The sequence below is a fragment of the Haliotis rubra genome, unplaced genomic scaffold (genome assembly GCF_003918875.1).
Source record: "Haliotis rubra isolate DU_JTF1 unplaced genomic scaffold, ASM391887v1 Scf287, whole genome shotgun sequence".
Lineage (NCBI taxonomy): Eukaryota > Metazoa > Mollusca > Gastropoda > Lepetellida > Haliotidae > Haliotis > Haliotis rubra.
The window spans coordinates 200,286-272,374 of NW_025766954.1; the positions used below are offsets into that span (position 1 = coordinate 200,286).

The 72,089-nt window shown below is 40.1% G+C and overlaps 3 protein-coding genes across 3 annotated transcripts in view; 2 read left to right on the forward strand and 1 right to left on the reverse strand.

Moving 5' to 3' along the window:
- Positions 1-407: 407 nt before the first annotated feature.
- On the reverse strand, positions 408-35,743 carry LOC124281638 (solute carrier family 40 member 1-like). The gene is made up of 10 exons (XM_046717571.1): positions 35,527-35,743; positions 19,048-19,115; positions 18,119-18,278; positions 17,478-17,720; positions 15,664-15,879; positions 13,854-14,124; positions 13,360-13,690; positions 2,811-3,201; positions 1,429-1,932; positions 408-892 (listed from the first exon to the last, which is right to left on the reverse strand). The coding sequence occupies exons 1-10, from the start codon at positions 35,528-35,530 to the stop codon at positions 588-590; spliced, it is 2,493 nt and encodes an 830-aa protein (XP_046573527.1). The 5' UTR covers positions 35,531-35,743; the 3' UTR covers positions 408-587.
- An 18,829-nt stretch (positions 35,744-54,572) lies between these two features.
- Positions 54,573-60,533, forward strand: LOC124281670 (slit homolog 1 protein-like). Its single transcript, XM_046717609.1, has 2 exons — positions 54,573-54,646; positions 58,570-60,533. Exon 2 carries the CDS (start codon positions 58,582-58,584, stop codon positions 59,827-59,829), a length of 1,248 nt encoding a protein of 415 aa, XP_046573565.1. The 5' UTR covers positions 54,573-54,646; positions 58,570-58,581; the 3' UTR covers positions 59,830-60,533.
- Positions 60,534-64,119: 3,586 nt separating this feature from the next.
- The window catches only part of LOC124281647 (zinc finger protein 286A-like), a 12,704-nt gene continuing 4,734 nt past the window's right edge, over positions 64,120-72,089 (forward strand). Inside the window, exons 1-4 of the mRNA XM_046717580.1 lie at positions 64,120-64,211; positions 64,305-64,479; positions 66,912-67,377; positions 70,274-70,491. Of these exons, the coding sequence (XP_046573536.1) occupies positions 64,448-64,479; positions 66,912-67,377; positions 70,274-70,491 (716 nt within the window). The 5' untranslated portion in view covers positions 64,120-64,211; positions 64,305-64,447. The remainder of the gene's footprint in view (positions 64,212-64,304; positions 64,480-66,911; positions 67,378-70,273; positions 70,492-72,089) is intronic.

Below are 72,089 nucleotides of genomic sequence, written 5' to 3' on the forward strand. Positions count from 1 at the left end.
TTTAAGCAGTCGCTGCCACAAGTCTAAAGAACGCAAGAAACTGTAATAAGAATTACAATAAATGAGAATCAAGAACATTATTCGGATAATTTTGTCATTATTAAGTATTAAGTACCAGAAATGGGCTTCACACATTTTACCCATGTGGGGAATCAAACCCGAGTCTTTGGCGTGACGAGCAAACGCTTTAACCACTAGGCTACCCCTCCGGCCCTGGTGTAACAAAAAATAACGACATGAATACAATCAGTTGTTGGAATGTTTCTTTGAACGAGTTACTATAGTGACCGAAATAGCGCTGAATTTGCGTGCCATGACATTAAATAAAATATTTTCCATGTGCACTGGCCACACGACTAACGCTTCAACCACTAGGCTACCCTACCGCCCCTTAGCTTAAAATAATGAAACCATACACTTTATTTGCCCTTGACCTTGACCTACTATGGACAGGTCCCCATTATGAGTCAAAGTGTTATTCTTTGAGAAAGCAATGGGTTCAAGCAGGTGCTAATTCCCTGACATAAATACAGACTAAGTTGTAAAGCTGTGATCACTCTGTGGACCTAGGTAAATGTAAGGCAACTTTAAGCTGCAGCTGCCTGATTGGCCTCCTCTGTTGTGATGCATTTCTTGTGGAATGGTAGAAGATGACCTCGTGCCCGTCTGGAGTAAGACGCATAAAGCCCAAAGCCAAGACATATAAAAGCGAACGATACAATCACCAAGTAACCAAACACGGGCGGTTGTGGAAGAGCAACCACAAGAATGAACTTGAGCACATCCATGAACTTGTTGAGAGAGTTCTGAACGCCATTCACCTTCCCACGTTCATGTTCTTTCACCCGTTCCAAGAACAGTTGTGTGATCGTGAGATCTGCCACCCACAACCCTGAAACAGAGAATTGTAGAAGGTATTTTCAGTTTAATATTGAAACTAAAATAGTCAAAATGTGAAATCAGTGGAGGAGGGATAGTGTCTGGCAGGTCTGGGGTCCAACTGGGAAGACTATGCCATAGAACTTAAATTAACTTCCTGGGAATGATCATGTTCACAAAACAGACAGTGCAACACCTGCCATTAGTTGGAGAATGGGGTTGACCAGAGACAAGGAGGTGGAGGCTGAAGATGATTATTAGTTCATCTTGGAGCACGTAAACTCACACCCTCTGACAGTACTATGATCACAGCTGGTACAAACTGAGATGAATGCAATTCCAAACAAGAGCACAATGTGCGAAACCTATCTCCCGCCATGATATCGCTAAAACGGCAAAAGAAACCATCATATGATTCATAATTTGATGCTTATTTTCAGAAAGGAATAGGAACTTATCTTAGTGATACCATCATTATTCTAAATGTCATGTCTATATTGTAAAACACAGCATTTCAAATCCCAATAAGCATGAAATCATGGAACTTACCAAATCTAGCAGTGATAATCCCCGCCATGAGAAGGCCAATGGAGAGATAGGACTCTGGACCAGTGTCCTCCACACAGCCCGGAACACCAGGTGTCGTGCTGTTGCCAGGATTGACAGACATGGGCACAGCAGTCACCCCTGGGGTCTTCAGCCCTGCTGCAGCCGTCGAGGAATACGAGGAGTTGAAAGACACAGCAAGTGAAGATGCTGTGGCCAACGAGTTGTTGACTGACATTGCCCGTGTAGAGCAGGTGGTCTGATTGCTTGAAGGATGGTCCTCAAAGAAGTAATATGGGTTGAATGGGCTCCCTGGCATCCACACTGACATGACACACAACGTCAAACAGGTGATCTGCGCGGACAGGGCGAACAGTCCGGTCCTCTCCAGGCCTACACATCTCCGGAGTGCTGGGTAGGCCAGGGTGCCTATTATGCCTATTACAGCAGCACCTCCCATGAAGCCTCCAAGGACGGACTCGGATATTCCTTGAGAGTAGGCATAGCCTGCAATAAAAGAGAAAGTGAATGTTTGGTTTTGATCACAGCAAATTCAAACTATATCTCAACAACATCTGAATGTTTTCTTATGTCACGGCATTCCTCCATTATGTAGAGTGAGCGAGTTTAGTTAAATGCCACACTCAGCAATATTACAGCCATATGGCGGCTATCTGTAAATAATTGGGTCTGGACCAGACCATCCAGTGATCAACAGCATGAGCATCGATCTCCGCAATTGGGATTAGGTCGACACGTGTCAACCAAGTCAGCGAACCTGATTACCCAAACCCTTTAGTTGCCTCTAACGACAAGCATGGGTTACTGCAGACCACTTCTAACTCGGATCTTCACGAATCTCCATTATGTAGAAGTGTGGGAAGCAGAAGTTTACTCCATTTTGAATCTTACTAAATGCATGAGCTATCATTAACATACAACATAACTGAATCTCTCTGTGATATTTTCAACGAAATAACAAGTATCTCCTGCATGAAATATTTCCATTCATCCAGCTTTGTGGGCATATAATCATGCTAAAGTTTACCTTACAAACTAAAATCCAAAATTGATGGAGCCCCAAAAACTTGTTTACAAAGTGACATTTTGTTTGTTTGTTGTTTAACGCCACACTCCGCAATATTCCAGCGATGAAGTAATAATTGAGACTGGACCAGACAATCCAATGATTAACATAATGAGTATTGATCTACACAATTGGGATATGATTACACGTGCCAACTAATTGCAAGTCACCCCATCTTGATAGCTGCCTCTTACAACGAGCATGGGATTCTAATCCAGATCTGCATGGGTAACAAAGTGATAACATGTTCGTGCATTCCAACACTGTTCCTGGCACAACTTCTCGTAGATTGACCTACCTGTGGTGATATTATCGAAGCCGAGAACTGTCATGTACAGACAGGCCAATCCAAGTCCAGCCTTGGCCACATCATACATCATGTATGTTCGCCACCCTTTGTAGAGAACTACGAAACTTGAAAACATTTTCTGCAAACAATTTCCACAGCAGGACGGTGGTTCCTCTTTTTCTTCCTTAGTAACTTCTTCTGTTTCTTTTAACTTTTCACTGGTTTCAAGTTTTTCAGGCGATGCTGTTGGTTCGTCATCTTCAACAGCATCTGATATGTCATGTGCAGAGTTGTCTCCCCTAACAACAGGCGTCTGATCATCAGTGCCATCTACAGGCAGATCAGTATTTGCCTCATTCGCAACAGGAACTTCCTCTTCCGAGGAAACTGCTTTTTGCTTCTGGAAAGGACAAAATCATGGTCTCATCAGAATTATTGAAGCAATGTTTCTGAGAATGGATATATAACTTGTGAATCATAAGATTTCTGCAGGAAGCATCAGACATTTTCAATATTTCTAGACAGAATGTTACCTTCTTTATTTCAGTTCTGGTGACAAATACACTAAAAGTTCATAGCCTAAGTCGTTGATTTTTTTTCAATCTAACATGGATATACAACCAATACTCATCCCAAACTATCATTTGATTCATTCAGAACTTAGCTCAAGACCCATATTTTCAGACTATCTTATGATGTTTAATTTGTATGCGCTTTGAGCATGTGCTCAGTGTATGGAACTTCGCTATAGAAGAACACATTATCATCATCATCATCATCGTACGCAAAATCACTAGGTTCTAAGCATGTGCAGTCTTCGAAAATTCTTAGAAATCAAGTGGTGTGTGCCAGATATCTCCAGAGGTGATTTGTAAGAGGAGATAAAGGGTATGAGATGGTCATGCTCGGTCATTAGAGCTACAACGGTATACCACCAATATTTACCATCAATTAATTTTGGATTCAGTTGTTGTTTATTTCGGTTCAGTCCAGTATTATAAATTGACTGATAATACAACACACTTCATGATTTGTGAAATTCTTTAGGCTCAGCCAATAACAATCACTAGCAGTTTAGAATCACACACTGGAGGCAAACTGTTCACTGAATTATAACAATGGCAGGACATAAAACATTTGCAATTACAGTTAGTAATTTTCTGAAATAAAGATGTAAAATTGATATTTTATACTTATCCTGACTCATGCTTAATTGCTTGTCTTCTTCTTCTTGCGAACATAGTGGAACACTTGTATCTCCTATTGAAGCTCCCTTCAATGTAAAATCACTAATCACTACTCACCAAGAGTTGTCCCTCCTTCCGTTTTGGCGGGAACTGGCGCCACTGTTCTCACTCTCTCCTGAATATGAGCCCGACACTTGAATTTACAGGGAAATCCAAAGTGTCTTGTGGGGAGGTTGGGAGGGCTTACCTCATGAGTCAGGATAAGTATAAAATATCAATTTTACTCAGAAAATTACATGTTTTTCCTTATCCTGACTCATGCTTAATTGCTTGTAGAATCCGACGGAGAAGGTGGTGGGAAAAATCACTTTTGGATTTAATTAGTGAATTTTACGTCAAAATAAAAAAAACCTACGGGAACTTCATAATGGCACTGTACTGACTGAGTTTGGTTTTACGCCGCTTTTAGCAATATTCCAGCAACATCACGGCGGGGGACACCAGAAATGGGCTTCACACATTGTACCCATGTGGGGATTCGAACCCGGGTCTTCGGCGTGACGAGCCAACGCTTTGACCACTAGGCTACCCCACCGCCCTAATGGCACTGTAATTATGCTAAATTCTGCTGCTGTAAGCAAATGTGTTCTTTCAGCTGCCTTTTGATGGGGGGACCACAATAGTTAACTTTTGGTCCTATTTCTGTTAACATTTCAATGTGGATTTAGCGACTCCAAGGTGGAGAAGCGACCCAACTGTACTACTAGCCCCTGCGAAACTCAGTTCACGAAGAGTTCATGAAGTCTTCATCAACTTCAACCAAAATCTTCATGAACCTTCTTCATGAAGACACACTTCATGAAGACTTCATCAACTTCATGAAGTTAATTCTTCATGAAGACACACTTCATGAAGACTTCATCGACTTCATGAAGTTAATTCTTCATGAAGACACACTTCATGAAGACTTCATCAACTTCATGAAGTTAATTCTTCATGAAGACACACTTCATCAACTTCATGAAGTTATTTTACACTTCATGAAGTTATATTTTACTTCATGAAGTTTTTGTTCATGAACTAAGACTAATCTTATTCACTGTAAATTTCCAGAGTAAACTACATTGAATAGAAAATACAGACAAAATATTACAAGATACAATACTTTTATTCATGTTATATCAGTGGTTTTGTAAAGGTGAAGCATAAAAATATTTTCAACATATTTAAGAAAGTTTAAATTATCTGAATCTGATTTGTACAATTTTGCTTACATGCTTGATGTAGCTGTGGTCAGTTTGAGGGAATCTGACAAGATCGAGAGCTGGAGAGTGGGTGTTTGTATTCACTACTGGTTCAAAAAATGAATGAGGCTATGATAACACAGTTTCACAGATGGATTTTTCAGCATCAAAGACAAGAGTCAGAGGAGACAAACTTTTAAGCAATTTGAAGAAATGGGACACAGCCAAGTTGGCTTTCTGTATACAAGTTACGTTTAAACTGAAATATAATATATTTTAATAATTGCTAAAAGGGCACTGCTCGAGAACGCATTACTTTGTACGAAATCACAACAATTGCACGTAAAAGGGTATTATGACATATTTTTGTGGTGCTGTAAGGTTCTTAAAATTAGGCCAAACATTCAAAAATCTAAAGTTGGAAAACATCTACAGCAGAAACGTGTCTTAGATTGTGAGTAGTAGTGTTTCAAACAGACAAAACTTTACTTATCCGATAAGTAATCGCACGTAACTGCTGTAGATTTTACACACTTCCTAATTTGTAATGGATCTTTCACGTTATCTACACCAATATGTCTATGGGGCCTTTTAAAATGTTTAATATGCCAAACATGAATGTGTGGACAATATCAGGATGTTTATTTCTTTACGATGTCTCTGGGTCCAGTCTGAATATTAATTTATGCGTGCAGTCGAGACTCGCGTCAATTCTGAATTTTCGCAAAACCGATCGAACACTGATGTAAACAACTACTCGCTTAGTCCATGTAAAGTGTGAAAATGACTTAAAACGTTTTGTTTTGAAGCCAGTTTCCGACCACAGATGAGACATTCAAATTTGACATTGTGTATATGACGGTATTTCCCTTCTTTTCATGATGGAATCGGTAAATCTACCTCCCTTGAGTCGGGTGCATCCGCCATTTTAGAACGATGGCTGGTACCGGATGATCTCGTCGATCGTGATTTTTTTAAAGTATGTATTAAAAATATATATAAATGATACCATAAATCTTATGGAGCTTTTTAAAAACTGTATTGAGTCGTATTTGCTTCTTTAGATATGTTATTTATTTTGAAGAGACAAAAACACAACTCAACTGATTAACGTGTCTTGGCATTGGTTCAATTATGACATCGAAAGAAAGAGCACCTCTAATTGGCTGGAAGCGATTTTGGCGCTTTTCTAAAATCTGAACATGGCGGTACCGAACATGACTGCATCTATGGACGACACTGATCGTGTGAACTTCCAATGTTGTCTACTCTTTTGGTACGACGGAAAAATCTCTGACAATTTCTTCACCAACCAGGAAAGAAGTTTAGGCAAAGTTCTGTGTCAAACTACCGCGCCGTCGTTGTGGGAATCAAAGGTAAATGATCGAAGTTTAAGTTAAAAATATTTGCTTCTGTATTGAAAAATCGCGTGAGCCTGTCACATTTGTCAATATTTTGATAAAATCACATCTTCAGCTTGTATAATTCAGTCTTAAGACCCGAGAAGACTCGGGTTAGAACTGGCCTTCAGTAACCCATGCTTGTCGTAAGGGGCGACCTACGGGATCGGGTGGTCAGGCTCGCTGACATGGTTAACAGACAGCCGCCATATAGCTGCAATATTGCTGAGTGCGGTTCAAACCTCCAAGTTCTGTATTCCTGTGATGATACTTTTGTGATTGCTTGTATTTGTTGTTTTAAAATTGATGTGACAATACCAAAGATATAATTTCATTATCCGGGAAGAAATTCTTTGTGCATCCTTCGTCTAAAATAAATTATTTGATTTCAGCAAATTCTGTTCTTCAGAAATTGGGATTTAATGTCGATCTTTGTGGCAGTAAAAAGAAAGGTGTTTTGCATAAAAAGGGCCAAAAAGTTTTCAATATCAGGAATGTGATGTGCTTTGTGTTGTATTTATTAACATTGAAGTTCCCAATGATTAGTAAAATATACTAGCTCTATGACAAAATTAATTACTATGACTCTGTGTGACGAAAGTATCATCACAGGAGTTACTTGTTCCATTTCATTTACATGCATGAATTTAAACCATCAGATATTACTTATCTCATTGAATTGTTTTATCTACCAGATCCTGCGTCAACCTATGTGCCTTCAGGGGTTAAACATAAACAGTCAAAAACAGACTTGGACTCGACAGGAACCAAAGGTATTTATTTGTGTTCGAAAGGTATAATTTGTAGTGATGCACCAATGGATCAAATGATCAGATAATTTATCATTAGACAATCAAACTTTGATTATATATTTTAATAAATTCCAATCGATAATACTATACTGTTTTCAAGAATAACAAAGATTGGTGTACATGCAAGATTTGTAAATACCTCCAGGTAGGCCATAATACAGGAGGTCAAGGCTATTTTTAGCTTGCCAAGGGAGCCATCGTTTTCTTCTTTTGCAGGTAGTGGATAAAAATAATAGTTTTAGGGTGGATGCATATATTATTTAGACCCATGTTTAATAATATGTTGGAATATGCAAGCATTGATGAAGGTTTTGTAAAGGCATGTAGTATGTTATGAAGACATATTAAAAACAACTCCCAAGGTTGGAATTATCAATTAACCCCTTGCCTAACGTCCATGTCCACTGTTTTTTTTCTGTCGGGCAAGCAAATCTGTATATCACACTGTACCGGTGTCCATTTGACTTTTCAATGTTAATTTAGTTGTTTATTTAAACCATCACCAAGAAAACGGTCGGTATAGTGGAAAAATTATCAGGGCAAGTTACTTTACATGTGCCACTGTATCAGAGTACACTATCAATTTTAAAATTATTTCTACCCCTGAATTCCTGATAAATATATCACATTGAAATCGAAACAAGCTGAGCAGACTGTGAAGAAACTGTCTGCTTCCCCACCACATATAATCGCATCACGAAAACATTCTGTATTTATGAAAGGCTCAATTCTTATTGAATTCACGAACATGGTTGGAAATGTATACATTTATTGATATTTGTCACATTCACTCTTAGATCTATAGTCGTTCTATTCTGATTCTACATGGTAGTCGACACATAGATATTGAGGTCTACTTTCTCAATTTTCGCACATGCAAACAATTGGCAACATAAGTATCTAATCCATAAATATCTTGGACATCAATGTACAACTTCTAAATGCCACTGAAAGACATCATAAGTATCTATGTCGAAACGTTGCATGTAAGTATTAAAGAAGTTGTTAGCCATAAAATTATCCTTGTCCATTCTTTGAATATGAACTAGTTAATGCCAGTACTTCCACCCTTTATAATTTTGTTAGCATTGAAATTTCATGTGTTGCTTAAAGTTTTTTACCATATGTCTTGTTATCTTCTATGCTTCCAGGTGATCCTGCCATCTCTGGAGGTTAAAAAGGGCACGGCTGTCGTTTAGTTCAACAGAAGGTAGCCTTGAACACAAAAAAATTAAATTTTGTATTCTGCTTGAGCTGAAGAAGGCATTATAGTAATATTAAATGCACCAGGGATATCATTACCAGTATGTGCTGAAATTGGTTTTGAAATATTTCAAACACTTTTAATGTCACAAGTATTTTATGGCAACTTATGGATGTATAGCATATTTTGTATCCTTGTTATATATTGTATATTGATAATGGATAGACCATACAGAATGTGTTTAATTTGTAAAAGACATATCGAGGATGAGTATCTTTTTATTTGTATTTGTAGTGCCTAAGAAGAAATTAGAACCAAATATATACCTGAATAATACTTTGCCCATCCTATATATCACAAATTTGCAATATTGATGTGCAGAAACAATGAAACTTGTAACAGGTTGGGGGTGGGGAACGTGGTCGTCAGGATATATTTTATGTCCCATCCCAACCGTCAATTTTGAAAGTTATGTAAAAATGGATTAAAAGAAAATTCTAACAAATAAATAAAGTCAATGAATCTTTACTCACTGTTGTTGTTATTTATTTTATAGGTGACAATAACAATTCAAGGATAGGCAACTGCAAGAGTGAATTAAACTTTTGCTAGTTTACCGGCTTGTTCGTTAGATCTATTATTCCTGTAACTTCCAAATTTCCAATTTCACAAGAATAACTACTGTGCAGCAAAGGCAGAGCCAAGAATGCAGCACTGTAATTCAAATATAAAACTCTAATAATCCAAAATTTCCTAAAAATATCTCAGCCCCAAAACACTACAACTTATGTTGAGTCTGTTGTCTCTCTAACTGCTTTAGAAGGAGAGTATGCTATATGTGATGCCGTCATACTTCCGGGTAATGCATGTAGCAGAAGCCACCGAATACAAGAAGAATGCGATCTAACATCCAAATAAGATGTGACATTAAATTAAATGGATATAGTGTACCAATTACAACCTCCAGGAACACGCCTGCGTAAGTACTTTTTTAATATTCATTTATATTTTAGCAGATTTAATGTATAAACAATCTCTGAATCAACAACACATGTTTTGATGACGTAATCGCCTGGAGATCGCGTGACAATTCGAGCATATCTCTGGAGTGAATCATAACCATTAAATCTTACGACAAGATACATTTATATAAACTTGTAACTACAATATACAATGTTTTTACATACAATACATGTATGTTATAAGATGTAATCATGTCTTGAGAATGTCTTTCAGTGGCATTTCCCCCCCAAAAATAACGAGTCTACTATTCTTTTTTGGAAAGCCTGCTATCAAGTAACTTTTGTGTAATTAGCAGTTGTTGTGTATTGACAATTCAACTTTCAACTCTATTATTTAGCATGAATTTTCATCATTATGTAAATAACTCTTCAAACTCACTTATACAGTACTCTCCCTAGTGTACTGTGATGTCACTTGCATTGTGACGTCATAACTCAGTTATGACATCATAGTCCTAACTGTCAGATCACCTGATGAAGGGACCTGGAATGGTCTCGAAACGTTGTGAGAGAAATTACAAAGAAGTTTAATCCATAAAAATATCTTGGATGTCTTGAGAAGTTAATGAACATGATCTCATAACGTGATAAAAATGCAAAGTCCTCGATCATGTATAGAACAGTGATGTGGGCCTAAGACCACCCCACATCAGAAATAAACTTGACTTCAATAAGAATTAAATATTATTCTACTAAATTATACCCTGTCTTTTTATCTTAAGAGAGCATGGGGTTTAGATGTGAAATTCTGTGTCTTGTGTTGCAGAAAAAAGTTGCATTCGTGAACTCTTCAGGAAGTCTTCATGAAATCTTCGTTAACTCTTCATGTCTTCATGAAGTCTTCATGAACTCTTCAAGAAGTCTTCGTGAACTCTTCAGGAAGTCTTCAGGAAATCTTCGTTAACTCTTCAAGAAGTCTTCGTGAACTCTTCAGGAGGTCTTCATGAACTCTTCGTTAACTCTTCATGAACTCTTCGTGAAGTCTTCATGAAGTGTTCATGAACTCTTCGTGAAGGAACTTCATGAAGTCTTCATGAAGGAACTTCATGAAGTCTTCATGAAGTAAATGTCTCATTTAATGTTCATGAAGAATTCATGAAGTTTTCATGAAGAAACTTCATGAAGAATTCATGATCTTTTCGAAGGGGCGTAAACTTACAAGTACTGGGTTTATCACTTATGCTAGTCTTGAAACGTGCATTGATACTGAAGCAAAACTCTGCTGAGTGTAGGCTTGATAAGTCATGTGATAACACAGCGAGACTACGTCTCATCTTCTGTGGGGAACTGTCAACTGTTGTGCGACAACCAGAGGGCCGAAATGGTGAATGCCTGAGACGTCCTCGGTGGCGATATCTCTCAAGTAGTGGTTTGCAAACACCATGTCCGATTTCCAGAAACAGCCCTCCATGATCGTGTTAAGCGAGCAGTTCCCATGTAGAGTGAGTGTTGACGCCAGTGCTCTAATTTCGTGAGGGTTAGAGGCTCTTGGAGGATCGAGTCCTGCAGCCTTGTAGGCTCGTAGTATGACAGTTCTTATCCAGATTGATATCGTAGTGTCGGGAGACTTCCGTCTGTGTCGCTGTTGATATCGGGACGAAAAGTCGTTTAAACTTGCGTCTCCTCATTCTGGATCGATGTAGATAAACTTTCAATGCTCTCACTGGGCACAAGGATAAGTCAAGCGTATCATGGTCCGAGTATGGAGGATAGTGCTGGGACGTGGAATTGTCTGTCCGGTTAACCTGGCAGTTGATTCTTAGCGATAAAATCCCATCGCAGTCCCATGTGCACTGTGTTTTGATTTTCATCAAATTGCGTTCTCTCGTAATCTAGAGCATGAATTTCCGACATCCTGGCTGCTGTTGCTAGGGCTAGCAGGAACAGCGTTTTCTGTGTCAAGAATTCAAAGGATGTCGTCTCCAGTGGTTCTTAAACGTCACTTGTGAGATGTTTGAGAACAATATTGAGGTCCCATGCCGGAGCGCGAAATCTCTGTTTTTGGTCCTCCAATCTGTAAGAGCGTAACAAGGCCAGTAACTCTGGTACTTTGGTTAGCTTTGCACCCGTCCTCATAGTTATCACTGAGCTCAATGCCGCTAGGTATGCTGAGAGTGTAGACCCTTTCAGACGTTCCGTTTGTCGTAGGTGACAAAGATAGTCTGCCACTTGAGGATGTGTTGCATTTCTAGCTGTAAATCCCTTTTTAGCAGCATAGGTCTCAAAACTGCGCCACTTGTCGTCGTACAAGTTGCGTGTAGAATTGCGTAAAGCAAGCGTGACTGCTTTTCGCCTGGCTGGCTGAGTAACCTCTCTTGTTTAAACACGCCTTGATACAGTCCATACGTGTAGTTGGAATGCCCTTGGGTTGCCGTGCGCTTGTTTTGTGTGAGGATGTACTAGTAGATTCGACCACTCTGGTAGTTGCAGTATTGGAGGTCCGAGTTCTTGTATGAGAATGGGGAACCATATTCTCGCTGGCCAGTAAAGCGACCAAAATCAGTTGGAGGTTCCTTGTCTGGCTGATTTTCTGTAAAACCTTTGGTATAAAGCTGGCGGGCGGAACGCGTGCACGCCGTTGAGGCCTTCCCAAGATATGCTGAGAGCGTCCGTTGCCCACGCTCGTGGGTCTGAGACTGGAGAGACGAATGTTGTTAGCTGATTGTTGAAGCGTGTGGCGAATATGTCTATTAACAGAGCTCCTATTTCCTTGATGATCTGTGTGAAGATCTCTGGATAGAGCATCCATTCCGTCGGCGATGGTAGAGTTGGACGGGATAGTGCGTCTGCTAGGACATTCTTGGCTCCTGGAATGTGACATGCTCTTACGTGGATGTTCAGATCGTCGATTAGGTCGAACAGTTGAAAGCACAGATCTAGTAGGTTCAATGATCTTGTTGAGCCTTGCTTGTTTATGTAAAATGCCACTGTCGAGTTCTCTGTGTGTACCATGATATGCGCATTCTGTAGAATGGTGCTCCAATGGAGAATGGCGTTAAATGCTGCTTTCATCTCCAGCATGTTGATGTGCAGACGTTTCTCTTCGTGATTCCATATCCCGGATGCCACATGGTTGTCGAGATGTGCTCCCCAACCTTGGAGTGACGCGTCTACGTATAGATGGGTCTTGAACTCCGGCTCTGCTAAATAGATGCCTTCGCAAACATTCGACCTCCGGGTACACCATAGTAGATGAGGTCTGAGATAATTCGGTAGACCGAAGGGTTGTAGGTCGTCGAGATGAGCGTTGATGAGGACCTGTAACGGGCGTAGCTGTAGTCTGCCTCTGGCTGTCATGTCTTGTGCGGACGTGAGGAGACCCAACAGACTCTGCCACTGTCGTAGTGGCCACGGAGAGAGTAAGGCTTGAGGGATGGTCTGTTGAATCTTGAGCCATCGGTCCTCTGGCACGATGATACGGTTGTGCGTCGTGAGAAATCTGATGCCTAGAAACTGTAGGTCCTGCGTAGGTTCTAGGTCCGACTTGAGTAGATTCACTAACCATCCTAGCTGAGTTAGTAGATTGAAAGAACATTCTTCTGGTCATAGTTTCTACTTGAGCCAGCTTGCGGTCCTCAATCTTGTAAGACTTGGCCTTGGTATCGCTGATTACTTTAAAGTTCTCGTCTATTTCCTGAGCTTTAAGGAAGGGATCCATGTTATGGGAGGAGAACTTCCTGGCATTGAACTGTCGTAAGTGTTGGCGCCTGGGCTTTAGTGGCTGTCTTGAAAGCTGCGTCCAGGTTCTGTGGAACCGCTGCGATGGGGTCGATCGGGGTCAGAGTGAGCGTGTCGACATCATCATCTGTCATAAGATAGGTGTGAGCCGGATTATCTTCTTTAGATGGTGAAGCCAAGTCCAATCCATTAGCCATCCAGTAACGTATTTCAGAGTCCGAAAATATGATGCCGCCATCATCCTCAGTAACAGGAGTGCTGAGAAAGGGACCTTGATACTCTTCCGACGGTGAACGAGGTGGAGTCCTCTGTGGTAATCTGGGTGGCGATCTACGTGGAGACCTGCGCGGAGACTTGTTGGGCGAACGTCATGGTGACCTGCGTGGAGATCGACGTGGTGAATGGCCCGCCGAACTGTGCCTGTAGGGTGACCTGCGCGGGAACCTGCGCGGAGATGAGCGACTGTTGGTTCGTGAAGGTCCTGGTGAATCCCTCGACAATCTACGGGACGAAGATGTCTTTGATACTGTAGTTGACGTCCTTGAGAAGGTTCATCTGAGTCCGAAGGCCTTCGCGAAGGCTGGTTGTCCGAGCCAGAGTCCGGGGATGAGTGATTCCTCCTTCGCGAACGCATTCGCGAACATTGATCATCCGAGTCCTCCGCAGGTGAAGATCGTGTAGCCTTTCGCGAACGCCTTCGCGAACGCTGATCGTCCGAGTCCTCCGCAGGGGCAGGCTGAGTCGGCCTTCGCGCAGGCTGGTCCGGTAGTGTAGTTCTGCTGGCAGAAGTCACGTTGATGGCAGGCCCCTCAGAGATGATGTCTGCGTTGGAGCCTTCGCGAAGGCTCGGGCCCTGGGTTGGTTGTCTCTTTTCCAGGCCGTAACGCTCCTCCATCATCTCCATGATCTGCTGGGAGAACTGCTGCATAAAGTCGCCCAGGAAGGTCTGCGGTGGTACCAGCGCTGCCCTTTCTGCGTTGATGGCGACAGGGCCCACGGGACGATCATCTGTTGTCAGCGTTGATACATCAGGTTGAGATTGGATCTGCGCTGAAGTCACCGTAGCTGAGACCTGTCGTTTCTTGTGATGAACCTCTGGGATGATGATCGACTGATCATCATACAGGCCCTGTTCTGCGACGGGAACACTCTCGGCCGAGAAAGTTCTAGTAGTCTGCGCTGACTTCCCCTTGGTGGTGGGCGCTGCCCTGGGGGGTGCGAAGTCTGCGCTGGGTGGTTGACGACCTCCGAGTCTTGGACTGCGACGACGGGATGACTGGAGATGCAGGTCTCTTCTTGGAGGTGGCGGACTTCGTCCCACGCCTCTCCTCCGAGGGAAACTCCAGCGGAACACCAGACGGTAGGGGGTCGTCCGACAGCAGTTGACTGGTGAGGGACTCAGCTGACTTATCCATGACTGGATCAATCCTGCGCGACCTATCTGCATCACGTCTCAGGAAGCAAAGTAAATATTTATTAAATTCACAAGTTGATAAATGCTTGCAATAATTGCAGCGTGAGCTGAAAGAACATGGTACTGTGCAACTAGGGCATATTAGGTGCGGGTCAGCAGCAGAGAAACGTAACTTACATACGGAACAGATTTTCATGAACGTAAACTACTGAACAAACACGGAATACACCGTGAATAAACAGTGGTAAATACGAATAAATATCAAAACATATTGATGAACGATACTAGCTAAACCTCTATAAAGAACTTATAGAGGTAACTAACTAAATAATCAAAGGATATAGTGCGTAAGGAGACACAGGCTCTCACAACCTGCTCACTGGGCGAAGAAGGAGAGAGTGAAGCATGTGGGGGAACAGTGGCGCCAGTTCCCGCCAAAACGGAAGGAGGGACAACTCTTGGTGAGTAGTGATTAGTGATTTTACATTGAAGGGAGCTTCAATAGGAGATACAAGTGTTCCACTATGTTCGCAAGAAGAAGAAGACAAGCAATTAAGCATGAGTCAGGAGAAGGAAAAACATGTAATTTTCTGAGTAAAATTGATATTTTATACTTATCCTGACTCATGAGGTAAGCCCTCCCAACCTCCCCACAAGACACTTTGGATTTCCCTGTAATTTCAAGTGTCGGGCTCATATTCAGGAGAGAGTGAAGCATGTAGGGGAACAGTGGCGCCAGTTCCCGCCAAAACGGAAGGAGGGACAACTCTTGGTGAGTAGTGATTAGTGATTTTACATTGAAGGGAGCTTCAATAGGAGATACAAGTGTTCCACTATGTTCGCAAGAAGAAGAAGACAAGCAATTAAGCATGAGTCAGGATAAGGAAAAATTGGGACTTACTGTCACTTTTCGTCCAGTATTTCTTCTTGCGCAGAGACGGCACCGTGTTGTAGACCTTCCATATAAGGTAGTACTCCAGGAACACTGTTACGACATTCCAGCCTCCGATGAACACGGCACCAATCCTCATCTCCGTGAAAAACATTATCTGGCCGGTTGCAATTGGAGCCAAAATCTTTGTTGCAAGGTCAATTCTTCTCAATGTAGCAGTCATTGCTATGAATGAAGAAAGCATATATACTTCCCATTAAAAGTTTAGATTCACTAGAGTAAATATAAGAATATATAGTGTATATAAACATGACATATAGTGAGTGCTTTAAGTGAGTCTAAACTTTTGATGGGTAGTATAGATTAAATACACAATCTTGGACAATAAGTTTGAAATAATTAGGATTAATAGATCATGGGTATCAAGTAGAGTTATGTCTGTTGCATGATGTAGACTTTTCTTAGTGGTCCACCATTTGATATTCTGTGCTAAAAGCACTGGAATTCAGAGCCTTCTGTGGAGGTGTCCTCAAATCTTCATGTAGAGAAGCATCTCAAAAGAGCAAACAATCTCACATTAATGAGACTGTTGTTCCAAGAGACTGAGGAACATGTGTTAGATAATTCCTTAACACTGACAAACACAGCTGAACTTGATACAGCCAAGGGACATAATTCATGAAATGATTCCAAACTATAGTTTGGCATGAAATGCATGTGGACCGTTTTTTTGTAAATATCTCTTCATCCAATGATTCAATCAATCTCAAACTGTGCAAGTGGATGTTTTGTCAGACAACCTAATCACATTGTAAATCACCGATTTTATACATTGGTATTAAAGAATCTGTCTATGTAACTGTCAACAAAATAAACAGCAGAATGCAGACTACTTGCAGAGGGAGGGAGCCAATGACCTGTAACAGCGGTAGTGTTGGGTCATAAAGGTCAACGATTCGTCCATGTAGGTCAGCTATGCACGTGTCAGGCATGAAGAGGTGTTCATGTCTAGCAAATAGCCGGCGAATGACATCTCTGATGACCCTGATGTCAAAAGAATCTAACTTTGGATGCCTACCTTTTTGTTCAAGGTTTTGTTTATTGGTTGTTGGTTTATTTTTTCACAATTTTTAGCACGATGTTCTTTTTCATGCCAAGAGCAAAAGTTGTACGTTTCATGTAATCCGACACCTTATAAATCGGTTTGCTACGTTTGCTCTCTTTGAAAAAAAATTCAACACATTTCTAATTAAACGTTTAGCATCATCTGAATAAGCTTTCATGATGACAGCTTGAAGTCGTCAATGTGATTGATCCAAACGGTCTATCACTGTGCAGTGCACAGGTAACTATCATGAACTGCACGTGCATTTACCTTTATGACCCAACACTGCCGCTGTTACAGGTCATTGGCTCCCTCCCTCTGCAAGTAGTCTGCGTTCTGCTGTTTATTTTGTTGACAGTTACATAGACAGATTCTTTAATACCAATGCATAAAATCGGTGATTTACAATGTGATTAGGTTGTCTGACAAAACATCCACTTGCACAGTTTGAGATTGATTGGATCATTGGATGAAGAGATATTTACAAAAAAAACGGGTCCACATGCATTTCATGCCAAACTATAATCAATGCATAAATCTCAGAGTTATTGCTTGTGTAGTGGTCATAGAATTTGTGAGTCCTGGGCTGGTATTCGAACCATGGACCTTCTGATCTGAAGTTTTGCACCTTGTCCACATGACCAAAGAGGTTAACCCTGTCATCAAGCTAAAGATGTCAGCAATGGGATGACTCCACGCTCTACGTCTGTCTACGTACTTGCTAGCATGTCTTTATCCTTGCCACAGATCTCAACTACCCAGTCTTTCTCCACGGCGATCATCCGAGCAACACTGGACAGGTTGGCCAAGATGGCCAGGATGATGATGACCGCTGACACCAGCTTCTGCAGCCACCCGTCCCACATGGTGATAAAGTCCTCGTGGTAGGTGAGGTTGACGTACACGCCCCCCGCACACAGAGCCACAAACAGATTCTGCAGCACCAGGGACAGCTGCGCAGCTGGAATAGACACACAGATGGATTAATGCCACTTGGAACAATATTTTTTCGCTTGATGTGAAGGATATGATTATCCACTGGCTGGGATGATAAGAAGGTTTGTGTTTTGAACATGTATCATTTACCCAGGATGAACCTTATTTTGAGTCGTGGTATATTTTCTACCTAGGGTGAACCTCACATTTGAGTCGTGGTGTGTTGTCTATGTAGGGTGTACCCAAGGATGGCAACAGGAAAATCTATTTTCAGCTAAAACTTAATATTGTGTCATCGAATGGGAGCTCAGCATGATCAATATACAATGAAATTGGCAAAATCTGTGGATGAGCGGAAAATTGCCATTCGTGTGAAAGTCACCTTTGAGTCGTGACGTGATGTCTACCTAGGGAGAACCTCACCTTTGAGCCGTGGTGTGTTGTCTACCCAGTCTCCTATCAGGGCCCCCAGAAAGAGAACAGAAAGTCCTGAAGCCAGCCCATACGATGCGGTCAGCTGAAGGGATTCTGGTGAAATCTTGATCAGGAACAGACCAACGCCAAAGGCCCACATACGATCTCCCTAAAACAATGCCAGCCAATTGTATTTAACTAAGGATTTTATTTTCAGTTTGCAGACCATAATATATAACATACTGACATGCCTGAAACAATCATGATGCATACAAAGCCTGCAAACAAACTCTGTAAACAAATGCCTGCATACAACTTCCTAGAAATTATGCTTGCATATGATCTCCCTGAAATAATGCCATCATCAGATCTTCCTAAATTAATGCTTGTATACAATGTATACAATGCCCGTATACAATGCCTGTTTACAATGTCCCTGATACAATGCCTGTAATCAATGTCCCTGATACAATATCCCTGATACAATGCCTGCATACAATGTCCCTGATACAATGCCCATATATGATGTCCCTGATACAATGCAGTATACAATGTCCCTGATACAATGCCCATATACAATATCCCTGAAGCAATGCAGTATACAATGTCGCTGATACAATGCCCGTATACAATGTCCTGATACAATACAATGTCCCTAATGTATACAATGTCCCTGATACAATGCCCATATACAATGTCCCTGATACAATGCAGTATACAATGTCCCTGATACAATGCCCGTATACAATGTCCCTGATACAATGCAGTATACAATGTCCCTGATACAATGCCCGTATACAATGTCCCTAATACAATGCTGTATACAATGTCCCTGATACAATGCCCAAAGGACTTCCAAAAACAAATGGAAATTTGCTTAGACAAAATGATGTTTGGTTTAGGTGATGTAAGAAATGCTACAGAAATGCCTCACTCACCCATGCTGACAGGAAGTGACTGCAGTACACCAGGAAGTTGGTTCCGGTCACAAAGTCCTTGCAACTACCTGTAACACATGGAAACAATATCATGTAAGTATTACAAGCGAGTCCAGTAATTCTGCACGTCCGGTAATTCTGCGCAGCTGGAATAGCGTACTTCCGTATCAAGGTAAACATCGTCTGCTACCACATTTACACTTGAAATCGGGACCTTTCTACAAGGGACTGGCTTTTAATCACTAAAGGAAGGTAAATAACAGTAATTGACAGATATATTGACAGTATTATGAAAATTCGTTTTCTTCAGACTTTTAAACCATTTTCTTCATTATTCATAATTGGATTTAATATGAAACACTCTTCCTTACATTGATGAAGTGATTTTTGAAAATAATCTGGCCCTAATACGCTTCCATACTTCGGATCTCCAACTGGATGTTATGCGCATCAGTTGCTGCGCAGAATTACCGGACAGCAAGCGATGTCGTCAGAACGCCGGTAAAGTCAACCGTATGGCATAATGCAATGTTAGAATCTTATAGTCGTCAATAAAACTTATATTTCTAGGTAAATATGATGCATACCAGCATGTTTAGTCACATAAACCACAAAAAATAAGAGACGTTAGTTGCCATGTTGCGATCGATGTGCTTAGGTGCGCGGAATTACCGGTCGGCCTTGTATGTTTAGTATAATGAACAAAGTATTCAATATTCAGAGGAGCTTTTGTTTGTTGTTAAATGCTGCACTCGGCAATATTCCAGCTATATAGTGACGGTCTGTAAATAACTGAGTCTGGACCAGACAATCCATTGATCAACTGCATGAGGTAGGGGTGTGTGTGTGTCTCTCTCTCTGTGTGTGTCTCTGTCTGTGTGTGTCTCTCTCTCTCTGTGTCTCTCTCTCTCTCTCTCTCTGGTCTCTCTCTCTCTGTGTGAGAGAGAGAGAGAGAGAGAGAGAGAGAGAGAGAGAGAGAGAGAGAGAGAGTGCGTGCGTGTGTGTGTGTGTGTGTGAGAGAGAGAGAGAGAGAGAGAGAGAGAAACCTGTCAGTTGGGAAACCTGAAACAGACATATTTTGTTTTTGCCTGGAAACATAATCAGAAGAATCCATGTGTACTGTGACCACTTATTCAGTCTTGTATAAAGACACAGCCAGCTAACCGAACTATCAAGTTTTTTATGATTCCTGATGCATAATAGAGCATTACAGTTGACAAATGATTTTTTTAGTTTGACATATTGGTGTGGCAGGACTTGATAGTTGTAAGGTGAAAAGACTGAAATGGCCATAAAAAGACTGAATTAGTTCTACTATAGTTCTGACAATTCAAAAGGTCATTGAAATAAATCTATACAAAATGTTTAAGCTTATTTATATTTCTTATATTTTACTTTCTAATATGAGACAAAGAATGTATTTAATTCACGGAAATGATTCCAACATCAATAATTAATAAAGAGAGAATTCAATCATATTTTCAGTGAAGTGAACTTCTGTGACCTCTGCGAATGGAGCCAAAACATAGAAAAAGTTCAAAGCATTTAAAATTACATCTAAAGCTCATTTCAAGACTAAAAGTTATGATGAAAGTGACAAAGCCTCACTGAGAGTGATATGAAAGAAATAAAACATACACTGTGTGGACTGTGTAATTGTCTGACTTTGGTTAATTGTCCTAAATTGAGCTGCTGATAGCAGACGACATCTTGTTGTGAGGGCTCACAAGTCTATCTCCACCTGAAAGAGTTCCACTGGGGGAGGTAACTCTCTTGAGATAAACTGACTGAATTGACCATGGGTGTAACAGAACATCATGAATCAAACCAACAATCACTGGTGTGACTCTCTACAGCAAAAATAACAAGCCTGGGACACCCATGTCCCCTATTCTCAGAGAAGAGGAACAAATAATGATAAGATATCAATTTGATCAACTGAAATGATTCAAAACCTATTTTTGCATCATATTAAACAATTTAAAAGCTTAACATGGGCATGGCTATTTTGAATACCACTAAACATGACAGGATACACTGTTTTGGATGACAACATAGTTCTTGGGTTAACTTATGGGTCTGGGAGATTGAAGCTGAACTATTCTTGCAGTCAAAATTGTGTTTAGGAAATCCACCTCTCAAGTTTACATATTACATATTACATATCTACTGATTTACTAAACAATAAACTGAAATAACATAATTGTTAAGATGTTTTAAGTTTACAAAAGCACACCTGAATTATCTGTCTGGTGCCCAATGGCACCCTTTGAAAAAATTAAATTTCTATCCCTGGTTTTAGTTTTATGATTTACAGTTTATCATTGTTCTGGGTGCCCTGCACCCATTTGCTACCTGCCTTGTTTAGAAGCTGATTCGAAATAGCACATACAAAATAGCCCTTTCAAAACTGTATGATGTAAAGTCTGTGCTTCGTTCGATATATGGATATATGGAGATGGAGTTGCTGGCACTGCTTCTAAAACAAGGTAACCGAGGCAAATGGGTCCAAGGTATTTACTATTATGGATATATTCCCCATGACATTGAGGATGATTTACGGTGTATCACTTTGCAAGTATAGCATGCATGCCGAATGTCACAGATAACCATGTATCATGCTGAGACACAACGAAAAGAGGCATGAGCTGAAGACATGTCCATGAATATCTGTTGTAAAGATGTTCTGGCCATGTACCAACACAGTCTCATTAAAATCAGAATTGGATACAATAGCTATCTAAGCAAAGATCACTTGAATCATGAGCAAACTTGGACCGCCCAATCTATATGAATGATGCATGGATTCTCGAGATTGATGACACCTTTGTGAAGTGATTTGGCTTCTTTTCCTAATTTACTTACTCACTGCCAAAATTTTGAACATAAATAAGTTCTTTTTCAAGATAGACAAATCAGATACTTCACTTAACCAAGAATTTTATTTGGCTGATGAGCAAGTGCACCTGTCGTACGTCCAAAGCAGTGTGTGAAATAGTTTCCAAATTTTGTTAGCCAGTCAGGCTAGCTATGCCTGAAAGTTACTAGCCCACCAAATAATTCACTAGCCTGAAATAGGAATGCAGAAACTAAGCAAAAGATTACAAAAATAGGTGAGAATAAGACAGGGCTCGATTTAAGAGACATTAACATACTTGCACCAGGTGCAACCTAAGATAAAAACCTAGTTGCACCAGCCAAATTCCAACTGCACTGCTTTTATTGCAATATGTAATGAAAGAAATGTGCTATTGAATTATTCAAAGTTTAGAAGAAAATGAGCTGACATAATTATGCTTATAATGTTAGATTTATTGTTGATATATTTCTCAAAAATTGACTTGCACCTGGTGCAAGTTAGACAAATAACTAGGTTGCATTTGTAATATTGGGTTGCACCAGTGCAAGAAACAAAGCACTAAATCAAGCCCTGTAAGATATTATCGGCATGATATGGGTTTCATTATTAAGCTCCTAATATGATGAACATTTTTTATCAGACCATAATCTTGCATGATTTTAAAAGTGTGTTATAACTTAACAAGTCGGAGAGAGTGATGTACAAAATGACCCCATGAACATTCACTAGCCAGTCGGGCCAGTGACTGAGAAGATTTACTGGCCTGACTAGATATCTACTAGCCATGGGCTAGCGGGCCAGCAGCTATTTTGCACACTGGTCCAAAGAAGATTTTCTTATCTTCATGCAGAGGGGTATCATACAAGAATAAAAAAACTGAATAAATCCGATTGGTATAAGCAGTATTTAACTTTTCCTACCACTGTGCAGGTACAGTACAACCAAAAATTATTGAGAATTTAAAGATTGTAATTTTTAAAACTTTTTTTCACTCATTACTCACGTAATTAATGAGAATTTAAAGATTGCATATTAAATGTGAATATTAGCAGAACATAACTCCAGATTCAAAGACAGGTGAACAATTAGTATTTTGTCAAGTCACATGGGCAGCAATGCAGGCTTCAACGCGATGGGGCATACTACTGATCAAAGAAGTTAGAAAGTCGTGGTCCATGCTGTCCCAATATCGGACCACCTCTTCTTTCATTTTAGCAATATTTGTCAGATTTTTCTTATTGACACTTTCCTTCATAAGTCCCCAAACATTTTCTATTGGATTTAGGTCAGGGCTATAGCTTGGCCAATCTAATAATGTCATATTTTGGGTCCGAAACCAGGCCTGTGAATGCTTTGATCAATGTTTTGGGTCATTGTCCTGCTGGAAAATCTAAAAAAATTCCATAGAACACGTGAGCAGATGGAGGTAAATGTCCCTTGAGAATATCTGTGTACCGCTCACTGTTCATATTCCCTTCAACACACAGAGGGGCGTTGCCCCTAACACAGATAGGCCACCCCACACGTTAAATTTCGGACTGTACTTTGGGCGCTGAAAAAGGTTTTTCAGTTTGGTTCAGAATTTCAGTGTATTAGGAAACAGCCACACAGAACTTTCATCTGAGAAAATCACATTGTCCCAGTTAAAATTTCTATGCTGTAAGCACCAGTTCAACCTTCGCTCCTTTTGTTCAGGTTTCATGATCAGTGATGGACTTTTCTGCCAACCCATTGCATGCAGCTCAGTTCTAATTGTCTCCTTACAGACAGCCACAGTTCAATCATATCCAGCCTTAGTTTTCTAAACTCCTTCGTTTGTTTTTAGAAACAAGAATACCAAGCCGCCTCCTGTCACCGACAGTCAATTTTCTTGACCTACCTGCGCCTCCCTGGTGCTCAATGCCATATCCATTTGCAATATTTTTCAAAACACGATAAACAGTGGACAAAGGGATGCCTGTTCTATTTGAAATCACTTTAGCTGATCTGATGTCCTTGTTATAATACTTTAAAATCAACTTCCTCTGCTCTATATCATCCATACTGAGGATCACTGAAAATGTCGTCTGCTAGCAAGTAAACAAAGGGGGATAACTCTTCACAAACTAATGAAAAAGGATTAACAGAGTTGTCTCTCTTGAATGAAACAAAGCATTTGACAGCTGGTCAAGGTTGTTTATACTATAAATCCAAATAAACGTATTCCTAAGATTCTCAATAATTTCTGGTCATACTATATGTGGGTGATCTAAGTACTGAGTTAAAACAGCACTGAACAGTACTTCAGTTATAACATTACAAATACTAAAAAAATACAAATGATATAGGGTATGGACATCTAACTGTTACCCCAAAGACTGGGTGTGGTGCTGACAACCATAATAAAGTGTATCTGACAGATTTAAACCAATTATCTGCATACCTTTGCATTGCCCACCAAGAAGACTCTGACCATGAATACTTTTATACAGGGAAACTTATTCATGATAAGCAAAGCTTTAAGCAACCCAAATGTGACAGTGAATTCCTCATTCTTCCTTTCTTGAGATACATGCATTGACTATTTTCCAGTTTTTCACTAGGAGCATACATTACTGCATCACTGGTATTACACTTGGAGCTGAAAGTTTGCCATAATCCACACAAGTTCATCTGTGGGTCCCCAACAATTTATTTAATCTTACATCAGACTGTCTACTACCTCATCACATATATACACCTTCTGCCTGATCTGCTGCACTAGTTATCACAGTCTACCCTTTCTTTACAACATCATGGAACGTCCAGCTATTGGCCAACATGTAGCCTCATGATGATCACACATATATACACCTTCTGCCTGATCTGCTGCACTAGTTGTCACAGTCTTCCCTTTCTTCACAACATCATAGAATGTCCAGCTATTGGCCAACATGTAGCCTCATGATGATCACACATATATACACCTTCTGCCTGATCTGCTGCACTAGTTATCACAGTCTTCCCTTTCTTCACAACATCATAGAACGTCCAGCTATTGGCCAACATGTAGCCTCATGATGATCACATATATATACACCTTCTGCCTGATCTGCTGCACTAGTTATCACACTCTACCCTTTCTTCATAACATCATAGAACGTCCAGCTATTGGCCAACATGCAGCCTCATGATGTCAAGTGTAGGACCAAAATCACCCAAGTTTGTGCTGATACCCACCACTTCATAGATGTACACAGAAACTGTGGGAAAAGCCACTAACAGTTGTTGCCTTCTAATGATCAGTTGTCAACAGGTATGACATACAATTATGTTTTTATTAACCAATGAATAAGTAGTGAGGAAAGCAATCTGGGATCTCTATACCTAGCATACTTAGAGATATTTTATTCAACAAAGCAGCAATATAGTGTTTCCCCTTATTTATGAGAGTGTGAATTTTCTGACAAAAATATACACACAGGCCTTACTATATCAGAACAAACTTTCCAAACACTGAAGCCTGACCTGCAACATGACCATTTCAGTTAAAAGCAGTTAACAATCACATATTACACCTGCATAAGGCCCTATTTACTGGCTTGCAGTGTTAACAAAGCCCATGATGTGTTTATCTTATAACAAACAAAACTGTTCAGAACAGGTTTTACATCACCTGAAAAACATCCATACAGATTCAGTATGAACTGAGACACATATATATATACATGTGCATTGAGACTATAACAGAAAGAATTGTGTTAAACATTTAACCTGTCTAGTACCCTACACAAGCCTTAATTGTATTCTACATTACTCTGGTCTTAAACCGATTTACAGTAACACGTTAAAAACGACGGATTTTCATTAACAACTATCAGCGCCTTTTGTACTTTTAAACCCATGAACAATGAGCTAAGCATGAAACCATGTCCTTTTTACAGTAGTATTGTGTTTTTATTTTAGTTAAACACTGTTTCCGTGACGCCGTAAGTGTTTAACATCCTTAGACATCAGACAGGACGGCTTCAACATGTGATCTGGCTTGTCCAGCAAATAAACTATTTGTTCAGCGTCAATTCCAAGCATTATCCCCGACTTGTGTCAATAAACAAGCAGCTTGAGAGGAGATAAACAACAAAAAGACAACTATAGGTTAACAAGTGAAAACACATTTGTTTCACAATCCACAATGAAGATGCACAGGTTAATGCTACTAACGAGAAAACAACAGGTGTTAAAGTGCATATAAGAATGAATTAATTCAAACAGTAGGAAGGTTAGGCTGTGTTCACTCTGAGTAAACTTGCACTTGTTGCAATGAGCATGAAATGTGTGAAAATACTTTCGGAGTTAACAGTTGACAACGAGGACGCCCAGCCAAGTAAAAAACAGGAAATAGATTTTCATTTAAATATAAATAGCTTTTGGTGAATTGAATTGAATTCTTTCATGAATTCAATTTATTATTAGATGTCACTAGAATCGAATTATTACGAATATTTTAAGAGAAAGTTTCAAGTGGATGTTACTAGCTTCATGTGTATCTTAGAGAGATATGCAAAATGAAATATTTCCACTTGTGTTATTTTGCCACAGTCCCTTGCAGTACTGTCATTCGGCTATAATCGGCATTGTTTGCAAGGTATTGCTTTTTTTGCTTTATAGAAGATAGCGTTTAAATGTTTCAACGGAAGCATTTACATGTTTTATATTTTAATTTCTTGATATTAAACATTAAGTATTCATGAATAGATATTCATATTCGTTACCATATATTTGTAGAAACATATCATATCATACTTTGTAGCCTATCATTAACGTAACTTTAACACTTTATAGTCACAGTAGTCACAGTAACGTAATTTCCATTCTTAATGACAACATTAATATCACATCAAAAGTTGTGCAACGTAAATAAAAGTCCACAGAATAATGACAAATGTTTTAACAACGTTGTGAAATTGTTAGCTGGGCACAAACAACTTGATCCAGCTATCACCACTTGACCATGATAAGCAAGCTAAAGTACGATTCATTGACCCTTGACAGTTACTGCTGGTAGTATAACTAAAAGTAAACCATTTTATACTAATCTACATTATTTTCACAAACAAATAAGGACTACCCCTCCCCAAGAAATTAGTTTTGCTCTGACAACATATATCTGACAATAATAATTACAATGCCTGCCTCTTGTCCATATCAATATTATCAATAAAACAACATATAAAAATGCAAGAAAACGCTTTGAAAACTATTGTGAAGGATTTGTTGAAACAAGTTCATATTCAAATGGGCATCACATTAAACATGTTAAGCATATTATTGCTGGTTCAAAAATCATGACAGATGGACACACTGTGCTAGGTAGGAGATGAAAGAGACAGAGACACTGACATCACTTTCAAAACAATTGAATGGATCCAGGATACACATCATCAAAAACATAACAACCTGCATTGAGGAGGATGAGATATACTAAACAACAACCTGTTCCATGATCTTGACCCCAACAATCCATGTGAAAACATATGTCACTATTAAGTTCATACCGGTATGTAATTTTGTTAATTTCCTCTAATCCACTTCCACCACATTTTTACTTGCGATTCTAACTTGCACTGGTTCTGTTTACAGGTAAAAAAGAAAACCCTTTTTGTGGCTACATATTATAACTTTACAAGGCATGAATTTGGCTTTATGAACTTTGTTGAACAAATATAATATTGTGTCTTTCAGTGGCATTTAGAAGTTGTACATTGATGTCCAAGATATAATATTATTATTTTATTATAGTTGACTTATTACGGGTTTGAGTTGGCTTACAATAAGTTAAGGCTACTTTTTTGTTGTTGAGTCTTTGCATTTACTCCAGGCCAAAGATACAACTATATAGCAGGCAATAAAAGTAAAACTGAAAACTTTTTGTCATCCTTTCCATTTTAGGATATTGAATTGGATCACTGCTACCTTGAACACCCACTCTAAAAAAAGATACCTGATGCACCACTTTAATGAGGAGTATATTTTGGTGCCGAGGCCTCAGTTAACAAAACTTTGTTATATATGTGGAAAACATTATCGTATGACAGTTGAAATAACTTAAATTCATCATGCTGATATATTAGTCAATCTATTTAATTCCTCAATGAACAAACTTCATAACTCACATGTATGCTTTTTGACATTTCGACAACACAAATCTCCATCTTCGTCTGAAGTATCCAAGCTCTGCCTCCTTACAACTCCCGCAGCTGTTTCTTGGCTAAGTACAATCCCAGAATTATCCCCTAACGGTTCAGTATTTTGACTTGCAGCAACTCCAGCAGGTGGTGAAGAATTCAAACAAACCACGTCAATTACAGCAGAACTAGAACCATCATCATCATAATAAACAGGATTATCGATTCCGTTGTCAGACTTATTTCCTTGACTTGTGTCACGAAGCCGAACACCGTCAGTGTGTTGTGTTGACATGGTTGTCTGAAACTGAAGGGATTTTGACTCCCTCCCTTGGATCTAAAGCAAACTATGAGGGGTTTGACATGTCCCGAGATCCCTCGGTCCACAGATGATGTGACAGAATGATTGGATGTGTATTTGGGAGGGTCAGGACAGGGGGGTGACTGGGGACATAATCAAATAAATTTAGAAACACTTTAAGGTAACAACTTCATCATGTTTATAAACTTAATTCTGGTGGTTTTTTATCCATCTCAGAATGCATGCCTTCAAAGTAATGCATATTTATATTGCTCTGTTTCCATGCTTAAAATCTACTCAATCTACTCTACTCAGCAACAAAATATACATTAAAAGGAAAATGATCAGTGATTTTCCATAATGTTCTTAACTCTCTGGGGAGTGTACAATATAATACATTTTCAATTTTATCTCACCAAATTCAAAATCATTGTAACTGAATACATGTTGAAAATAATAAATGCCATTGAAAACAAAACAGAAAATTGCCAAAACTCTAAATCTCCCATAAGTTCCCTCTTCAATGCTTAGTGGTAGGCAGAAGTAGAATAACAAGTGAGTGAGAATGGTTTTATGCCATTTTTAGCAATATTCCAGTAATATCATGGCGAGGGACACCAGAAATGGGCTTCATAAACTGTAACTATCAGGGGTGGAAATAACTTTATAATTGCTAATGTACTCCGGTACAGTGGCACATGTAAAATCACTTGCCCTGATAATTTTTCCACTATACTGGCTGATTTTCTTGTTGAGTTTTTAAATAAACAACATAACTAACATTGGAAAGTCAACTGGATACCGGCACAACGTGACATACAAATTTGCTAGCCCGACAGAAAAAAACACTGGACTGGGGCGTCGGGCAATGGGTTATTTCCACCCCTGACTACGTGGGAAATCACCCTCTGGTCTTCGGCTTGACAAGCGAACACTTCAACCACTAGGCTAGCCCACCGCACTGACAACACGACTAATATTATAAAAATGATACACACCATGATTCATTTAACTGAAAATGAAAGAAATTTGACAAACTCAAATTACTCCAAAGCTAATTTTGCACCCAGTCACACTGTTGATCTGTCTCACTCTTAATCTGACAGCTTATCATGGGCGTGGTAGGAAATGCCGTTTTTAATGATAACATTCCTGGTGGGTTAGTTTATGGGTATAATAATCCCATTTACATTGAAAAGGAGCCCCAATGAGATGGGAGATTCACAACTTGAGGAAATCTAGACTTGCTTCATTGCAGCATGGAATGGTATGAAGGGAAAATAATGTGGTTTATAGTGTTGGGATTCGGAAACCAAATCCACTATCGATTATCGGAGGATTGTGGTGAACGATTATCGATTACAATCGAAATATATACAGTTTAAATGTAATCACCAATTTTAAGGGTTTTCCCAAGTTTTTTTTCCAATTAATGTGTTTTTTTATAACTAATGCTGTCTTGCAATGAAATGCACGCATGCAAGAAAGACACTGGAATTGTAATTAAACAATAAAAGTGGTTAAAAACTTACAATGTGCATAGCTTACACTGCTGAGCGCATGTTTGTTCGTGAATATTCGTCAAATTTGAAGGATAGTTTACTTCATTCAAGGGTGTTATACAAAAACAACAAAATTCCGATTAATCGCAAATATGTTTTTCACAATCGATAATCATTTTTAATCCTTCTTTCGATCGATTTCCGTTTATTTTCAATCATCGGAACATCACTAGTGGTTTCGTGAGTGCAAGACAGACTAGTTTACTGGTCTACACTATCTTTACTGATTTATTAACAATTAATTGAAATGACATAATTGCTGTGATGTTTAAAGTATAACTGCATATCAAACTGTATGGGCACACTTTTTCACAAAGACACACTTATACTATGTCTGGAGCCCTATGGCACACTTAAAAAAATCCACATCTATTCCAGGATTGTTTTAATTCTTTTCAGGCTTTTCATTTCCTAATTTTAACATAAAAATGTTGTTTCGAATGAATTTATTTAATTTAACTTTTGGGATAACTTCAGTTTGTAGATCCTAAACTCCAAAAGTGAGTGAGTTTAAATTCAATGTTGAATCGACATTATTTCTGCCATATAAAAAGCACCCAAAACAAATTTATGAGCTTGTGCCTGGACTAACACTTAGTGTCTGAAAACATATAATTTTAATAGAAACAAATAATTCCTTTTAAATTGAAAAGCTGCCCCAGTGAGATGGGTCCTGAACCTAAGGAAATCAAAACTTCCTTCATTTAGGGCTTCAGCATTACAGTAAGGGCTGGGCAGTAGGGAAAATGATGTGAGATAAATTAAGCGTGTGCCATGAAACCTTGATATTCGTCTAGCCTTGTCAACATGTTACCAACAGACCCAGGGTAGCGAGGAGGTGCTAACTCTCTCAGATATCATAAATAATCCCCTGATCACGGGTCAGGCAAGTGCACGTAAACCTTGCTGGTGTACATATTTTTACATCTAACTATTCCTCTTTACCTGTGCTATAAGAAAATATGGTCATAATTCGGTCATAATTCAGACATAATAAAGGTTTGATATCAGTTTTATTTGTTGGGACAAGAAATGTGAAGTAAAATAGTAAAAGGTCAAAGTAAGTATGACAATAAATTATGTTGCGACTACTTATAGCCAAGAGTTATAGGTTAATTTTATTGAAAGTGCAAGATGTAGTGCTTTAACCACAACAAAATACAGCGTGCCAATATTCATTCAGGAAATAAACTTAAGTTAAGAAATACAGGAATGGAAGATCAAGTGGTCACACTCTTGGTAAAAAAATTAATAATTTACGGTATGCTTTAGTAATTTCTTTTTCATTTTTAAAGCATGTGTACACTACTAAATGTTAATTGGTTAATGATGCTTCATCAGTTTTAAACACACATATTTATGTAGCTCTGTGGCACACACGTACAGAGCCTCAACAAATGTGTCCAAACATAAGCAGAGCCAAATTCCTATTGACCTGACTTTCAAGAAGGAGAATGTCATATAGTCACATGGCCCAGCTCAGTCTGTGTTTAAACAGCCACACAAGGCGGCCGACTCTCAGACAAGGTGCTCACACACCAGTTCAGGATTTTTGAATCCATCACCTATTACATGTTGTTTGCTTCTAACATATGTCTGGATTTCAAATGATGTTTAGATCGGAAATGAGGTAAGTAGATTGTTGATTCTGTCACCGGTAATGTAATATTATTGTGGAAGGAAGGGGTCCTTGAGGTGTGTTGTAAATAATAGTGTGCACAAGTGGACATTATCTTGAACGAAGGTATGAAATGACAAGTCACAAGTGAATCAATGTCACTTTATTAGTGAATGGATAAACAGAGTTTATTGCCCGATTAGCACTTATACAGCATTATCACCTTGGTATGTAAATAGTTTCCCCACCAGGTAAACCAGTGACAGATAGAATGAGCATCAATCCATGCCAGGGGGACAAGATACACATGATTGGCAAAGTCAGCATCTCAATAGTGAGTGAGTGAGTCTTTCCTTTGGACAACTTGTTCTTTATATTTATATAATCTAGAATCATTATCACTTTAACGAATAAAATTATTGTATGCTTATATGGACAAAATTTGTTTATCACTCCGTTTGAGATTTCAGAAGAAAACTCAACATGGTGCAATAGGTAGATGTTTACTACTTTGATGAAACCTACAAGTGCAGGTATTGTGCTGACTATCTGAGAATCATAATCTAGGATACAAGCCAATCCATGAATACATTTGTAGGAACAATGTCCACCGAAAACATAAATGTATTAAAATTTATTAATGTAAAGTGATGAATATTAACTACTCCTATAATACTATATTTACTTTTCAGATATTGCCGACATGTTCTGAAGTATTTGCACACATGTAATAGTGGCCTGAACTAATGAAAACTCTCTGTCTACAAGCCTATGACCTGCTGATCCACATACAACAAAGGGACACAACTGTGCACAGCAAAATGGTTAGCTCTCCTGGATAAAATGGTTATCAAAGGAGCCAAAGATTGAATGAATTCAACAAATCACCTAATGTTTCTACAGGTTTGAGGAAGAGCACACAATGAAACACACTGACAACATATCATTCCTTCAGGTGTTTGCTCGAGGTCATGTCAAAAGTTGCCTAAACATAAGGAACTAGTGTCACAGGTGAGGTGAAATTGGGCTTATAGTGCTAGCCCACTGAGAAACCATGCCGCAATGAAGCATGAATACCCCACTCAGACACATTATACTGACTCCGAGCCGACCAGTCCTTGTTGTACCCATAGATGCCGAGCGCCAGGCATGGACCAACAAGTACCATAATTTAACGTCTTTTGGTATGACGCGGTCGGGGATCGAACCCGCAACCTTCCGCTCTCCGGGCGGACGCTCTAACCACTACACCACGGAGGCGGTCCAGGTACATAAACTAACACCTTTTCAGTTCCTCTGTAAACATGATACAGGGAAGAACAAATTACAAACCATGCTTAGTAACAAATCATGATGAATCAAGCTTGTTATCCTGGCTTTATCTCTAATCAAGCTTGTTATCCTGGCTTTATCTCTTATCAAGCTTGTTATCCTGGCTTTATCTCTAATCAAGCTTGTTATCCTGGCTTTATCTCTAATCAAGCTTGTTATCCTGGCTTTATCTCTAATCAAGCTTGTTATCCTGGCTTTATCTCTAATCAAGCTTGTTATCCTGGCTTTATCTCTAATCAAGCTTGTTATCCTGGCTTTATCTCTAATCAAGCTTGTTATCCTGGCTTTATCTCTAATCAAGCTTGTTAAGCTTTGTTATTATGGCTTTATCTCTAATCAAGCTTGTTATCCTGGCTTTATCTCTAATCAAGCTTGTTATCCTGGCTTTATCTCTAATCAAGCTTGTTATCCTGGCTTTAGCAAGCTTGTTATCCTGGCTTTATCTCTAATCAAGCTTGTTGTCCTGGCTTTATCTCTAATCAAGCTTGTTATCCTGGCTTTATCTCTAATCAAGCTTGTTATCCTGGCTTTATCTCTAATCAAGCTTGTTATCCTGGCTTTATCTCTAATCTAGCTTGTTATCCTGGCTTTATCTCTAATCAAGCTTGTTATCCTGGCTTTATCTCTAATCAAGCTTGTTATCCTGGCTTTATCTCTAATCAAGCTTGTTATCCTGGCTTTATCTCTAATCAAGCTTGTTATCCTGGCTTTATCTCTTATCAAGCTTGTTATCCTGGCTTTATCTCTAATCAAGCTTGTTATCCTGGCTTTATCTCTAAGCAAGTTGTAATCTTACAGAGAGTGAGTGAGTTCAGTGTTACGCCGCTTTTAGCAATATTCCAGCAATATCACGGTGGGGGACACCAGAAATGGGCTTCACACATTCTACGGAATTGAACCCGGGTCTTCGGGGTGACAACCGAATGCTCTAACCACTAGGCTACCCCATTTACCCTTACAGAGAGGCATTTAAGATTTATGCCTGTTCGGTCCATTCTTCATAATTTTCTCATAGCTTCTTACTAACAGAATGTGTACAAGGGTGGGTCAGAATGTGCAATGTTTGGTGAAAACATCATCTGTCAGGTCTCAGCTCAGTCATTCTTTCAAGTCCTTAGCAGCTGTTAAAAGTACGAACAGATTTATTATCTCCAATTTGAGCTAAAAAACATCTGTTTCACATTCGATTACACAGGACATCCACAGTGCACAATGACCATGCTTCTGTCATGTTATATATTTCACTTATACTGAAACAACACTTACATAAGCATAGCAGAAACTTGATCGCTGATGTGTGTTGATTTATGTCTGTATCATGTATCAGGATAATTATTCAAACAATGGATAATTACACTGATACTTAAAATTGTATCACAAATATTGTGACAATTGATCTGGGTATTGTGATACATTGCAACATACTGTCATACACAAATGGCTTACAAACACTAAAGATACCAAACTATAGGAATGAAACAAATTAACATGGCAGATACTCTGCCAGTACTGTGAACAGTTTAGGGCTAGGATGATTGTCTCTTATTACTTGAGTACATGAACCTCTATTACGAAGCCTACCAGGATACTAGCTGTAAAGCTCAAAAGTTAGCTACAAATACTGAACTGGAAATAGTTTAGCCAAAATCCTTATAAAAACTAGTTTGGGTCATTTATAAGACATAAAATAATGATCCTGCATATGGGGAAGTAGACAGAATTTTTATGTTTATTCAAACACAGATAATTCAGAAGGATTAAGCGTGCATACTTTAGAAGAAATGCAAACTTCAGGAACATGCAGCATAGCAATGGAGTCTGGGGAAAGGTTTTCAACTAACAATAACCACATCTCTCATCAAATATTGTAGCCGCTACCCCACTGGGCAAAGCTTTTGTTGTTATTGTTACATATCATTTGAATAACCAGGGGTTTGGGTAGTTATGTATGTACCCGGCTCTTATAACTCAGGACCCATCAGAATTGAGTGTCAGAGTTACCTGTCCTAAACAAATCAGCAATAGCTTTCTTAATCACAGCATCACACTGCTTCACAGTCTAGTAGTAACACTGCCTCACAGCCTAAAAGAAACAGAGTAGGTGAGAGGGTACTCAGTAGATGGCTGCATGTCTCACTAGTTAACTAATTAAACAACTTATTATATTACACGAACATGCAACACACAGAATGTGTTTATCTGTGTAACCAGGCCTAATGTCAAATATTGTGACACATCACATGAATATTGGACATAAAAAAATACATAATGCTTTGATGAATCGTTTTGCTCATTATCATCTGTGCAAGGTGTAAAAATATTTGTATATGAAAATTATGGAAAATAAATGGACTGTTTGATATAATTTGCAGTATCTATCTAGCATAGCCGGTATGCTTGTATACTGTGTATTTAGTCACGAGTTGAATCTCATTCTTCCTTATAGACGCGTGGGGCAATGGTGTGTATGTTATATAACCTTCGTCCTAGATACGATATTACTGTCATTAGCCCTTGATAATCAAATAATCAGCAGTAAATATGCATTGTGTAGGACGCAGCCAAGGATTATCTGAATGTGCATGTTTACTTGTGTATGCATTAGTTCCATATCGCCTGTGGGGTCGTGTTTGGTGTGCTTGAGGTGTGGCTACCGTACTTACCCATATTTTATACGTCAGCAGTGAATACTCGAAGATATTATGCAAACAAAACGGGCAAGTTGGTACCTGTAGGTCAAGTGTCAAACAATAACACCAGACTGCATTGGCACCAAGGAAGCAAGCGATTTGTTTACCATTATAACTAGGTCAAATAAGCTTAACTTAGTAAGCTTACATTCCTTTCTGCCAACAGAGGGCACTTGTCTCCGAAACCAAACAGATTAGGTGGGAATGGATATTAGAGTGATCTCCCTTTTACCTGCTCCACCCCAGGGCATGCCACACAGCGACAGTGTCAGAATTTCGTTCTTGGGCTCTTGGTAAAAATTCCTTACCTCAGTGCGTTGAAGGATTCTTTGGGCAAATTTTGCATGTGATTCTAATAATTACACCATTGTTTCTGTTTATGCGCTTGTGACAATAACACAGATTATTTGATTAAATAACGCGAAACCTGGTTGTCTGGATATTATCATGGACACTCAATATTTAGAATCCCAGGATATTGTTAGTGATCTTAAGTAATACTAAATTGATTCCATAGCCAAATGTACTTTTTTCTTTGGATATGCATTCTACCAGGTAGTCTAAAAATAGCTCCGATGTTCCTTTTTATAAGAGAGAAATTGATATATATACAAAAAGTGAAAATTCCAAAATCGTATCTTGCTAATATATAACAATGATGCAGGTATAACTTGCATGTAACCAGCTTTCATTTTCTTTTAGATACGAATGGGAACATACTACTTCCCATTTTCGTCCATGTTTTTGAGAGTGAAGTGTTCGCGAGAGTTTCTAAGGTCATTTGATAAACTTTCATGACAAAAGGGGGGATGCGCACCCCTCCACCCCCTTCTGGATCCGCCTACGCGATTTAAAGACCCCCCAAAACAACAACAAAAAAAAAAAAAAAAAATAAAAAATAATAATAATAAATAAATAAATAAAAGCAACAAAACACAAAACAAAAAAAAAAAACAAGAACTCAAACAAGAAAATTAAACAACAACAAACAAACAAACAAAACCAACAACAACAAAAACCATGCAAGAAGCAAGCAAACAAACAACATAACGACAAACACCAAAACACAAACGCTTAATTTGCAGAATACCATGTGCTGTACCGTGTTGCCGTAAACAAATATATAGGAAAGTATCTTGCTCGTTAAAATGTGTTGCTCATTTTCACAGTTGTCGTATCTGGTGTTTGTGTCCTGTTTTCCTTCAACCTAATTCCAATTGGGGATACATGGCTATGATACATGATTATTTGTGAGTTCTTTGTTGTCAGTGTCAGCTGAATCAAGTACAGCGGATAACGGTAAATAATTCTTTTGTTCTCATATGGAATATAAATAAAAACAGACGAATATTAAGAAAAGAGTTAAAACGCTTTGAATGTCTTGTTGTTTTTTGGTTTTGTTATGCTTTATTGTATTCATGGTGTTCAATCCACAACCATCCATTTGCTTTCTAGGTATGACCACAACATGTTTTGATGTATACGGAAACGGGAGTAGTACAAAGGTATTGTAGCGTTGAATTCCGTAGGCTTCTCTCACCAATATTTGGTTTAACTAGGGCTGCACAGTATTACCGGTACATCGGTATATCGCACTACGCTTTTCAAACGATACGTATTACACTTTAAAAAAAATAAATTCTGAGAACCGGTATATTGGGTAAAACACATATGTGAAGGTTTTGTGACTATCTTTATGGTTTAAATTAAAATCTACACAGACTTTCATTGACAACCAATGTTTTCCTTCGTTATTCAATGACAGAACGGCATGCTGTATTGAGTGTAATACTATACATTGTATAAAAGAGAAACTAGAATCCCTGACTATGCAACGAAATCTTGAGATTGCTGTTATCAGAACCATAACAGATATATACTCTCCCAAAAAAGAAACGCATATAGGAATTTCAACTGTATTTTTATGTTTATTTGGAAACTCCACACTGGGAATGCAGACTTATCCGTCTTTGGCATCAACTCGAGGAAAGTCAGTTTGAATGTCACATGGAGACGTGTGGTGGCGCTGAAGTCAATACCTCGTGTGACCACCGTGGGCATCCCAGAACTGCACGGCATCGCCTCGGCATCGAACGAATAAGTCTCAGAATCTCATGTTGCCCAATCGCAGCCCACTCTGCCTGTAGTGCCTGTGCGAGTTGCTGAAGTGTCTGGGGCTGAGGGTTACGGCGTCGCACCCGTCTGTCCAGGGCATCCCACAGATGTTCGATCGGGTTTAAGTTCGGTGATCTTGAGGGCCAGGGGAGCACATTGATGTTGTGGTTCTGGAGGAAGTCTCTAGTGTGACTTGCTGTGTGGGGCCTGGCATTCCTCTGGCGATCAATGATTGGTAGGAGATGTTGGCGTAGGATTTCGTCACAGTACCGTTGAGCTGTCAGGTTGTCCTGGATCATCACCAAATCATTTCTCCTACGGCAGGTAATCGCTCCCCACATCATAACACTACCCCGGCCGAATCTGTCCACCTGGGGAACGCAAGCGTCGGCGAAACGTTCACGTCGACGTCTGTACACCGGCATTCTTCCATCACGTCGTTCGAATAGAAATCGTGATTCATCACTGAACCAGATTCTACGCCAATTCGGTAGGTTCCAGGCCTGAACGTTGGTGCACCATTGAACTCGATGTCGACGATGTTGTTGTCGAATCACAGGGCCAAAATAAGGTCTTCTGGCACGTAAACCAGCCTCTCTCAACCTGTTCCTGACGGTCTGTGCAGAAAGCCTCCTCAATCCGGGTATTTGTCGAGCGGTACTGGTCGCCGTAGCTGTTCGATGACGCAGGTGATGTACCCGGATGTAGCGATCTTGCGCCGCAGTGATCGCTAGAGGTCGCCCACTACGAGGGGCATCTGCTACCGAATTCTGCCGGCGATATCTCTCCCAGAGCCGTGAAATGGTGCTTTGGTGAACATTCATGCGTCGGGCAACTGCATGTTGAGACTGGCCAGCTTCAAGCAAATGGCGATATGACGGTTGGCTTCACTTGGACGTGGCATTTTGCGTTCGTCAACAATATTCCAAATACAGTGAATAATCGACAGACAGCGATCAACCTTTTATACCCATCATTGAGACTATCTGATCCCAAACTTTCACGTGCATTGCATGTGAATTGTGTATTCTGTGACACAACACGCCGAAATTGAAAATCATGCTGTTAAATACGGGTATTTTACGAATGGTGCGTTTCGTTGTGATGTTTCAAAACATAAACACCATAGGACTCATAAACAGAGCAAAACCTTTTGTAAAATGAATCACGTTTTAATTCATTGCTACATGAAATTGCTATTTTCATGATGCCGTGATATTGCTGGAATATTGCTAAAAGCGGCGTAAAACCATACTCAGTCAGTCAGTCAGTCAGTCTTTTTTGGGAGAGTATATGTTTAGGGACTTATAGTGTAGAAACTAGGATTGACATGAACTCACATGTCACTCACTGTCAAACACTTCAGTTCCCAATATATCGCAATACGGGTACCTGAATCGCAATATATGGCAATACAATTTATTTGCCAATACACAGCCTGAGGTTTAACGCCGCCTTCAAAAGTATCTAAGGGACCGTTTCATAATTTATGGCCAGTGTGTGTGTGTGTGTGTGTTTGGATGATGATTTTAAGGGGGTCAACCATTTTGTTCTGGGGAGCTAGGGGGTGGTTTTGGGGGTGGGTTTTTCATAAATTTTATACATACGTACAGGGGGGAGCCGCTTCAGCAATTTTGTGCATAAAATTATGTTTAAAATTATGCTTAGACATTAGGGGAGGTGTCATTGATTTTGTACATGACATGCAAGGGGGTCACTTATTTTGTACATAAAATTTAGGGGGGTCATTCACATTGTACATGCTTCTCCATAAAAATCATCATCACCCAAACCCTCCACCCCTACCCATAACTTATGAACGGTCCCTAAGACATACCATAAAGACATTAAGAAATGTAGCAGGGAAACTATAATTGATGCAGATCTTGCAGGACGTGCATGCGATACTTCAAGGAAACCTATATTGCGAAGTGGATTTGGGGTGACGGAACCAAGAAACGTAATCAGCGGATTCGAACTCACGAGCTAAGAGTTGCTCTACTGTCAAGGGCCACCTTAGACAGACGCCACGAGAAAAGATCGGGTGGTCAGGCTCGCTGAGTTGGTTGACACATGTCATCGTATCCCAGTTGCGTACTGCGTAGATCGATGCTCATGTTATCGATCACTGGATTGTCTGGTCCAGACTCAATTTTTTACAGACCGCCGCCATACAGCGGGAATATTGCTGAATGCGGCGTAAAGCTAAACTCACTCACTAAAGGCCAACCGTGCACAAGTGCACATTTTATGTCCGCTTCGGTTATATGTTTTCAACATATCCTCACGTGTGAATGCAAAGAATCTCTAAAATAAATTAAAGGAGTGGCGTTTAGATATATGAATTATCGGCCAAAACACCTATAGTTACATATACACTAGACGAAACCATAGGCTTATTCACCTCTTAAAGTATGTCTATATGACAAAAGGTAATGATTATAACGTACACTGTATTCAGTTAAAAAACATCACATTCCGGGGCGTATCGTTAAAAAAAGATACCGTTAAACATCGTATGTGTTGTACCAGCCATATAAGAGATAGTCGTCGAGTCATTTATACCAATGACTGGAAGACCGAAAGTAGCATTTTGTCTAACTAACGCGCCACTATGGAATTCTAGAAAGAAAACGGTGATTTAAGCCTCGTTCTGTGTTTAATCCTCTCAATGCTGCTGTCGACCCATTCAACAGCAGAGCAGCATAATGACATCCCCAAATAAAACTTGCAATATAAAACTTATATTCTGCAATTTTCGTGACATGACACGTTGGAATAAACGTAATAGTGTGATTTGAATAAAATATGTGATGACGTCGAAAATACCTTTTGTTTACGACGAACGTTTTGAATTATCTTTTTTTCAGAAATGTTTTTTAATTTGTGGCTGTGCTGATGTTTGCCGATACAAATATACGAATTTAAAGCCAGTTAAATATGAGATATCTAAGATAAGAATAATGAAATTGGTTTGTGCTAATTTAACAATTCATACTGGTTCCTTATATGAACACATTCCACTGTCAATCAAGTAATTCAGGTAAATTCAGGAAATTTACATTATTTATGTTTGCTTTGGCCTTAACCACTGTATGTTTAAAAACATCAGTATATGTTTGGATAATAATGTTCATTTTTCTATCTAGTATTAATGTGCAAAATATTGGTTCAGTTGACCCTTATATAATGACACACCAACTGTTTGAAATGAACCACACTCTTTACAATGCCTTATGATGAAATTAATTCAGCAGGCTAAAAGGTTAAGCTGTGTTTTGGATGAAAATCTTCAGCGCCATAACAATGATGTCAGTCAGTGTTCTGCGGACCGACAATGGCTACTGTGTACGGCATGCGTGTTTCTGTTTCTGAAAAAGAAATGAGTTTGCATGAGAAAACCTAAATAATATTACTAACTTCACAACCTACCTGTCCCCTGCACCTTACATTGTTTAGAAGTTGTCCCTGGTGCCAGATGAGAGAGTGGTGCTGTACTCAGCCAGGAGAGCTTCCAGGTCCTCCAGAGTGTCCCGGGGCTCCTCCAGTCTTGCCTGCTTCACAGACTGGGGCACCTCGCTGCTGTCATCTGGGCACTTCCTCTTGCGCCAAGGCTGGGGTTTAGTGTTTGAACCGGCAGTTCACATGGCCAGATATTATATATTACATATTATAAGCACCTCTCACGGTGGTGGCGAAAAGTTTAATATACACGATGGAGTTCAAAGTGTCTAAAAGTTGTCGTGATGACATATTAAAATTAGTCTAAATGTAAACAAACACGGACGTAGATTATACTCTTTTGCTATAACATCTTACACGTAAAACCATCTTACATGTATTAAAACATTTTTCAATTAATTCGCAATATCTATATTTCAAATTCAATTTTCAAAGCCTTCTCGTAGAAAGTTCCAATAAACCATGACATCAACAACAGGGGCGGATCCAGAAGGGGGGGGGGGGGGGGGGGTCCCTGAGGAGCACTTCCCCCTAACCTTAGGATTTATATGCACCTCCCCTTCTCCTAAATCCTTGATCCGCCCCTGAACAACAACTTTGAGCACATACTGTCGATAAATGATTATGAGGATGGGAAATAAGTGACGGAAGCAGCAATAAAATTCCTATCAAGGGTGGGTAACTCCCATTAGTTGTTGCGCGTGAGTAGCAGCCCTTGGACCTGACCTTCGCGATGAACTTATGCATCGGTAGAAAAGCATGTTTTCACTTTAAGTTATCGGAATAACGTCAACGGAAGTCAGAAATGAAGAAAGTCTGTCATGCGCAGTGTTATCGGTACCTGTGGCGTCATGACAACGCCTGCCTCCTTCCTGTGTGTCAGCCATTTTGACAGATTGCACTGGAATATATTGCAAGTTTTTGCGAACAATTAACGACTTTGAGAGTTTGTAAGAGTTGAAGAGGTGAAGAAAATCATGAATCCCACTACAGGAGGTATGTCAAAATTATGTTTTAATCTGTAATGGTGTTCTATTTACGTTGAATAGACTGACCACAATCAAATTTGCCTGACTGTATATGGATAAGCTATAGTTTTCTGTTTTTGAGGTTTTTAGAAGTAAGCGGACGCTACCATATATATGCTGAATATCTAAAGGCATCTAAATTCACGACCCTCTTTAACTGTAGCCTAATCAAATACCCCAAAAATTACATTATACTAGAAAATGATACATTTACTCCCGTGAAGTGTTGTTGGAGCCTCATTTTTCAAACAATATTCACACAAAATACATGTAATCACTACAGACAGATGTTACTCATGTTAATCATTACAGTACCTTGCATTTCATTAAAACCTAAACCGTTTTTTACTAATTTCGTGAACAGCTGCAAAGCATTTCACTAACTTTCACAAGACAACTCGCAAGACTAATCATAGGCCATCATGCGAGTATTCGCCATGTTTGTGTGACTAAAACCTACTTGTCATAGCGCCAGTAAACACTACCGTACTGAAAAAAGGGTGACTTCCGGGATCTGTCAATACTATCATGTCTTGAATTGTTTGTTTGTAGTTCCTGTGACCCGATTACCACCCGGGCTGCCAGCAGTGGTGGTAAGAGATGGGACCAGATGCCTGGTAAATAGCAATACTGTCTGGATACCCGCTAACTTTCCCCTGGGTTCTGGTTACCAACAGCCAAGACTGCTGCAGTCTGGAGTTAAGCAAGTTGAGACTGGTACCACCCTTTCCTATGCAGTCCAGTTACCCCCGTGCAGTGGACCTAGAGATGATGCATGTTTGCCAGCTGCCTGTAAGCCTGCCCAGTTCAGAGCTTGACTTACAGCTGTTGAGACCAGAGGTATAATATGGTTATAGTCATTGATAATGTAAATGATAAGACATACAATTATGATTTTTTTTTTAATGGCAAAATATGAAAATGATACATTGACTGTATCACACATCAGGCTTTCTCCTGTGCCCTGCCCTCACTTGACCTGCCCAGACCAGTACCACATACCCAGAGTGTAGCCGATGGTGGAACTCCCGTTGTATCAACTACAAGCATCCCCCAAAACATTCCCAAGACCCCTATCCCATCAAAGCGAAAGCCTGAGCTGAAGCCGTGCAAACGCAAGCCCAGCACTTTCAGGCCAAAACCTGAGCCAAAGCCTCACATTCCTAAGGAGAAAGTGAGGAAGCCTCATCCTGAGAGCAAGCCCTACTTTGTGCCTCAGCCACTGGGAGCTAAGCACATCAAACCCCAGAGCCGAACCCTGGGGGACCGTATCACTAAGCCCTTGGGTGATCATGGTATCATTAAGCCCTCAGCTAAGCTTAGTTTTGCTGAAGAGTTGTTGTCTGCTGATAGTGTCTTGTCCAGTACAGGAAGCAAGGCCTTAGCTGTTCCTGTTAGGAATGTAAAGGACAAGGTTGTTTTAGAATCAGAGCGTGCTAAGTCAGGTCATGTCAGTGCTGCAACAGTAACTTTAAATCCAGACAAGGCAGTTGACAGAGCTGAACCCAACTCTGCTGATGAATATGATGTGGAATATCTGTATCTTACTAAACTCATTTTAAGGAAAAAGAAGAAGGCCATTGCTGAGCCCAGCAAGGACTCCCTGCCCTCACGCAAGAGGAAGTGCCCAGATCACAGCAGCGAGGTGCCCCAAGCTATGAAACAGGCAAGACTGGAGGAGCCCCAGGACTCTCCGGAGGACCTTGAAGCTCTCCTGGCTGAGTACAGCTCCAGTCTCTCATCTCGCACCAGGGACTTCTTCTAACCTCCGTAAGGTGCATGGGGCAGGTAGGTATAGGTTGCAGGGGTTAGTGTAATGGTACCAATGCATGGTCATATTGGTCTAATCATTCCTTATTTGCAGTACAAGCCTGTTAATCGGCTGCTACCAATTCTATTGAAAGTTTGAAAACTTTCAGTATTTTCTTATACTATATGCGTTATACTTTTTCAATCAACGGAATTTCCGTACTGCCCTGCTGTTTACTACTCTGTACTGACCTACTTTACTCTCTCGTGTCCCATTCTACCACACTCTCTATTGTTCTGCTTTACTCTACGTTGTACTGTCCGACTCACGTTTGTATTTTCAACCTGCCCTATACTCTCCTCTCTACTCTCATGTGTATTGTCAGACTTACGCTGCCGTGTACTGTCCTGCTTTACCCTACTCTTTACTGTTTTCCTTTAGCCAACTTTGTACTCTTCTACTATACCCTATTCAGTTTTCAACTGCTTTACCTTATTAATTGTATACTTTACCCTACTACATATTGTTCTACATCGCTACTTTGCATTATCATTGTCCATCCTGTACTGTACCGTCCTACTCTACCCAACTAAGCATTGTGGTAGCTCACCCTGCACTTCCCAACTATGAATACTGTTGTACTTTATCTTTCTGTGTATTGCCAGAGTCTCCCCTATACTAGACTGTGTCTACTCTACCCTGTTGTGTATTGTCTTTGTGCACCCTGCTCTCGTCTATATCATCGAACTGTATTCTCTGTATTGTTTTACCCAAACATTCTCCACCATGCTCTGTACTGGGCAACTCTACTCTCTTCTTGACTGTTCAACTCTAACCTATTATGTACTGACCTACTATATTCTACCATTATTGCCCTACTCTACTGTAATTGATTTGGGATGTTAAATTATTTTCACATGCAGGTAAAGAAACATTTATGGAAATATGTCACTGCACTATGTGGTAAGATCGGCTGTGAGGGGAGGTTGGAGGCTGTGTAACTTAATTACATGCATTTGTATTTGATCAATAACATAATATGTTAACGATGGAATATGGTTATAATTTAATTGATAATAATTTTATGTTACTTTCTAATAAAATATATCTTGGCAGTCAAAAACGTAGTTGTGTTGTATTTTAACCTACTTCAATTGTGTAGTCAAGTTAATGTAGAGGAACAGTTATGGGAAACATCTGAACAATACAAGAGTACTGTCAACTCATTATTTGAGGCGAATGAGTCGAGGTATGACATTATATTGGAAAAATATACTTACGGAAAAAGCATCAAGAAAATGTGCTCCTTTAAAAGGTGAATAAAGAATACAAACGCAATTAATTTCCTTCGTCTTTAATTTAGCGATTCACAATTTGCCTGCTCGTTTCATTGCACCTGGTATAATTTGGATGTTTGCATGCTACTTACACACGTTTTCATACACCACACTTTGGTTTTACCATAATAACGCTTTATACCCAGTGTCATGGTTTGTTGAAAGACAAGTATCTGCGCCGCGGTTAAGCTTAAAAGAGAAAAAGCGGAAAATCAAGTGGGCAGACTTTGTAATGTTTTAGACCCAATATTATTACGTATTGATGACCAGGAGGCCAACAGTACAACATGTGTAAAACAATTACACAAAAACAGGCATATGCGCCACACTGAGAATATAGATCTTATTACATCAATAGATATGATTAAGTGTTTACAGAGATTTTTTTTTGTTTCGATTGAAGTACAAACACCTTTTAAAGAAAGATACAGAGTCTTAAGAGTCTATTCTTATCACTTGTTCTCATCAATTCAATAAACATTTGAACATGAGGGTAATCACGACAGTATTCAGGTAAACATGTAACACCAAGCACATTGTAAAGAGGACATACTAATGTAATATGGAATTCATCTTCTTGTTCAGTCACAGAGGAACTACAAAACGCAGTTTCATAGTTTTTTAGTATGTATACGAATTAACATAAAAATCTTGTCCATTACCACGAAGTTTAATCAAACTTAGACCCAATATCATCTCTTTGAAGACATTATTTACAGCAGGGCAACAGCCATTGTCTGCTACAGTCTTGTCGTCCACGTCTGACCTCAAGTCAGCAAGAGAACCATATTTGGTGCATTTAAGGAATCGATACCAAACTGCTACATTAACAGCTCACGCATATCCTGGGTTAAGACCAAGCTATAGCAGAACCGTAGTCAACTAGTTGAAGAAGCACAATATTCAGCCCCCACGTTTAGCGATATGCCCCACTTTTGCTTCCACGTCGTCGAACCGGCATATCTTACTTGCTGTGAGGGCAGCATTTGTATTTTTTGTGTTTCTCATCGCCCGACCAACCCTTCTAATTTTATTAAAGTTCAGATTCTGTATTTTCGGTTAATGGGGCCTCGTGGCCCATAGTACAGTATTTATAGACATAAATATATTTTTAGTTCATGTGACATACAATATAACATATCACTAGTTTCATATTTAACACACTTTTCAAAAACTTAGCTACAGTTCTCATAATAATAATATTTCTTGAATTCAATAGGTTAAACATCGTTTGGCATTGACGTCTCCGTCTGACAGCCATGGTAAATAAAAAATTCTTAATTGTGAATATTTACTCCATGTTAACAACACATGATTTTCGTCTTCAGTTCATGTTCAATGTGGACATAGATATACATGTCATTTTCTTGAGCTTCTCTCGTCTCCTTACGTAGATCATTAACTTGTACTGATATTCTTAATTTACAAAAGGATTTGATTAAGATTTTGTCATTAAGTTGTAAAATACACATCTCTGGTTCAAGCAGCGACTTAACATTAGAATAATGAAATAACTATTTTGAAGTGGATATAGAGTTATGCCATTCTCGTTGATACATATCAATAAGTCTTCGGGGCGATGGTGTAGCCTTGTGGCTAAAGCGTTCGCTCGTCACGCGGAAGACCCGGTTCGATTCCCGACATGGGCACAATGTGTGAAGCCCGTTCCTTGTGTCCCCCGCTGGATTATTGCTAAAAGCGGCGTAAAACTAAACTCACTCACTCACTTAGTAAGTCTTCTTTTCCTTTGAACATTAAAAACAGATTCAGATGCCCACATCATGAGATATACATACAAAAGAAAATCCAGAGTTGAATAACAACCATCTTACACCTTTCATAGGTGAGTCGAGTTTTCATCTTAAAGGTCTAATGTGCTTGCAAGGGTCTACAGGCGTTGAGGAGAGCGTTTTCAACTTTAGTTCCGGGGTGAAAGCATCACAGCTCATGGAGGATCGCAACTCATCATCGTTAATGGAAATTTGAATGGCGTACGCTACTGGGGCAACACAGTTCGAGTTCAAGTTCTACCTTGGATGTAAATGCAGGGACGTATAGTCACGTTGCATTAGGAGATTACCTACCCATATTTCGCACGTTTTTGCCGCAGACTTTTGAGTCTGCCTAATACTACCGTTCTGCCATGGCCGAGACCAGCGTCGACTGGACTAGAACCAGCCAGTAACGCTAGCCCGGTTGGTCAATCTGGTGAATAATTTTCTAACAACAAGGCAGTTTCTTGTGTGTCCAATGTGCCGTCGCAACCTCGCCTGTATCAACGAAATGGAGGTAACACTCGACGAAGACATTGTTTATTGAGCTGTTTCAGAACCCGTCTTTCAGAGCGCATCGCTGTGTCTCCCATGACTGGTTTGCGTTTTGTCAACGAAATTGTCTTAAAATATTGATCAGGTGAATGATCAATTATTGTGGTGTTATTTTCGATAACATGATGTATACACAACCCAATGTTTGCCCTTAACCCTGAAAAGCTGCAGGCGCTAAGGACCCAAAACAATACAAAGTTGTGGGTCCTGATCAGAATTTGTAGGCCCTATATTTTGATATAGAAATAATACTCTTAGTTATTGGGAATGAAAACGCTGTCGGCCTTAAGGACCTGCAGAAAACAAACGTTGTGGGTTAAGTGGACCGACGTTAATTTCGAACGCTGCATATACACCAGATTATATGAATCACCGTTACCCTTTTTTAATTGCTAACATGTATCATTGCAACAATAGGATAACGAGAGACCACATAACGAGTGTCTTTCGAGAATGTTGTATTCGGGTATGTATGAAACGAATAGATTTACTAGATTAATTAGGTTGTTGGCAAATTACAGGCGTAATATTCTCGGATAGAGAAGACAAATCTGAAACAAAACAGTACATTGGGTGAGGACATCTGTGAGTAAGTGACTGAGGAAATGGGCAAATATCCATACAATTCTCCGTACCATCAAATATATATAGCGGCGTAGTGCATCTCTGATTGAAGAAACAGAAACACTCATTACATGTAAATTTACAGAATCACGCGATTGAATATGTGTTTGAGGAAAATGTCCTTAACTGGTACGTGTTGTTCATCTGACTAAACGTTTCACAGCGTCTTACGAGCCTATAGTCTATTACAGGGAATAACAAAGGCACTGTTGCAGTTTTTGCGTTGAGTTAATGCGAACTCAATTTTGTTCCTTCTTGTTATCGTCGTTATATACTCTTTAAATTGTAGGGCATTTTAAAATATACATTGTTAGATATGTTACCAAATGCCATCCTCACCACCTCCCTAGGTTCCACTACACTAAATCAGTATCACATGCTCCCTGAGCGAGAGCCGTATGTAAACAAGTGAAGAGAGACAGAGACATGTGACAGCTGTGATTGAATGAAATAGTGTAAGATGTTTATGTTTTTTAAAAGCACATTCAACCAGTAATTAAAACTGACCACAATTTTAAGTATTTAGTGCTATCATTTTTATCACCATCACTTATGCTTATTGTGTGTACAGATATTTTCCAGTAGGTGACATTTGGTGCGGAACTGGGGTTGATGTGTTCCGCTTCCTGTGCTCGCAAAACGAGCCGGACAAGTTGGCCTGATATTTTGTTTTATGGTAGTTTAAAGGCCAGAGTGTACCCATGTGTACATGGAATGGCAGTTGATAGCCATGGCCCTTATTCTCGAAACGTTCGTAGCCCTAAGAATTCTTAATTGTGATCGTAGCCAATGTGTTAAGAATGGGCTTAAGAAGTTCGTAGGACTTAAGAAGTTTCGATAATAGCTTGCCTGGATATTTAAAAAAATATATATAAGGTTACTATAGAAGTCTATGGGAAAACATTTGGTGGTGTGTAACCCCTACCTTCCCTCCATCCTTCCTACATCCCTTCCATACTACACCTCCATCCTGCCATCCTCACCACCTCCCTACCTCCCCTCCATCCTTCCTACACCTTTCCATCCTCTACGTCCTGTCCATCCTCCCTACATTCCCTCCATCCTCACTACACTCTTCCATCCTCCCTACACCATTCCATCCTCTCTTCCTCCCACCATCCCCTCTCCTTCCTCCCCTCCATTCGCCCACCTCTCCTGGGCCCCGTTCCTCAAAGCGATCATAGCGCTACGACAGTCGTAAGTCTATGTTAAAGTATGGGAGTTACGATCATCTTAGCGCTACGATCGCTTTGTGGAACGGGGCCCTGCTCCCTACACCATTCCATCCTCTCTACCTCCATCCATCCCCTTCCTTCCTCCATCCTCCTCACTACACCCTTCCATCCTCCCTACACTCTTCCACCCTCCCCTTCCCTCCATCCTCCATACCACCCTTCCATCCTCCCTACACTCTTCCACCCTCCCTCCATCCTCCATACTACCCCTCCATCCTCCCAACACTCTTCCATCTTCTCTCTATCTCGCCCTACCTCCCCTCTCTACCTCTCTCCATCCTCCCTACACTCTACCACTGTCCCTTCCTCCCCTCCATCCTCCCTACATCCCTTCCATACTCCCTACATCCCTCCATACTGCTCCTCCATGTCCATCCTCCCTACTTTCGTACATCCTGTCATATCCATCTACCCTGATCAGCCTACATCCCCCGTCCGCCCCCCCCCCCAACTTTACCACCATCCTTTTGGCCATCCTATTTGCCCCCATCTTTCACTCTATAATTCATGTATCCCCTCTGTCCTTCCTATTTATCGTCCAATCTTCACTCCCTTTCTATTCCCTCCGTCCTCCCTACTCAACCTCCATCCTTACACCTCCCTGCTAGTCAATATTTGCTCCTACCTACCCAACCTTATCACCTACCTACCCCTGCACCTCCCCTATGCCCATCTCCTTAATGTTGTCCCACGCTCCTTAGACTGTACTATTCAGGAACTAATAACCTTTATTTTAACAGGTCTCTGAAGCTTGCGTTTGCGCCGACATAGTTACAAGCGGTGTTAAACCCAACTCACTCGCTGTTAAGTTTAAAGCCCCAAAACTGAAAATGTTAAGTTGCTGAATAATAAAAGGCACCAGCTGAGCAGCTGCTTGATGAGGTTTAATTTTAGCAATGTCAATGCTGAATATTTATTACACGCCTTTCCAGGCTTCATATCCTGCTCAAAGCGCATAATCAGATTATTATCACCCCGGAAACCCGGGAGCTGCCTGTGAAGCGCTAGAAGGTTAATAGTCACATGTCATATCCCGCTTGGTGCCCATTTTCTGCTGGCGAACAGAGGTGAGACCACATGTATCACATGTGCTTCGTTGTGGGGCAGGACTGAAGTCCTAGAAACTCTCAGGAGTCAAGCTGCCAAACACGGTCACCCATCCAAGGACTCTCCGCGCCAAATGTTGCTTAACTTCAACAGATTTGTTACGACAGGACCACAAACCACCTCAATATCACTGTGGAGGACACCAGAAATGGGCTTCACACATTGTACTCATGTGGGGAATCGAACCCGAGTCTTTAGCGTGACGAGTGGACGCTTTACCCACTAGGCTAACCCACCGCCCCAGCTGTATGATGACGTTATCCTGCTCCTTGGCCTGATTAATGACCACACTATACATGGGACCACATGCCACTACGTATTGTTGGTAAACCGTGAAGATCCGGGTTAGAACTGGTCTTCAGATTCCCATGCTTGTCGTAAGGGGTGATCGGGTAGAAAAGCTCGCTGACTTGGTTGACACATGTCATCGTATCCCAATTGCGTGGATCGATGCTCATGCTGTTGATCACTGGATTATCTGGTCCAGACTCGACTATTTACAGACCGCAGCCATATAGCTGGACTATTGCTGAGTGCGGTGTTAAACAACAAACCAACAAACCAACCAACCAACCAACCAACGTATTATCTATTGGTAGTTTTACGTGTGTGAATACAGGATACACATATTTCCATCCCCGATTTCAGCGTATTCATCTGCTCAGAGGGAAATCAGTAGGAAATGCTCCATGCAACGCCACGCCATGAATGTGTCCTTGACTCTTCAGGAATTAAACGCCTCGTCATCACATTGGGGCAACTCCACAACAAAAGGGCATGAATCACCAGTGATGTTACAGATTTCTGCAGGAAATGATTTGTCCGCTATCAGTGAAAGAACAAAAATTCTAATTATAAAAATGTTTTTAAGGAAACATGTACTTTTCGTCGAATTTTGCGCTTACGATACGTGGGAAAAAATTATAAACACTTCCTGGTTCATTGTTAAACTTGTTTAGCATCCGTATTTAAGTGAGTTGATAAACATGTATTACTAAACGAGTCACCCGTGGAGATTCGGGTTAGAATTGATCTTCAGTAACCCATGCTTGTCGTAAGAGGCGACTAATGGGATCGGGTGGTCAGACTCGCTGACTTGGTTGACACATGTCATCGGTTCCCAATTGCGCAGATCGATACTCATGCTGTTGATCACTGGATTGTCTGGTCCAGACTTGATTATTTACAGACCGCCGCTATATAGCTGGAATATTGCTTAGTGCGGCGTAAAACTCAACTCACTCACACTAAACGAGTCCGTGTTAAGCCGTTGTATACGTGTGTTTCAAAACGTATCGAACCACTTTGTAAGAAACATCCTCAAGCGGGTGCCCAAATGTAGTGTTGAACATTACAAATTGAATATTTAACACGGTAGTATTTCTTTTACACAGTGGCAATGTCCTGGACGACAAAAGCTTGTTATGCCACATTATCTTAGTCAATCTGATAATTTCAACCAGTCACCATGAACTCCTCAATGTCATTGGGCGATACTGCTGAGGCATGGAGAAACGGATGTGACGTCATCAGTCATCCATATATGGTATGTTCAGACAACTCATGGCTCACTTGTGCTGATAACATGGTTTTACGGACGGATGTCAGCACTTTGCTATATGCCAGCATTGACTCTAAGCTGAACTGGAACTCTAACACTGAAGCCCTATACAAAAAGTGTCAACAACGTCTTCATCTCACGCGTAAACTGAGATCTTTTAATGTTAACCCATCTGTGATGTCATCTTTTTATGTAGCATTTATTCAGAGTATTTTAACATTTTCCTTCCATTGTTGGTACGGGTCTCTCTCACTTCATCTCAAATCTAAAATAGACAAAATTGTTAACACTGCAAGTAAAATCGCTGGAGTCAGATTTGAATGTTTATCATCAATATATGAGCGGCAAATCGTGAATCAAGCTGTCAAAATCATATCTGACCGTACTCACTACTTAAATTCGGAATACAACCTCCTCCCTTTATTCCAAGTACCTTATCTCTCTTAAACAAATGTGAAGATACCTAAATCAAAGAATTTATGTAAATATGTTTGGTATCTCTCTGATGTGTCAGTAGCTCTGCTGATGTAACACAAATTCCTGAAAAAGGCATTAAAGTATTATTCTATTCTATTCTATTCTATTCTATTCTATTCTATTCTATTCTATTCTATTCTATTCTATTCTGTTCTGTGCTGTGCTGTGCTGTGCTGTGCTGTGCTGTGCTGTGCTGTCCTGTCCTGTCCTGTCCTGTCCTGTCCTGTCCTGTCCTGTCCTGTCCTGTCCTGTCAAAAATCGAGAAAATGCTGTGATTGTTTTGGTTAGCAACGTACCAAGCCGTCGGTGTACGATGACAGGCAATCAACAAAGTCTCCGAGTCCGACCAACCGATCCACCTATACTTACTGGGGATCTTTAGTCTTACCTAGAATCCAATCCGATTAAAAGATCCGGGCCTAGAGTTTCGAAGCTCTCTTGGCGCTAAGATAGTCGTAAGTTAATGTCAATGTATGGCACTTACGACAATCTTAGCGCTAAGAGAGCTTCGAAAATCTGGACCCTTAATGTATGGCACTTACGACTATCTTCGAAAATCTAGGCCCTGGATCAGTTTCACAAAGCTATCGTAGCGTTACGTACAGTACTCATTTCCTGCAACATAGACTTACGACAGTCGTAGCGACTATCGCAACTCTTATGCTTTAATGTAGACTTAAATTACGAGAGCTGTAGCACTAAGATCATTTTGTGAACAGAACCCTGTCTATCTATCTGTTTTGACACGAGGCCATAGCGATATGGTGCACGTAGATGTGAGATCCTTCCTTGTGACGATTTGCAGGAGATAGCACACACCCCGGACACAACCATGACACACCCAGTAGTCCTGAGCATGTAAGTCCTGATATGTAACAAAAAAATAAAAACTCCGAGTATTCCCATACTCCCTTTTTCAATTCTTTGAAATTACTTTTAAGGATGAAAAAGGCATCAGTTATATACAACTCGCTAACTATTATCAAGACTCGTTCACTTGCCTCGACATAGCACTGTTTAATATTGTACGCAGAAATATTATCTGAAATGTGAAGGTCCGAGTTGGAATTGGTCTTCAGCAATTGGTTGAGATGACATTGTTCTTATTCTCCTGACGTCATTCTTCGTTTACCAATTGTCTTGAACGATTGTAGACAGCATGAGTGAGTGAGTGAATGAGTTGGGTTTTATGCCGCTTTTAGCAATATTCTAGCAATATCACGGCGGGGGACACCAGAAATGGGCTTCACACAATGTACCCATGTGGGGAATCTAAGACGGGTCTTCAGTGTGACGAGCGGACGCTTTAATCACCACTGCATGGGCTACCCCACCGCCCCTTTGTCGTGGGATACGTACGACCGTAAATATAGACAGAAACGTTGCAACATACACGTGACGTCCTCAGATCTTCGCATGTGATTTACATACTCATCATAATCATAACATCAACAATATTCTTCAACTGCAGTAAGAGTGAGTAAGTTTTTACACCACTGTAAGAAGTGTTCAAGCTGCGTGACAACGATTGTGCTTGGAATGGGCTTCGCACACTTAGTTTTTTCTTTGAGTATATTACCATTTTGATGCCTTTTATCTGCCTGCAAGGTTCGTATCCAAAGAAAGACAATTTTGATTTCAGAGAGAGGAGAGTTGGTGGATATTTTATCCCAGAAAATATGTGAAAACATAAACTGGTCATAATAGATGTACTGAAAACTGTGTGTGTATTAATTAATTGTTCAGCTCCTGTAATTCAAGCTGATAGTCTCTTGCAAACATCCTATTACCGCCAAGTAGAATAAAATGGTTGTTGCTGAAGGCGTCTGCCACAGACGACCTCCACTGTATCTAGAAATGTAGGAATGGGTGTCCACATTGTCTAGCAGCACAGGGTCACCATAGATTAAGGACAAAGTTTATCATCCCGGGCTTTTAGTGAGTGCCAAGTTTGTGGGATGGTCATGTTTCCGCATTTTCAGTATAGATCTGCCTGTGTTGTATCACTCAAGTACACACACGCTAAAAGTGGTTCAAGACGGCATTCACAGCCAGGCAAGGACTCGTAAGGTAATTATAATAAATATCGTGTATGTTTTACTTGTAACTTTCTGATATTATTACATATTTAACATTATGAATTACAATATTCGTACTTTAAGAAAATCAATAACCACTGTAATGTTTTATAAACTTAAAGTAAAGGGTAATTATGTTGATTTCTGCTATTTTAAAATTGTACTGTTTAATCTTTGATGTTAGAATACTAGTATATCGAACTCCTATCAATGTCCGTGTCCCTAACGCAACTTAAGACGAAAATGGTTGCTTAATTTCCAAATACGAAAGCAAAAGGAATATTTGGATATCCCTGTAAAGAATTAAAATAGCAAGCTTATCGTCATCGTATTGTCGGGTATTTTTGTGCTCACAAACGTTTGACAAAACAAAGAGGAATATTACACACGGACATATATCGGTTCGTGCGTGAACAATTTCATATTTGAAATACATTCGTAATGACATTAATAACTAGCTAAGAACACATTAAAATGAAATATAACACTTCAGTAATGTTTCTACAGAATAGTGAGTGAGTGAGTGTAGTTTTACGCCGAACTCATGATGTCAGTCACTGGGTTAGAACTACTAGATTCCATTAGCTTAAAGGTCACATGCAACGTAAAACACAACTTTGCAGATTCTGATACCTTTCGGTATGGACTTACCGAAACAAAGCGTCAAAAATGCAAATTCAACTTATAAAGTTGAAAAATAACGCGATGAAAAAAACCGCGCGAAATCGGAGTTCAAACGTTTCACTAATTTTCCCCAGACTTTTCTGGGGAAAACGGGTTTCAACAGCTGGGCTGCGCTCATAGCACGTGCGCAGTGAAATAGGTTCGCGCAACTTGGAAGCGGGCTGTCCGGTGAATACTCGGTGAAGGCTTTGGTGTGAGCTATTTTCATAATGTTTTGTTGATATCTCACCGGCGCGAGCTTTTTATATGTTATGACAGTAAATAAACTGTTTATATAACTTCATTTGTCTATTTCACCACACGTTCTTCTTACCGATTCACTTTCTCAGTTCGATACTTAAAAGCAATGTCATTATTTAGCGTTGACACAATTTCTAACTGTGATATAGATATGTCGCTGTCACAGACAAAACTCAATGTCTTGTTTTATTGACACCTGTGTCTGCCTGCCTGTCTGCTAATGACAATATTCAATACACAACTGCGATCACTGACCACATGCAATTTGAACTTAACACCTATCAGGCTATACACCATAAACAAAACGCATTGATTTATGGCCCGAGTTCGGTCTCTGTCACATTAGGTAATTACACGGACAGGCAGGCAGGTGTGATACTTGAACACATGACATGTTATGATGTCTGTTGATTGCAAAATGTTATACACAAAAAAAGGAGCATGTATTTACAAAACCCAACATCTCTATATATACACACACAATGAGCCGTGAAGGCGGCATCTGCTAATGAACCAGACGTTACACTTGAGTGCACACCCACCCGCTCTGACTGGGTTCGGTATCCCGGCTGCTTCGTTTCGAGGGCGGTAAACCCAAGTACAAAATATTGCACTTTTGATTTGCGATTATACGCTTATAATTTTGTTTATTTGTTTTTTCATAATCAGCAATGCATATTATATGTCATGAAGAAGTGATAATTGTGTTTTAATTATGTTTGATTTTTTGGTTGCATGTGACCTTTAAGTTTCGCGGAGAGGAATAAACAAAAAATAGGATGGCTATTTGTTTAACACCGCACTCAGCAATATTCCAGCTATATGGCGGCGGTCTGTAAATAATCGAGTCCGGACCAGACAATCAAGTGATCAACAGCATGAGCATCGATCCACGCAATTGGGATACGATGACATGTGTCAACCATGTCAGTGAGCCTGACAACCCGATCTCGTTAGTCACCTCTTACGACAAGCATGGGTTACTGAAGATCAATTCTAACCCGGATCTTCGCGGGTTCTCTACAGAATGGGAATGACACTGTGTACGAAGATTCGTTCACCGTTGTTATCCCTGTTCGCCATTTTCAAATAATAATAATAATAATAATTTAAGGTTCTACATTTTGTTATTGCATACTCGCGCTCGTGGGTTTAACCAAAGTGGCAACCGTCTGAGACCAGCATTACTTCGGGTTTTCTTCCCACAGTAAGCTCACACACCGAGGTTGAAATGAAATGTTGTTAAAATACTCGTTAAACTCATCTCACTCACTCATCCCACATGGGTACAATGTGTGAAGCCCATTTCTGGTGTCCCCCGCCGTGATATTGATGGAATATTGCTAAAAGCGACATAAAACCATACTCACTCACTCACTCACTCACTACAATTCTACAAACAGTCATGTGGTTTTCGCAACAGCAGATATTTTCTGGTAAATACCAAATAATGTTATAGCTGGCTGAGGTTTTTCCAGACTATTTCTAGTTCCCGATTATATGCATGTGATTCCCACTTGACAGTTTAAGCATCGTCACTTACTCCACAATGGCCGTTTCCTCGTAAATAGTCACACCACTTCCTATACTTAAGACGTTTCGGTTTCAATGTTATAAATATCATATACCATATATGGGATTTCCCACGCCTAGTCATATCCTAAACATGCATCCGAGACTATATAAACATGATGTGAAGGTTCAGATCTCAGATGACTTCAAAAAGTCGTGTGACAGGATCGAGTCTTACGGACAGGGGTGAGCTCAGTTGCACAAGTTACCAGATCAGTTTCCGGTTAGTAACATTTCATACACTCCTCTCCACTTCCGGTCAGAAGCAGTTCATACACTCCTCTTTACTTCCGATCAATACCAATCCGTACATAAATCTCTACCTGGCAGTATTTGTTCGTACGCACTTTCCCCCATTTTCGGCCATTAACAAGTTCATACACTTCGCCCCACGTCCTGTCAGCAGTAGTTTATACACAGCCTTCTCCATTTCCGGTCAGTCCCGGGTGTGACATGTTTTCAAATTCCAGATGCTGGCCCCCACAGACAAACGAATATGTCACATTTGTGAGGCGTCTGTTTCAAGTTTGTGTATGGGAGATCTTCTGATGTCGTCTGTGTGAAATTCTCTAGTGCAGGCCGCGGGATCCATATCTTGTTTACTCACAGTTGTAGGGTAGATTGGGTATTCGGCAATGAGTAAAATGAGTAAAATAACTAAATTATTAATAAATTAACTTGTACATTAATCACTGCAGTACCGTAATGTACACGTAATGTCTGTGTTGAATAACCAATTAAAGTTCTGCAAGCTGACACAGTATATAGGGTATTTCTGTACAACGTTGCTATCATCACTATTTTATAGTGATTTTAATCCATCACACTGATCTTGAAACAAACATATCCAATACACCCCATGCTAACCTATAACATTTGTTACGTCTTCTAGATTTTTTTCACTAATAACATAATTGAACAACTGCTTTTTCTGTAAAATATATTCATTTCAGCCTCTAGATTTTAGTCGTGTAGGTTCCTAAACAAATGCGTATGGGGTCGAAATCCTACAATGGATTATAGTTTAGTAGAGATTTATTATCACTTTTTGAAAACTTGTGTGTAAGAGGCTGAAATAGTTAGTGGGTATTCCAGTGTATGAAATAAGCCAAAAATCCAGCCAGTCATCAGTCAACTTCAAAATCTTACCAGCCGAAAATGGATTTAACCAGACCAAATATGGTGAATTTACTCAGATGTATGGAACATCTAATATTTTTACCAGACCATCGGGCTGGCTAGCTGTAAATTTAGACCGTCCGTCAGAAATCTAGACCGTCTCGGTCGGTCGGACGGGCCTTATTTCATACACTGTACAGTATTCGTATGCATGCCTCATTGGATTATGATGTATGTATTTCATATTTGTCAGGTGTTTTGTCATTTCTGAACCCCAAACCTGTTGTGTATCTGTTTTAGACACACCCAAGGATGGCAACCAGCCTAGGTACCCTTATAACACTAGTCCTCCTCGGTCTGAACGTAATGACAACGACAGCTTGCACAGGATGCGTGTGTTTCGCAGAGTTCGCAACATGCTCCGATATCAACAATCTGTCAACTCTCCCGGCCCACATTAAAACATTGATTGTCAGGGACATCAAAGTGGAATCGCTGCCAAGTTTTGCCTTCAGTCATCTTAAACAACTGACCGAACTTGACATTCAGTCTTCCTACATCGGCGTTGTTCGTAAGAATGCATTTAGTAACATTGACAAACTGGACATGCTGTCCATATCGTCCAGTGACGTATCAGTCGTTGAGAATGGAGCGTTTTACGGCCTGAGAGGCATGTCTTCTCTGGAAATACGTGACACCAGACTCGATAAAATCGAAACGGATTCTTTCTCGAATATCACTGATGTCAGCGAAATTACAGTACAATCATGCAACATTTCAGTTATTGAAACAATGGCGTTTCATAATTTATCCGCTGTCGGCATTTTTCAGTTTTACGAGAACAAAGTTGACGTTATTCAAGCTGATGCGTTTTCAAACTGGAGAAACGTCAAAACAGCCAACGTGAATTCTAATAGATTCGACAGATTCGAGTGTATCTCCGACACATCGTTCGCCGTTGCCTTTTCATTCAACTTCTTCAAGAATTATCTGACATGCGAATGCCACGTAGCTTGGATTCTTACATCACCGTATCTGAAAGACAAGTTATTGTCCAACATGTGCTTTGCTCCAAAGAGTCAAGAAGATTTAAGCATGTCGGTTGTAACGAAGTCCGATCTCAGTTGCCCTGTGGACCCTTCGTCATTACAAATGGGATGCCCTTCTGACGCGGTACTGACGTCACCTCCGGTCATTAATGTGGATACGACAACGTCACGTCACTCACAAATGACGTCCTCATCCATGTATACGTCGCCGACTACATCTACAACCAAACCGCACACTGAGACGACTACGACATATGAGCCCTCGTCAACAGCAAAGACTACAGTTGAGACAGAAGCGCCGGAAGTGACCGACTTCTCACATTTATCATTCATTGGTCCTACAACTTCCGGTGAGACCTCCGGAAATAGTGCGCCTTCCTCAACTGACCAGTCACCATCCAGTGTTTCTCCCAGTAGTTCCGGTCACTCCTCGAGACTGACCAACCCTCAATCGTGTGTCCCAACACTGATGGCTATTGTTACCGTGTTCCTCTGTACTGTCACAGTGTAGACGGATCCTGTATTGGATAGAGCGATGACGTCAGTGCATATTGTGATCAGCCCAGTTAATACATAGAACAATGACCATACATACCCAACACCATATACAAATATGTATGGAGTCTGGCCAGATGTCGCCAGTCACGACGCGCCAGACCATTAACAATGAAAGAAAACGACGTTCCTAATTAGAGAGATGATTTTTTTCTGTTTGGTTTTTATTATCCTCTACATTCGGTGAAAGGGGAAAACACTTTTAGCTCTTATGAATTTTGTTTGCTTGTTGTTAAACGCCGGACTCAGAAATATTCCAGCTAAATGATGGCGGTCTGTAAATAATCGAGTCTGGACCAGACAATCCAGGATCAACGGCTCTTTTGAGACCAGCATAGCTTCTTCAGAAAGAGGCAAAACTGACATTCCTTGAACTAGAAGTAACCGATACCGTCCACATATTCTAGACGAGCGATGATAGGAAACACTTTTAAAGTCACACCTAACATGGAAGCACTTCCATGTCGGCAGTTTGTGATGCTGATGTCTGACACAGGAGTGAGGAACTGTATTCCATGTATAGGATATGCCAATGTATATACATACCAATTATGTGAACAAAGAATTAAACTAACACTGGACTTCCGTAAATTATGTAAATAGTTAGCTGTTTATGTATCATGTTTTGTAAATAAACAAGAAATAAAATGATTATTTTTATTCTTTGTTCTGAAACTGATTCCTCTACGGAGCTGTGGGGTAGCCTGGTGGTTAAAGCGTTCGCTCGTCACGCCGAAGACCCAGGTTCGATTCCCCACATGGGTACAGTGTGTGAAGCCCATTTCTGCTGTCCCCCGTCGTGATATTTCTGGAGTATTGCTAAAAGCGGCGCAAAACTGAACTCACTCTCCCATTCCTATACAAAAGCAGTAACAGCAAATACACAGTTCAATGTTTTCATATCTCCATGGTGTAGTGGTTAGAACGTCCGCCCGGAGAGCGGATTGGAAGGTCGCGGGTTCGATTCCCGGCCGCGTCATACCAAAGACGTTAAAAAGTGGTACTTGTTGGTCCCTGCCTGGCGCTCGGCATTAATGGGTACAACAAGGACTGGTCGGCTCGGAGTCAGTATAATGTGTCTAAGTGGGGTATTCATGCTTCACTGCGGCATGGTATCTTAGTGGGCTAACACTATAAAGCCAGTTTAAGTCTGGGCTAGTACAAGCAGCCACACATACACGCGCATGCACGTCGCCATATGAGCGAAATATTCATAAGTGCGACGTCAAACCCATCTCACCTCACCTTGTTTTATTATGTGAATATCCTGTTTGCTATTTCGAGACAGATAATTGTTGCTAACTGTGGAAGGACGTGCTATGCGGATTTCGGACCTACGGCCCTGCACACCGGACCCGAGGCATGATACAGTGCCGGATGCGGTGCCGGATGCGGTGCCGACTGTAATGTTTACATCAATCCAATCCAACTCCGCCCCCATCCATACAGGTACCAGGATCCCCAGTCTACAAAACCGGATTCGCTTGAACTGGTTTAAAAGTACCAGCGTGCTTTCCTCAAACGTCAAAGTGACACGTCATTTTATAACCGCAACAATGTTCAAAGCGGCGTTAAACCCACTTCACTCACTGTGTCTGGGGGCGGTGGGGTAGCCTAGTGGTTAAAGCGTTGGCTCGTCACACCGAAGACCCGGGTTCGATTCCCCACAAGGGTACAATGTGTGGAGCATATTTCTGGTGTCCCCCGCCGTGTTATTGCTGGAATATTGCTAAAAGCGGCGTAAAACCATATTCACTCAATGTGTCGTATTGTTAAAATAGCATGCACTTCTGGTTATAATTGGTCTCCATATGCATGAACCGATACATTGGAGAGACTTCTAGCGGAAGTGGGTGGTCAGGCTAGTAGTCTTGGTTGATGCATACAACCACATCAAGATTACGTGGGTGCTCATGATGTCAATCACTGGATTGGAATACCTAGATTCGATAAGCTTCAATATGGCGGAGAGGAAAAAACAAACAAATGCGATTTTTTTTTGTTTAACTCAGCAATACCTAAGCTATATGGCGGCGGTCTGTAAATAATCCAGTCTGGACCAGACAATCCAGTGATCAACATTATGAACACCGATCTACGCAAGTGTGATACGATGAACTGTGCGAACCCCGTCGGCAAGCCTGTCCACCCGATCGTTAGTCGCCACTTACGACAAACATGGGTTGCTGAAGACCAGTTCTAACCCGGATCTTAACGGGTCCCAAATGGGATGTGGTGGTGGTGGTGGAATTGGGTTTAACGTCGTGCTTGAGAATATTTCGCGCATATGACGACGTGCATGCGTATGTGTATGTGCGTCTGCTTGTACTAGCCCAGACTGAAGCTGGTTTTATAGTGTTAGCCCACTGAGATACCATGCCGCAGTGAAGCATGAATACCCCACTCAGACACATTATACTGACTCCGAGCCGACCAGTCCTCGTTGTACCCATTAATGCCGAGCGCCAGGCAGGGACCAACAAGTACCATATTTTAACGTCTTTTGGTATGACGCGGTCGGGGATCGAACCCGCGACCTTCCGCTCTCCGGGCGGACGCTCTAACCACTACACCACGGAGGCGGTCCCCAAATGGGATGTATAATGAATGACTGTTTTGTCAGATATTTATAGTTATTTACATGCAGTATTGATGTAAAGTTTGACTTGTGGTTAAGGCATTCCCTCCTCACGCCGGAGATCAGGATTTTATTCTGCATATGGGTAACTGGAAAACCCATTCCTGTATGCTCATCTCGACATATGGGTATTGCTAAATACGGCGTAAAACTAAATCCATTCGTGTGATTATCGACCCACGCCGTCGAGACATGATGATACACAGTAAACGAAGTTGAAATACTTCAAAGGCATTTAGAAGTTGGTGTAGTAATACAAGAGAAATCTTATGGATAACAACTTCTTGATTTATTTTTCACAACGTTTCTGGGCTAGTTCTTGCCCCTTCTTCAGGTGGATAATGGTGATAGTGAACAGTACAGTATATTTATAGATATACAGGAAGCCAGATATGTAAATTGAGTATATACAAGGGGAAAAGGAGGTATAATTAAGTATGTACAAACAATGCAGTGAGATCAAAGAGCAGAATACAATGATAGGGTATGTTTTTACAATAAGGGCAAGGTGTGCTTACATATCAGAGTGGTTAAAGCAGATTGAGTTTGAGAGTCTATGATTTCTGGGTGACTCACACAGTTTTCTTTTGCGCCAATTGGTGATGTTAGAAGCCAGGATTTCGGTGTGTTGCCAGTTGATCGAGTGGTTGGGATTGTTAACGATGTGTTCTGAGAGGGCAGATCTGAGATCAGATTTTCCAACTGAAGTTGACGAACTGGCCATCCGATCCATAAACTGGCCATCCGATCTATAGAGCTAACTACGTGAGTGAGTTGGGTTTTACGCAGCTTTTAGCAATATTCCAGCAATATTGCATGACGAGCGAACGCTTTAACCACTTAGCTACCCCACCGCCCTGAAAGTTAATTGACGTATGTTTTGAACCTTATTCGAATTCCACAAGAAAGAGACCTTACAAAAACTGTATCTCCATTCTGTTCTGAGTCGTTATATTACGGGAATTTCGCTGAAAGCGGCGTAAAATCATGCTCACTGAAATTACCCCTGGACAAATTTATTCACCGATGTGACTTCGTTTGAAAAATGACGTTCCTGTCTCTAACTTTGCCCAGAATCATTCGTGACAATAATTTGTTTTGACACCCACGTTAAGCATATTGTTGGAATCGGGTCTAAACTAATCTATGAATGAATGCAGGGGTGTTATCATAATAAAATGGATGACAAAAGGAACTCGATGTATCATATTTGATTTTGTGTTAAAAAATGTGCTAGTTCATTTCCAGTACAAACGTTAATATTCTTCTGTTTGCGTTTGTATCAGGAATCAGGAGTCAGATATCAACTACCTAACTTTAACGTTTTTGAATAAAGCGTCCATAATATATCATTTTTGCCATATTAGTGGTATTCCGATAACGGAACATTTACATTACTTCCCTTTGAAAAGATATTTAAATCCGGAAAATACGGTTGATATTAAAAGACTTGTTATATTGGGCATTGTCATTCAGATATGGCCATATATTTTCAATTTTCACATGGAATACTTTATAAATCGAAAGTTGTAACATATTGTTGATGAAAGAAAATGTCATGCGCAAGAATGCCGATTATCAATGTTATATTTTCAGCACTTTGTCCGGTATGTCAATCCGAATGAATCTGAGGATTTCAGCTATGTCCCTTCACGAACGTTTTGTAAAATTACAAGCTACGTAGGGTGTAAACATGGAGTGTAAGTACAACTAGAACCAACCAAAATATTTCACAAGATGACAGAAAGATCACTAATCTGGTTTATAGTTCTGAAATTCAATTTCCTTTTCAGACAACGCCATTCCACTCCAACAGTAAAATGGCATCCGTAAGGGGATTATGACGGCTGAATCCGTCATTTTCAAGTTCGCACCGTCGTTGGAAATAAATAATTATTTTTGAGGAGATTTCGGTTATTCTACTTGTGTCGCCAGGATGGAAGAGGAAACACAACCAGGACTTGCGCCGTGAGTTTTTAGTTTTCTGCAGCTATTAGACACTGATAAGGTCAAGCGGTCGGTTCTCAAAAGTTTTAATCTGTGACAAATATGAGTAAATAATGACGTTTTGTGTTAGTCACAGACTCTACTAATGTCGGGGTAAATATTGTGGAATTAAGGAATTTTGAAGCAATCTCTGTACCAACAAAAGTTGGTTGTTGCATATAATGCCAGTTGTGTAGATATATGATCATGATATCAATCACTGGATTGTCTAGTACAGACCTGATTATTTACAGACTATTGTCTTATCTGGAATATTGCTGAAATTGGTGTTAACAGCAGACAAATTAAGATATCTGGGTCAGCAAATGTATAGTTTGTTTGGGACTTTGCACCTGCAAAAGTCAAGGACCTAGACACCATCTTGGCATGCCAAATATCCCATTTTCCTAGTTCACAGTTTGACCAGGACTGTCATGAATAATGCCATGAGACAATGATTATAAAATTTGCTGAAGAAAAAAACATCAGACCACAGGATGTTTTAGAGAAGAACTTCATGCTTATTCATGGGTCAATCCACTGCTTGAGGCTGAAGAATGAACATGATGAATATGTATGAAGTTTGCTGAATAGTTCTCCTAACAGTGATCAGGCACTAACAGCACTACAAGTAGATTTTGAAAGGGCAGCAACAACCCAGCTGTCAAAAGATATATATGATTTATTTTATTGTCAGTTTAGCACCGCACAATTATACCTATATATAGGCCATCATGACCTGTAAATAATTGATTATGTAATTTTAGGGGTGAAATGGTATGCTGTTACCACGGTACAGTACAAAGCCTTCGGTTCAGTATATGAGATATGATCACAATGCAGAAAATGTACTTCCAGAGCCAAACCTTACGTTGTTTAATGACATGGAAAAAAATAGCCATAATCTTTGTTATTTTGAATGAACAAGACTGTCATTTTATGACTAGATAGAAATGACATGAAGAAAACTGAAAATACTGAATTGTTAGATTGCATTACGGTATACCGAACCGAAGGCAAAATACACGGATCTACTAATACTGCGGTGTACGGTTTCACCCCTACCATGGCTACTGATAAACCTATGAGTGTTATGAGCAACAATCAGCTGAAGGCCAACTGACAGCCAAGTAACCGAGCCTGGTCTTACTCAGACTGCCTTATATGCGAAGCAGGGAGTGACTTATTCTAACCAGAAACCATTCTGGGAAAAGATTTGACCAGATTTGACCAACTTTGACCAACTTACATGATCTCCATAACTTAATATTATTTTTTGGTATCAAGATGAATACAATTGGCTTTTGCAGGAGATATTACATGGGTAAGAAGAAACAATACGCCCTGTGTTGACATTGGCTACTGTAATCAATTACTTATCATCAGGGGTGGAAATACCTGTAAAATTGCTAGTGTACTCCGGTACAGTGGCACATGTAAAATCACTTGCCCTGATAATTTTTCCACTATACTGGCTGATTTTCTTGTTGATTTTTCAAATAAACAACAAAATTAACATTGGAAAGTCAACTGGACACCGGTACAGTGTGATATACAAATTTGCTTGCCCGACAGAAAAAAAACACTGGACTGGGGTGTCGGGCAATGGGTTATTTCCACCCCTGATCATGATCACTTATCATTTCCCTGCTACTGAAGCTGGTTTGCAGTACTTTTTACAGTCAAGTCACTGGTTATTAGAGTTATCTAAATAAAGATGGCAAAATGTGTTTGATGATAAATAGAATCTAGGCCTCGTGTCTTTTGAATATGTCTTTGTGACCTGTGAAGATCCGTTAGAATTGTTCTTCAGCAACCCATGTTTGCTGTGGTGACTGATGGGATCAAGTGTTCAAGCTCACTGACATGGTTGACACATGTGATCATATCCCAAATTTGTATAACAATGCTCATGATGTCAGTCACTGGATTGTCTGGTCCAGACTTTATTATTTACAGACAGTTGTCTTAGTTGCAATATGCTTAGTGTTGAGTTAAAAACAAACAAACAAACAAAGCAGTATTTTTTTGTCAAAACACTTGTCAATAAAAGTTTAAAATTCTTAGGATTGGCCAGTGTTGATATGTTTGACATCAAAGACACAAGAGTGTGAGATTCTCTTTGTAGTGAGTGAGTTTAGTTTTATGCTGCACTCAGCAATATTCCAGCTATATGGTGGCGGTCTGTCAATAATCGAGTCTGGACCAGACAATCAAGTGATGAGCATCAATCTGTGCAATTGGGAACCGATGACATGTGTCAAACAAGCCAGCGAGCCTGACCACCCGATCATGTTAGTTGCCTCTTACGACAAGCACGGGTTATGGAAGATCAATTCTAACCCGGATCTTTATGGGTGATTCTTTTTGTAAACATTATCAGATGTGGCAGATGTTTGAATGTTGTTTTCTAGACAAAGCGAGGAGAATGTTGATGTTGGTGATCCTGATGCTGTGTCGGTGGCGACATCTATTGGTAGTGACTTCAACTCCTCTCAATCTCAGTGGGCGCTGGTACCACAGAACACTCTCATCACTTTCCACACCCTGCCATTCAACTTGGAGCAGATAGATGGTGCCACTGACATTGAATCCATTGAACAAAGTAGCCACATAACAGCTATTGAGGATGTTGCTCCCAAACTGGAAGAGTCTCTAGTTGCTCAAAATGTCATCGATGCCCAGATCGATGGTCAAGGTCATTTCCCAGGCAACACGGTTGTGGACGATGTTGTTGGAGTGCCTGCAGCAACCTTCTCAGCAGTGGTGGAGGAGGCATTGGTCAAAGGATCAGTGGAGACATCGGTTCAGGTGCAGCTTCAAGCAGGAACTTCAGACACTCGGACTGAACAAACAAGTCTGAACAGGGAAGAGTTCACTGTAAGTTCAGGATGTGTTCAGAATAGGAATGTTAGCCTGAGATAAAACAACAAAATACTACTGCAGTCTTGAATAATTTTAGGCCACTATCATGTCTACTACATAGTCTCATTTGTATGACCGCCTCCTTGGTGTAGTGGTTAGAGCGTCCGCCGGAGAGCGGAAGGTCGAGGGTTTGATCCCCGACCGCGTCATACCAAAAGACGTTAAAATATGGTACTTGTTGGTCCCTGCCTTGCGCTCGGCATTAATGGGTACAACAAGGACTGGTCGGCTCGGAGTCAGTATATTGTGTCTGAGTGGGGTATTCATGCTTAACTGCGGCATGGTATCTCAGTGGGCTAGCACTATAAAACCAGCTTAAGTCTGGGCTAGTACAAGCAGCCGCACATACAAATACACACGTATGCATGTCGTCATATGAGCGAAATATTCTCAAGCACGACGTAAAACCCAATTTCACCTCACCTCACCTCATTTGTATGAGTATGAACAATCCCGTTGTCATACAGCATTATGACAAATGCCTCACATATTACAAGTTACAACTTACATTTTGGTTCATACCGAGTAATCATAAACATCTATTTACATTAATTTGGTCAACATGAATGTTACACTTGATAGATTGTACCCATGAAGATCCATGTTGGAATAGGTCTTCAGCAACCCATCCTTGTTGTAAGAATGCATATGGGATTGGGTAGACAGGCTCACTGATGCCTGTCATTCTATCCAAATTGCAAAATTCAATTGAAAGAGCTTTGAATAATTTCTGAATATGTATTCTCAGATATATTTCAAATTTACTCCCCCCCCAAAAAACATGATAGACTTACCCACATTGATGATGTTTTACCTCAAATACTAATACTAATATACATTACACATACATAGTTAACATGGTTCAAATACAAATAAATTTCAGTCTCTGACAATGGAGATATCAGTCATACTACTGATAACGTTTCCTCGCCCTTTGCCCAGTCAACTTGAGTTGCCTGGATCACACTAGTGACAAGGACTAAATGAGATCCAGATCATTTTACTTATATTGACCAAAACAAAACCCAGATCTGTATAATCGGAAAATCTTTAATATTGTCCCCAACACTGAGTGCATTGAATAAATAGTAAGAGGATGTAATGCTCAATTTTATATTATTGCTTATATTATTTACAGTCTCAAAACACAATGTTGAAATGTGCCTGCCTCTGAATTGAATGCAAACAAGAACTTTAAAAAATCCCTTTCAAAAGGCCTTCAGTGTAAAGTCCTGGATAAATCCCTGATTTCCTCAATATAATGGTGTTGTTTCAATTATGATTAATGTAAATAGAGATTATTAACCCAGTGTGTTTCCGTGTCATTAATATCATATATTAGGAATAAAAATTGTATTAAGCGAGCCTTTGGGGAGCATAATACATAGTTTTTATTCCTAATATATGATATTAATGATACGGAAACACACGAGGTTAATAATCTCTTTATCATATAATGTCATTCTTAAAATTACTCTAAATATAGAAGCAAATCGTACGTGAATTTATATGAAGAGAACCGAGCATTCACAGAAGAATACTTAGTGGTACACCAAGGTGAAGGTTGTTCATGGCCGCGGCATATGGTTGTGACTAGTTGCTAATACAGTGCAAACAAAACTCATGCTTAAAATGAGATCTTTCTGTCTAAAAGGAGAAACAAAACCGGGCAGAGTTTTCCTGGCAGTATTTCTATTTTCATTGCGGGTAATCACCTCATCAATATCAGTTTCTGATACCTGACGGAATCGATTCGTCATCTGCATTGTGATCGATAGATCGAAATCCTTGGTTGGTACCTTTCTTAGACGATTGCTTTTCAGTCGTGCCTCATAATCCGTACCTTCAAAGTGAACGAAGTACTCCGTTTCATGTTTTCCAAAGTCAATTACTGCAGTAACGACTCCAGAACCTCAGTCATCAATTCTTACAGAATCACCAATTTTGAGAATGGGGGCAACCATGTTTGTTTACAAACATGTAAATTCGTGACAACGGCGTCATCAATGAAATGTTAACGTTTTAGGATTCGCATGGCGTGTATGGAGTTTTGTGAAAGTAGTTCGTGGATTGACGTAATTTGCATAGTTATCAGATTTGGATATCAAGTTTATCAGATTGCTTTATTGCACCGATAACAACCTCCATTAGATGATAAAGTTTGTTACTTGATGAAGCAACAAGGTCACTGATAAGGGAAGGGAAGTAACTCATCTTGTCACAACCACTAACCTTGTTTCTCTTTCTGTTTCATAGTCATGTCAATTTCACCAGAATGCCAATATTATAAAGACATACTTTAGAAAATATCTTTCATCAATCATGAAAGCTTTGAAAAAGGCTCTATTGGCAAATTTGAAAAGTGTCTAAGGCTTATGTAATACAAGAAGAAGTGACAAAAATGGCAGCCATCTTGGAAATGGCCACCAAAATCGTATTTAGCAGGACATTTGAAATTTCCATCACAAGAAATCATACAGTTGAAACATCAAGTAAAAAATCATATTGGTTATTAATGTTCCTCTGTATGGTAGTCTTAGAATTGATCTTCGGCAACCCATGCTTGTCGGAATATGTGACCAACTGGATCGGGTGGTCAGGCTCGCTGACCTGGTTGATGCATGTCATGGTTTCACAATTTTGTAAATCGATGCCCATGATGTTGATCACTGCATTGTCTGGTCAGGACTCGATTATTTACAGACCGCCGCCATGTAGCTGGAATATTGCTGAGTGTGGCTTTAAACAGCAAACAAACTGTTTGGTGATCAGATTTGCTATGGATCATGGACTATGATGAACTGTAGTTATACCAGTTATGACGTATAACTGAGACTCTTTATCCTTCCAGCCGGAGATTTTCTGTCAAGTATCAGCGACCCTGTCCGCTGCACTGCTGCATGCTATACCTGGCAGTCACTCAGTGCTGCTTGACGAGGTGCAGGCCGATGTCCGAACACACCTCAACATTGACAGGGAGAAGGACTACACCATCATCGGCAACGTCAGCATGCTGGTCCGAGTTTACAACAAACTGCAGGCCATGATGCCCTTCTGTTCAAAAACTAGGTAAGTCTTGACAGGTGGTGCCTCTAGATTAAGGACTGTGAAGATCCGGGTTAGAACTGATCTTCAGTAATCCATGCTTGTCATGAAAGGCGACTAACAGGGTCGGGCGGTCAGGCTCCCTGACTTTGTTGACACATGACATTGTGGCCCAATGTGATACGCATTTTATCGAATCGTATCGTTCCAAGATATCGCGATACGTATCGTATTGTGAAATTTCTGTATCGTCACACCTCTACCAGAAGTTCAGTTTTAAGAAGTATCACACGTACCTATGATTATTATGATATCACTGGTACATGACTTGTACATTTCTTTACCATTTCCCGGGGCGGTGGGGTAGCCTAGTGGTTAAAGCGTTGGCTCGTCACGCCGAAGACCTGGGTTCGATTCCCCACATGGGCACAATGTGTTAAGCCCATTTCTGGTGTCCCCCGCTGTGATATTGCTGGAATATTGCTAAAAGCTGGCGAAAACTAAACTCAGTCAGTCAGTCTTTACCATTTCCACTGTTGCAGTGCACATTTGTCAATAATTCCAAGTTCATTGGATGTAATACTGGATTGTTTGCATACACTCTTAAAACAATGGTACAACTTGTAAAATATGCATGAAATTATATAAAATTTTCACTCCTTGTCATTTACATTTTTATGCTGACATTTATTTGGATATGAAATTGTGAAATGAATGAAAGGGATTATTTATGTACTTTCAACATTTTGTTGACAAAGTCAAGGGTAAACATTACTCACAAGGGTTGTCTCCCTTGCATCCAGACTTGTAGCTCTCAACAAGAATACTGATCAGGGAAGATGAAACACAGGCAAGGACAAAGGACTGTTTCAAGGACATGTGAAGGGACAATAATTCACCCCTCCCCTCTACACACAAAAATACATACCCTACACTGCTGTCCGCCCGGAAAAGCCACATTTGAAAAATTCTTTTTGCTGACAAAGCCACATTTCATTTAGAAAGGCAATTGCCGGTAAAGCCACATTTGCAATACGCAAACTAAGTAGAGAGTTTTACCAACTAGTTAAAAAAATGCCCCTGATATTGTTTATATAATTAGTCAGTTTAAGAAGATCTCAAACGATGTTTATATAGGACAAACATACGATCAAAGGATATATGGCAGAATACAGAAATAACAGATCTCAAATTTTGACACTGAGTTAATCTTGTTAACATCTTGCTGTATTACTGTCATGCTGTGCGGTACCTGCTATGCTGTTTACGTCATCGAGATGGCAAAACTTTGATGAGTACAAGTTTCACTGTGGAAGTTCTTGCGCACCGAGAAGAAGTACTGGGCCTGTGTCGTACAAGGAGCCACTTTATATAATGGTCAACAGACCAATAACAACCTTGAGGGGTGGCACCACAAGATCAACCAGTATGCCCTAAAGTGCCACCCCAACATTTTGAGATTGTCAAACTGTTCAACCGCGAACAAACATTTACAGAAGTTGCAGTCTTGAGAAGTAGAGGTAGAGGAGAGATAGACAAATTTCTTTGTAAAGGTGAATCGAGGAATTTGAAACCAGGGGCTAACTGTTGTCATGGTTATGATGCCTGACAAATAGAGATGT

What these genes read in the sequence shown, in the direction of transcription:
- LOC124281638 (XM_046717571.1), bottom strand. An exon ending in ATACTGGACGAAAAGTGACA is followed by an intron (nt 14,125 to 15,663) that starts GTAAGTCCCAAT and finishes TTCTGCCAGCAG; the next exon opens with AACTACACTACCGGACCAGC. An exon ending in AGGCGCCAACACTTACGACA is followed by an intron (nt 3,202 to 13,359) that starts GTTCAATGCCAG and finishes TGTCCTTTCCAG; the next exon opens with AAGCAAAAAGCAGTTTCCTC.
- LOC124281670 (XM_046717609.1), top strand. Translation starts at nt 58,582, where the DNA reads ATGGCAACCAGCCTAGGTACCCTTATAACACTAGTCCTCCTCGGTCTG.